A 58,206-nucleotide genomic window follows, 5' to 3' on the forward strand; every position below is an offset into this window, starting at 1 on the left:
CGTAAACACATTATAAGCTGAAGCTATAAATCAGGAGAGAGCTCATAGCCACCCAATGTATTCATCCTCTCTTTCCTGATGTATATAATCCTTTCCTTAAGTTTGTTTTCACACCACCTCCTTGACCTGCTACTTTGTAGAAAGTCCCTTGACAAGGTTTGGGGGGCTACCTAACATGCCACAGCAATGTACTGACCTGGCCATGCCTGGTCATAAGAGAAACAGGTAATTCAATCTTTGGCTTTGGAGAAATCCCACAAACCACCTGACCTTTGTTCTCACAGTTTATGGTGTCATCTGAACCTCTTAATTTAACTGTAGCCTCAGCATTTAATGCCTAACCATCCATTATAGTATATGTCACTTTTGTTATGGCGCCATTAGCAGGCGGCTCTGTCTATATATCTCTCATATTTCATGGTCACTAAAATTCACCCTTGGAGGTTGGAAAGGCTGGTGTTCTGGTCTTCATAATATTAACAATACTCAATTTTTTCATAGTTTTCTATACTTTCCTTACACCTTCCTTTCAATAATAATTAATCATTTATTCAGTAGTATAAATAACATTAATTATATTATTGTCATTATAATGAAATAAAATGAGGAAGTTAAAATATAGAATACAGAAATATAGACGTATTTAGGGAAAATTTTAATATATATAAACATGGGGTAGTGGTAAATATTTAATATTATAAGCATAACAAAGCCATTGCCTGTAACTCCACAGTTGTCCGTACAATATGAAATGCCTTTTTCTCCTTTATGTAGCATGTTTCGCTCTCCTACCTTAGCATTATCTCAACAAGATTCATTCATTCAAGGTCATTCCAATCTGGTTGTGCACAAATCTGTCTTTATGCTCCTGTTTATTATGTTCCCATGTAATCCATGCCTTGTGCACTACAGCAGCCCAGCCATATGTCAACATCTTACTGGTGCTTCCCAGTGTTCCAAACAAGAACCAGGGTGCAGTGAACCTCCCATGTAAACTTTATACAACAGATTCAGCAGAACTGTAATTATTTACAAAACCATGGCATGGGAAATTTCTGGATTTACTTCTAACATTAATGTAACAGAAATCACTATCACACAGTTGTAAAGGTCTTTGTGTGCATTCGTGAAGGGATTATTCAATTAAACATTGCCCTTTTTTGCACATAATCACTCAACTGTGCATCAACAAGGTGGGTTTTAAACCTTAAGCAGGGCTAATATATGTATAAAAAGTATAAAAAGCCTTTAAACTCTGACAATCCCAAACAGTAAGAATACCATTGTGCTGCAATATATACTCCAGTAAAACACAATCAAAATGTGGTAACACATAACCACGTAACTGAAAGAAAGCTGATGTATTGTAAATTCACTGTACAGTGTACCTTTATTATATTCAGTGTTATTTACTTTTAAAGCCTTAAATAAGTATTGCTTACATTAACGTTTTACTGCCCAGCGCATATGAATGCAGATCTCTAATTAGGGGATTACACAACTGCAGTGACCCTTGACCTCTCAGGTTGTGAATTTACACCCCTGCACTGGCAGTCTGTTCCTGTTTACCCCAGGCCTCTATAAGCAATGAATGATAAATTAGATAACTTGCCTTTAGGCTAAAATGTGTTTGGTTGTATAGGTTACCTCAGGGATATATTTCACAGAACCCAAACATGCTACAAATGGCCCCCAGTTCTATAACATTCCTATCAGTCAAGTGTCCAAGAGGGGAACAGGGTCTGTTTATGCATGACCATTTAAAACGACACTCTTCATAACATTCGTGACTAAGCAATCAGTTTGCCTTCCCCATACCATAAATGTTTGTTATCTGTACATTTTTGTTTTGTCTTGTTTTGTTGCTGCCCCATGTTCTTTATGTGCTGTTTGCCTGCTTTATAGTAATTAAGGAGCCCCCACTATAAACTAGGTCCTGAATTTCACTATCATACTGAAAGGTTTTACACTGTACTGTATGTATAAACTGTTATACAGTGCATGAGAGTAACATGGTAATACCTGCTAATACACATAAATGTTGAAAAATCAGATGTTTATTTATACTGTGTAGTCCTATACAGTCAGTAAGAAAGGTAAATACACGGGAAGACGCTAGGTAATTGTCTGGCTTACACAGTTTTTCTTTGTAACATATTTTCTCCCAAAACTAAAAAATCAATAGACCAACCAAGTTACATGGCAAATGCGCCGGTTTATCACTTCATCCACACTAAATCACAAGACTAAAGCCCCCCAGGACTGTGATTGGACTTCTCTGTTGTAACTCTTTGGGCTTCAATTAATTAGAGGAAAACTGCATCAGACAAAGTTACCAAATCATAAATAAATGACTCTGACTTAATTTAGTTACTTAAGTTATCCATTTTATAGTTGATGTTGTCTTTGCAGTTGGTGTTTTTTTCCAATCAGAAAACAAATGCATTAATGTCAATGTCAATGGAGGCTGTGTGGTCCAGTGGTTAAAGAAAAGGGCTTGTAACTAGGAGGTTCCCCGGTTCAAATCCCACCTCAGTCACTGACTCACTGTGTGACCCTGAGCAAGTCTCTTACCCTCCTTGTGCTCCGTCTTTCGGGTGAGTTGCAGTTGTTAGTGACTCTGCAGCTGATGCATAGTTCACCCACCCTAGTCTCTGTAAGTCGCCTTGGATAAAGGTGTCTGCTAAATAAACAAATAATAATAATAATAATTTGGTGTAAATAGCTCTGAGAATCTAGCCTTGCTGTGTGTAAACTCATACACAAGCTGCAGAGCTGTAAGGTACACTGCAAATACCAACTACAACTGCATAATGATCTGACACCGACATCTATAACAAACATTTCAATAAACTTAATTAATTAATTAAATAAATACAACATTTTAACATGCTAATTTTGCCACAGGGATAAACAGTAAGAATTGTTGAAATAAACTAGATTTTAAGTCATACATTAAAGTCTGCAGCCATTGTCACTGTCCTAATGGTTTCTCCTTTGCTAGGCATTGCACATTCTCTGTCCACCCCTCCCAAGAAGGCAGACAAGCCAGCACACCCTTTTCACAAGTGAAACGGGCCAGGCTGTGTGCCAGTCAGCCAGCAACCTGGAGACTGGCCAGGGTGACACAAGCCATCCAGGGGCAACGCCAAATAAGTAGCAACTGTACAGTGCAACTGTAAGCCACCATGGTTGCAGATCACATATCTGAATCAAAACTTTTGGCAATTATATAATTGCAGACCCACTCAGCAGAAAACGTTCTGTACTGTAAATCAAACACATCTACGAAATACTACACCCTTAACCCCCATCTACCAGACATACTGGTCTGGAAGAAGCCTATTTGAAGAAAAAAATATGAAATTAGAAATGTTGTCAAATCTCCTAACAATTATTTTTGTGATCCATTAAACTTGATAATACATATCACTATTGGTACTGTATGTCCAAATAATACACCATAACTTGGCTGGATGGGTATCAGCTAACATACAAATAGTATATTGCTGTTTCTAAGCTTCCTATATTAGTTTTTCTTACTGCTGCAAATATCCCTTGCATTCAGTTTCTGCATTTAAAAAAACTGGCTTCAGGTTTTCTTAGGCAGGTAGAATTTTGTGCACACAAAAAAATAACCCACTCCATGGTGAGGGTTTTCTTTTTCAATACTCATTAAAGTAACGGGTTGCAGGCCAGAGATGAGCGAGAGAAACATCAGCAACTTATTCTGGAAACTGGAAAATCAAGTCAGTTTGGTTGTTTTCTTAAGAGGAGTTTTCTTCTCTGCTCCATTGTAACGCCCCCCCCTTCGAGGAACACCTACAAAGTTTTAGATTTTTCACAGTATTAACAATTTCCACGGATTTTAACACAAAGGCAAACCGAATGAGTGCTTTTTATGGTAGCTTTGAACAGTAATAAATTCTGATGAAAAACCTCCCACCCCTGCCGACCACCTTAATCTTTTTCAGGCACAGATTAGATGAATTATAGGAAGAGCTGCAGACCTATTCAGTACAGCAGGCACATTGAGAGAGAGAGAGAGAGAGAGAGAGAGAGAGAGAGAGAGAGAGAGAGAGAGAGATCTGTTCTTATACAGTCTGTCAATCTGATTGTTCTACATACAATCAGAAGAAAGTCTTTATATATATATATATATATATATATATATATATATATATATATATATATAGAACATTTGTAATTACACCTGAAAGTTTAATCTAAGCATCTGCTGCATATATCTGGAAACAAATTGTATGAAAAAAAAACAGGAAATCTGCTTAAGAAAAAAATGTTTTATAGCACTGGCTTCGGTTTAGGTTTTGAAGTGCTTGATGTGTTAATTACAGTTAAGTCAGACATACAGGCTGGTCTTTTTAAGAGATGCAGGATGCCGGACTGAACAAACACAAGTCTCCAACTGACTCGTCTCCCTTTTTCAGCAGGACTGACATAATAAAACTAGCTTACCATATGAAGCAGCAGTGCTGCACAAATAAATACAAAGGAATAGATGAGAGAAAGTCTGTGTTTCAGAACCGTGAGCCAGAGCTCTCATAAATAGACAAAAGCATCACGTAACCTGTAGAACATCAGTTGTTTGGAACTTATTCCCAAACCATGCAGTTCTATTAAAATGATCTACTGTTTATAATGCTAAAGCTACTTTTTTCAAACCCCCACCACACACATGCACACAAACAGCCTTCGTTTTAGAACAGCATCAGGTAAAACATAATCTTCTCTTCACAAATTTCTGCCTAACTCATTCCACACTATCTTTTATTTTTCTTTTTTATTAGCATATCAAAACTCTTTGTGAAAGTGAGCGTCTTGGTTCTAACCACAAACATATAATATCTTAGTTCCTTTAACATCTTAAGCAAAACCATACTGTATTGGGAGGCCACTAGGTTTCCAAACTTTAATCGTTAAAGATATTAGCAATTTTTGAAAAAAATACTTTGAAAGATCAATGACACCTAATTTAAAACACATGCATCCTTTTTTTTTTTTTTTTTTTGTTCCCAGCTGTGTAAAACTACAGACATAAAAAGACCACCTTCTTTCTCCAGTCCTGAAATTTGATAAGGTAGCTGTGGATGCACATTGATAGTGGCAACTCAAACTGTCAGCCACTATGAAGGATTGCATGCAGTAGGAAGCTCTTTATCAGATGTATTATACATCTAAAGTAATTATAGCAGTCCTTCCCTGCTGAAGGACCTTGGTGGTCTTCTTGTACTATCAGCATCTGGAACACAGAAGAGCAGAATACTAAAATAACTAGTAAACACCATGTATCATTGCAATTAGCGTAAAGTAAACTCAGGCTGGATATGTTCTGATTTATATTTGTTCCCCAAAATATTTACAAAATAAACTTGTTTAATGTTAGATCCCATTGTAAAGCAAAAAATGCAGCCACTGTTTATGTTAATTGGCGCTTCCAATAATGTTGCGTGGTTAAAATAAGTTCCAAACTATGCAATTGTTTAAAGCACGGCTTGAGAGACAACTTGACATTGTAAAGAAGAAGACCATCCTAGTTCATGTAGCCAGAGATCACTCCTGCAGGTGACGTCCTTGATCATAACACAGTTATGAAGAAATACTTTTAAAGAAAAGTTTAATTGGGGCTTAAGATGAATTACAAATGCACAAAATATGTATTTGCAATCTAAAAAAAAAATCTGAAATGCGTGCTTGCCTTTACTTGTTCTAGCTATCCACATGCTATGACTGCTATGCTACAGGACCCCAGCAGCTGGGATCTCACTTTGTAAGCAAAATGACATTGCAGTGCATAGAAACCTGGAAGACTCCATTCCAAAGTCAGCAGCAATCATTTTCTTTCCTACCTAAAACCTGTGTGGACGCCTGGATTTTAATCAAAACTCCTCTTTTCATCTAACCGAGGCCCCTTCTTATGAAATCAGCTGGTGTTATTACCCGAAAGATTTTAAAAATGTTTTTGCTGCCAGATCCAATGCTTTCTAAAGGGCCAGTTTAACCATGGATTTGATCTTACCTGATCTCATTTCTTACCTGAATTCTGCCCCCTAATTGACCATGCATTTTTTTTGTATCGACACAGCTCTTATGTTTCAGGTTTGTGTGACATATGTACAACCCCTAATGAGTCCCTGCTCTTGCTGCAATGTGCGCGTCTCCTTTCCAGAATCCAACTGGAAATTGACGTTGCAGACTTCACCTCTAAATATGTGCATAATACAATCAATATCTCAAAACATGACCGATCACTGGCCGAATTCAAGCGAGGAATATGAAACTAGACAAAACAAGCCCCATAGGCTAAACTTGTGACAATTTCCCCAACACTAACTCAAAATAGAACCATAGCACACAGATCCTGCCTCGTTAGATGAATTCAAGATGTACATGGGGTGTACTTCAAGATGAATATTTGTATCTGTCAACAAAACGTGCATACGACTTGTCACGCAGAACACTGCACTACATACAGTAAGATTACAAGGCATGAAGGCATTTTGAGTTTTAGTCCCTGTTTCGTATCAGACCCAAACCCAGCTAAAACAAAAACCACTCAAATGAAAAAGAAGATTTTGTCACTCACACAGTATCAAAGGTGGTGTAGATATTGTGTATTGGTTTATGCACCAACTTCCATGATGACATTAGTTGCAACGCAAATTGGAGTCATTGGGGAACAAGTAGATGGGCAAATAAAAAGGTTTGCTTGCTCTAGACTTTATTAGAGGAATCAGGAACTAACCAGGGAAGGTATGCGTGGTATGCAATTTAATTTGGATGCAAACATCAGATGCGTGACGTTGACATGGAGTTTTCAAAAGCAGGCGGTTTGATCATCCGATATCAAACAATAATAATTATAAGAAGATATTGTAGAAATATGGCAGGCAGTGATTGTAATGTGTTCTGTAGGAAACTCCACTGACCTTACCTTTACCTCTAAGAGTGCTATGGACTTTTGTAAGAAACAGCATGAGGAGGCAGGATATAGATAAAGGTTTGGATAACCACTGATAGGGCGCTTACACTTAAAACTCTTATCTGAGCTGGCTTAGAGTTGATTGGATTAAAAGATTCTTATCATTTGTGTCTCAAAGCTGTCTTAAAAGTGGCTAGTGTAAACAAGGTATAAATGATTCACAAAATATATTTGTAAAATAAAATACAATTGAATAGTAATGGGCTTGTTACTCCTTGGTTCAGTAACTGCAAATAAAACTGATACCATATACTGATGTTGATATTAATATTAACAGAAAGTCACTGCTCATAGAAAAAAGCACAAATCAATGGTATTTTTCTTTTCAAGATAAACTATATAGAGTTGCTTTCTTAATTTCAAAATTACCCAAACCACATCCTTCTTTTGGAATGTATCAGTCAAATCTGAATGGATTTGGATTCATAAAATATTTGGCAAGTAAAACTGAAAATATGTGTACAGTACTATGTCTGATTTGAAAAAGGTAACAGTACTGTAACTTTCATTGAATCAATTTAGGTAGATAAGCCCAAAAATAAAAGAAAAACTACTGTATCAAAAACATCCTGACTTGGAAAGATGATAAAGTAAAGAAAAAAAAAAAAAAATAGTCAGAAGGGTCCACGAAAGTGGAAATGTTTACTTGAAGCTTTACCATGACCCTCAGTGCGTTAAATTCTGCCTTCATCTAAAGCCTGCCTCCCACATTCAGGGCGCTCATCCCACATTCCATAGCTGCCTCCCACATATGAAATCTTACTTTATTACCTGCTTTGTGCTAGAAATCTACCCGCACTAAATATGATGCAGCCAACCTATATTACTGATAAAAAAGATCTGCCATGATGAGGTTAACATACAAACAGTATAAAACCTAGCTGATTTTGTCAAATTAACCTCTAAGTAACCTTGAGAGTTGAAGAAATGCCTAGTTCTTGGATGCATGATTAAGGATCAAGCATAGGTATAAGAACCTCAGGTGCTTATATAAGTCTTAATGTGCTGGTATAAGTCTCCACCATCAGAATGTTAAGTTGTTTTGATATGTTTATGGTCGGAGTATGACTAAGGGTTATTGTTAAAGTTAAGTTTACTCATACTGACACCTTTTTAAACATATAAAAGCACCAGAGTTTGCGGTTTGTCTAAACTTGAAGGAAATGGATGTTAAACGCAGTGCTGTGTAATGTTAATAACCTTGAGGAACAAAGAGTTTTCCCACTTGAGCCAAATCAGACTACACCACCGGTCAAAGGTTATACAGTACATTTTATGTGTAAGGGAGAATCAAAGCATCCTGTTTACAAGGTTGCCTTTGCCCAGCGACATCTGACAGAGAAACGCAATCCAACACCATTTAGGTTTCAATCCCCTGATGTGTTGCCCATCATCTAAAGTTCTAAGGAAAAGGGAAAAAACAGTAAGTGTCCCGTAGAAAAACACTGATACACATTATATTGTCAGCTTACACAAATTGGTGCCTTGTGCTACAGACAAACAGATACAGTATGTTAAGACATGGGTGGCTTTAGATATTCAGTGTGTGTAAGTGCAGACCAGGGCCTGAGGACATTCTGGGGAGGTAAAGAAATTAAGGAAAGGCAGTGTGGTCTAATGGTTAGAGCTAATGATTCTGAGCCAGAAGATCCTGGGCATGAATCCCATTTCAGCCACTGACTCACTGTGTGATTCTGGGTAAGTCACTTCCTTGCGCTTCCGTACTGCCAAATTGGGAAGAAGCAGGACTTTACTGGAAGTTACTAATTGAATGTGTACTACAGATGATGAGAACACTATGTAACATAATTTTTTTTCCTGGGTATTAAGTGTTATTTCCTAATTGCTTATGCCTCAAAAGTATAGAAAATGGCTATTATTCCTCACAAACTTTGCATTTGTGACCAGGACAGTGATATTTTGAAATGTACCTATTTCCAATGAGAAAACGGGCAAATTTGTGTCTTTTCGTTCACATAAAGTCAGAAAAAAACAACATATGAATCCAAATTAACATGTATTTATACTAAAGTAATTCAAAAATGACTACAAAAGATTTAGAAGTGAGTAGTCTTTTTGGTTGGGGTAGTATGGGTTTCTCTCCTCAGCTCCACCTCTGAAATTGTCATCTTGATCTACAACGTCTTCCTCGCTCTCTGACTTGCTGCTCTCTTCTAAAGACGGCTGCTCTCTCTCCGGAGGAGTGGGTACGGGGAGCTCATGGCAGTGTGGCACCGGGGCGATGGATGAAGGAAGGTCCGGATACGTGATAGCAGGTGCATTCTTGCCAGTCCGACGTTTGGAAGGGTCCACCATGCAGAAGTAGCAGTTGCTTGAGTGGTCAGTGGGTTCCCGCCAAATTCTTGGGATAGCGAACTTCATGGCTCTCTTTTCCCCTCTGTACCATCCTACAAAAATACATTTATTTCACCCATGACTAATGTGTAAGAGATTCTTGCAACATTTTTCATATATGATATATTTTTTCAATAACATAGAAAATTGTAAAACATTTTAAAATTAAAAACTTTTACAATTTTAAAAATTTTAACAAATTTTATAACATAAAATTCCGAGCAACAATTGTCCATCTTACCTTCCAGAGTTTTTCTGCAGTGCTCGCAGGTGAAATGAGGTGCCCAGGGTTTGTCTTGATTCCCGACAGGCATGCCGAAATATGCATTGTAGGCCTCACACATCTTAGCAGATGCTTCCACGGAGTACTTTTTCGCTCTTGTCTTGATAAATTGGCTGCAGACATAGCAAAATGTGTCTGCCGGATGCTTGCAGCCTCTTGATGCCATCTCAGAAAAATGCAGATATGTATCCACTTAGGCAGCTGGAACTAAACTGAACTGGTGGGCTTAAGGCCCCTGTATTTATACTACTATTTATATTACTGGAAAGTTCTAGAAAGTTCTAGAAGATACTCCAAGTTTACTCAGCACTGAATCTATCTGGAATGTTCTGGAAAATAGGTAAATTTCAAAATATCACTGTCCTGGTCACAAAAGCAAAGTTTGTGGGGAATAATAGCCATTTTCTATACTTTTGAGGCATAAGCAATTAGGAAATAACACTTACTACCCAGGAACAAAAAAATAAATAAAAAATGTGTTACACAGTGGAATTAATCAATCATGCAATTATACCAGAGAATTCAAAACATCACTGTAACAACATTTTTTTATTTTTTATTTTTTATTTTTTTTCAATCAAAAGCATAGCAGAGTAAGATCAAAATCTCAAGTACTTGGAAGAAGGACAATTACATTCAATGCAACCTGACAATTTACCTACTGCTCAGATAAGATGCTTTAATATATTTCTGATCTGTTATCTGGGGTAGTGTTTTAATAAATAGTGGAGATAAATAGTTAAAGGCAATTACAACAACATATTCACTTTACCAGCCATACATTTTTCCCTGACATGGTTCTAAACATTTTGTTCTGGCAGTACCGGAGGTGTGTGGAAGCAACGGAGGCAGTAAGAGCACACTTTTAAAGCCAGCCTCCTTGTGCAGAAATTGGGAGATTTACCACTTACTGTAGGAGTCCTCTTAAGTCCTCCTGACAGGTTGATGGGTAAGTTGGTTACAGTATAGGTGCCATTCAAATGAGGAAGACAATTAAGGTGAAAAAAATCATATTAAAGAGTAAGTAGCTTTAAATTAGATTTAAATGTATAGCTAAATTACTGTTTTTTTGTCTTGATAAGTCTGTATTCTCCCTTTTTTAACTCACTGTTTTCTTTTGGCATCCCAGAAACAGAAAATGAATACAGAGCAGACATAAGTAAACAATAATAAAGATGGCTTGAGAGGAGTAATTAAAACAAACACCCCAAAACATTAATAAACCCTTCAGAAATAAATTATTATTTTAGGTGAAGTGATGTGTCACACTTAGGGTTGTAGCCAACTACACCACTTGGTGGAATGTGGGCACCAGGTCCCAAATTGTCTCTAAAATAACTGTGACTCAGGTTTGAATTCAATATGTGACCAGTAGGGAGCAGACTGGTGAAACAACCTACCCAGGAAAAGGACACACATGCAAGGAAAATTGTGTATAACAAATTTTTTTTTTTTTTTTTAAAAACAGGTTCAATGCAATTGAGACAATATATAGTAGGTTTTCTAAAAAAAAGTAAATAAATAAAATAAATAAAAACCACTGATTGGCTACAGTGTAAAGTAGCAAACCAAATACAAAAGTAAAAATAAATGCCGGGCAGACACCAGTTGCTCCCTATCAGTATCTTGTCTGCTCTGTGGACTGCCAGTTGTTCGTCTTGCACTCAAGACAGCCCAGGAATTCCCGCTTAGCAGTCACCATCTACCCCCACTAGATGGAGACAAAAAAAAACAGAGCACAAGACAGCAGTAAAATAATCTACGTCCCTTTCTGTTATTCCCCCAATTATTGCCTGCCCTCTAATTACTTCCCAGCCTAGCCAATTGCACAAATTAGTTTAATATGTATTTAAAAAAAACAAGAGATCTCTCTATCATGCACACCAATGTACGAACAGACAGAAGTAAAAAATAAAAAAAACACTACTGTATCCCCCTTGTCCGTGCCCCATCAGCTCCGGTACTCAGTCTCTATTTCACCATGTTCCCGTCTCTCCTGCTCAGTCCTTCTATTCCATTCCACTTACTTCACTTCACTTCACTTCACTTCACTTCACTTCGTTCGTTCATCCTATTCGTCCAGCTTGCTCCGTTCACGCTTTTCTGGCAGTAATCCACTGCCTTTTATAGGACATGACTCCACCTACTAGCCCTCTTCACTTCTCTGTGGGTTCAAAATAAAACAGGGGTACGCTGACTGACCAATGCCCAGTTTCTTCTTTCTCTCTTCTTGTAGCTAGTACTGTCGCACGCTGATGACCTCAACGTCAATCACTTCCCCACTGCAAACACTGAAAAATAAACAATAAAATAACATAAATCAAATCATGTTTACACACACACACACACACACACACATATATATATATATATATATATATATATATATATATATATATATATATATATATATATATAAAATGTGCAATAAACTTAATATTTAAAGTAAACAATTTTTAGTGCAAAAAAAAAAAAATCCACACGTGTGTACAAAATAATAACAGTGTGTTGCATGGGTTCACAATTTGTCATCGTGTGACAGATGAGCTTCTAATAAGCTTATTTTATTCTTGTTTAAACATTGGACATTTTTGCACCAAGACTTATTAAATATATTTATTTTAAAGTAAAGTACAACCAGTTTAAATAATTAATACTGATGTCAAATAGGGATTTAACATCATAAGTTTAGTGTTTCGTGTGAGGGACAGTAATAAAGTATTATTTTGAGGTTTAAAAGCAACTACTGTTGTCTTTAGATTGCTTTAATGAACACTTATTATTTTTGCACTGAGGGAAATCCTGCTCTCCTGATTGTGTTTAATAAGGAAAATATAAGATTTATAGTGATAACAGTCCAAAGAAGTGTTTGGAGGAATTACCAGCCAGCTTTCCACTGAAATGGATTCTACTAAACTCATTTTCTAGATACTTGGAAGACTGCATCAGAGAACTGCATTTATCCGATTATTTATAAAATATATATATATATATATAACAGGTGAACAGCATATATATATATATATATATATATATATATATATATATATATATATATATATATATATATTAAAAAATGTGTTGTTTTCTTTAAAGACGCATTGTGTAATAAAGATCAGTCTGGCTTTCGACTATAAAATGAAACTACAAATATGAGTTTTTATGAACACAAATAAAGCATCACCTGTAGCATAATCTAAGGGTTATGTCATATCAGAACGAGTGGTTTGAAAACATGTAGTAAAATAGAAAGGTGAAAAAGATTGTATTATTAATATACAGAGGTTAAAAACTATGAGACACTGAAACGGTTCATGTTTACTGGACACCACCTGTAATGGAACTTTACTGAGAGACCAAATCATTTGGTCTGACCAATGTGGCCACCTCCAAATATTAAGACAATAACTCAAAGTGTACTGAACGTCTCTATGCCGCCGTAACTTCAAAAGTCACATGATGTAAATATGGCAGCCATATTAGGTCAGAGGTCAATTTCATGGTCAGCAACTGATTTAGCATGAAGTGTTTATAAAACCCAGCAAATATGAAGTCACTACCTACAATTCCAAAGCTTTGAAGGAAAGGGTTAATTATTCTTGTACGACACCCACGATTGAACTTGACACAGAGGATTACAGACTACACCAGTATCAAGTATGAAGGCAATATCTCAAAATTTTTACCTGTAAAGTTTATGCAACAACATAACTTGATATAGTTAAAATATGAATTTGCCAACTGAAATGATTTATGAGATACTAGTAGTAGTGCTGTAGGTGTGGAGGGCTGACAAACTCATACAACCTTCTCTTACAGGGATGCTTAAATAACCCTCTTTGATTAATTGGAATGCTTTAATTTTGTTTAATGTGTGTTCTTCTCTGTGTATTTGCTTGAAAAGTGGCAATGTGTCCAATAATGAACTAACCCTATTGGAGCTTTGAGAAGCAGCTTACCTATTCTGTTATCTATTTATTTATTTATTTAGAAGTTCAAAATTGTGCATTGCTGTGAAATTTGGAAATTACCAAGTGGATTTGTTGTAACTCCAGTTTCTTAGAAGGGAAAAAAACTTAACAGTCCTCCCTGGGTCAGAGTATAAGAAACACTAGACCCTTCACATAACATTCTGAAGTAACTGCTTCCCTTTCCTGCTATTAGTACACATAATGTAGAGCACTTGGTAGATTGAGCTATAAAAAAAGCTGCTGCATACCATGGTACAAACATACTGTAGCAATGTGTAGTGAGACATAGTAAAAAGTATGGTAAAGCACAGCCAAGCTGCATACATCACAGAGGAGTGTAGTTAAAGCATGGTAAATGCAGAATGTAAGCATGGAAAAAGCATAGTAAAAAGCAATTTAGGATGCAGCTGAATTGTTATCTGTAGTACAATTATATATTTTTTCCTATTCTTTTAAAAATGGAAATATACATTTGCATTAAAATTTGTAATTCTTTACATGTGCACAATTTTAAAAAAACGGAATAGTTTCCATCTATGTCAACATGGCCAAAAGTCAGTACGGTACAACAACTGTTGTCAATAAGTTACATTACAATTAAATTATTCATCTGCTGTCAATGTGCCCATTTTGGTGAACAGCAGGCAAAATAAAATGTAATATTTGAAAATAACAAAGTTTCATTTTATTTCGGGCAGATTTTTTTGCAGGGCAGGTAATGTAGCAGTGTGTGCTATCCAGCTGCAGGTCAGTAAAAATAATGGAAAGAGCTTTGGGCTGTCATTAATGTCTGTTATTCCTCAAAACAAATATTGTCAATTCATGTTGCTAGTTAGCCAGATTGTCCAGCAGGAAAGCAGGGTGATTATTTGAATTGTTTAGCACACACAGGATGTTATTGATCGTTGTGTGGTCAAACAAACTTCCTGTCATCAGGAAAAAACAGTTGATTTTATTTCCTAAACTATGTACTCCTTCTTCCCACTTTAGCATAACACCAACAAATTAAACCAAATTAGCTAATGACCTTGCTAACGAGGTAATTCCATGTGATAATTTGTAACTCCTGATTCATGACATTTCCTATACATATGGGCTTGCCTTAAAAAAAATATATTTCTCAGGAAACGTGGGAGGGGCCTGAAAGGTCACTAACCAATATATAAGCTGTCCATCAGTTAAAATACAAAGTGGTATAGAGGTTACTTGCCTAAGGGGAAATATAAAAGCACCAAGCAATGAATAACAATATAGCTGTCAACGCTCATAATAGACAGGTGGCTTGGGTCAGTTTCAATTACTGATGCAGCTATTGTACTTTTTATTATTTTATTTTCATTCACCCCACATCTTACATTGTGTCAGCATATCTAATCCAAAAGCTTGGTATTTCTTCCAATCTGCATTTCCAACCAAAGGTATAGCTAAAACTGTGAAATTAAGATATTCAGTTACATAAGCTTTGTTGTGTCTTAACTACCGTATTTCAGGAACTTGCTTCCTCAATTGCCTACAGTCATACCACCTCGGGTTCTTATCTCATAAGATCTCAGATAAGCAAGGAGAGGCCTGGTCAGTTCTTGGATAGAAGACCTCCAGGGAAGAACAGGTGCTGTCGGAAGTGGCGTTGATGGCTCAGTACAGGACAAGACTGAACTATTTTTGGAGGCAATTCCATTAGTAGCCAACAGCAATACCACCTTGGATTTTAATCTCATCAGATAGCTGAAGATAGGCAGGGTTGACCCGGTCAGTACTTGGCTGGGAGACTTCTAAGGAAAACCAGGTGCTTTGAGAAGCAGTGCTAGTGGCTTGGTTAGAGGCATTCTTCTCACTAGACAATTACTACAGCATAGTCTTAGCAGGCAACACTACTTGAGGAGAAATGTTAGACTAAACTCCAGCTATTCAAGATCTCAAGGTACAGTCATTGAAGTTAGTATTAAGCCATCCAAAAATATCCAGAATTTGACACATTTCCTGCAGATCTTGAGTTACAAATGTCATAAGTCATGTGGTACAGTGCTGTAGTAATTAATTTATTCAAACTGTATTTAGCCTTGGCATGGATTAAGAAGCCATCACATTAATTGGAGACACTATTTACACGTGGTCTGAGCTCACATGTGTCTGTTTTTTGGGTTTTTTTGCAGATGATATGACTTGCTCCCCTCCACCAATGCCATCTCCAGAGATGGTGAAGATTGCTACAGCCTTGGAGGTCTTGTTGTGCTGGACCTCACCTCTTATGGGCGCTCCCTTTGGGACAGAAAGGGAATCCCTGGGCCAAAAACAACTACATTTCAGACCCCCTACTCAGTCATTGCTATATCCTAGTGAATTACTCAATAATACAGTTGACCTAATACTTTGTATGACCACACTAGTTTTAAATTACAGATTTGACTCAGACTTTACATGAACACCGAGCAGGAGTAAACCATGCTTTTGTATAATAGGTCTATCCAAGATGTTTTCGACTGTATTGAGATTTGGGAGCTGAGCAGGTCAGTCCAGTGTATTTATTAATCATTTATTCTGCAAGAGTACAGGAGATTCCAGATAAAAATCCCACGAGTGCAAACTCAAACATGATGTCTAGTAAGAAACTATTCAGAACAGTAATTTTACAATAATTTGATGTATTATACCTTGACTAAAGACAATAAAAATACAGTGAGATTCCAAAAACAGCAGGTTTATCCTGTAAATTTGAGGGTGCTGATATTATGTTTGCTTAGATCATTAAAATAGAAACTTAAGAATTTATCATAAGGCAGGATTTGAATCAGTTTTATTTTCTAAAATTAATAGCAAACTTTTATTTTTTTCAAATACACTATTTACTAAATATCATATATTTTCACTAGCCTCTGTTGGTCCACAGGTCAAGGCTGGTCTGCACTCTTGAAATAGCACTCAGAAACTGCGGTTCAGCACTTGTTTGCACACTTTTATTATTCGCAAACAAACAAACAAACAAAACAACAGGTTTAAACAAAACAGTTCTAAACACTACAAAATTACAATGCCCAAGCTTTGGCTAAATTCCCTGTTTCTCATTTTTCACTGTTCAGGCATGGCATGTGCCTTCACTGAACCATCTCCCTCTCTGCCATATGCTGCCAGCAAATAAACATTTAATTGTCTATTAGATTGTATGTGGCCAGGGGTTAATTGATGATCAACAATTCAATTCCCACCTGGCCACATTCCACTTTTCTTATTAACTAATTAAATATTTCAATAATCCAATTTACACTACGTGGCTGTGCAAAGGTGCAAAGGTGGCTGTTCTTCTGCACCTGAGCCAAGATGGCTGCCAACCACAAAACACATTCTTCTAGTGTGCGTGGCCTCTGCCCTGTCACACCCTGCCCTGCTTGATAATTAAAAACTGATGAGAGAATGCTGTTTTTATGCCAGTAAGATGAAAACATATTCTTCGGATCAGCATACTTCAGCATCCAAAGAATCAGTATGAGGAGAGGCACCCAAAAAGCTCAGTTGATGCTTTTAATCAACAGTGAACACCACATTTCTTTTGAAGTCAACGTGAAGATATTGTTTGTAGTGAGCAAGCCGACTTACAACATTTTCCCATTGGACTTAAAAAATCTGTTTCCACATACAGAGTGCTGATACTCATTAGGTTTTACTGTACAATACAAACACACGTGTTAATAACTCAAGCTATTAACTGTAGAATGATCCATCACTGAGTCTATCTATCTAAAAATCTTAAGCATGCTTTATATCATGTCCAAACTTAAACCAGCTTATGTCTTGTTTAAATAATGCCTGTATAGGTGATGGTCTTTTTTGGCTAGGATACTTTGTGGGACTATCTTGTTTTGTTTACATTCTTCACAGAACTGTAATGGAACATTTGGAACATGTATTTAGTTTAGTTAATTGTTCATGGTCTTTGGTTAATGAATATACAGTGCATGCACACAGGTTTAATTCAGAATCCAACAATATAGGCTACATGTACCATCCACTGTTCTTGGATAACAGATAACTTTAGACCATAAGAAAACTTTAGCCAATTTACAAACGATTCAAGAACAATTGCTGTCCTATAGCTTGTGTTGGGTTAAGAAACACGTTTCTGTAGATTATTTTTTTTATATACAGGTAACATAGTATATGCATGTAGGTACATGTGTATAGGTACACTGTTGAGAAAACATACAGTACCGTAGCAATGAAAATTCCTTTTAAAAATGTGTTTGAAGATAGAACAGGAATTTAAATGTTTTAATGGCAGGGGAATGCCTCTTAAGAATTGTGTGTATCTGTGCCTATGTTGCACCCTAATATTACATTATATTACAAGTAGAAAGTGTGTGTTTGTGAGGGGGGGGGGGGGGTAAATATTCTTAACTCTTTTTAACTGTTTATCTTTTATTATAGAACCCTGGTAGATGTACATGGTATTTTTTGTTATCATTTGCTTTATTATGATTGGTTTACTTTGGTAGTTTGGAGATGCAAATAGGCAAGTATTTTTGGTAAACCTGGTGTGCACATCACTGGAGGACAAGCTGAATACAACAAGCAACAAACACTTTCTTAATTCTAAATGCAACCCTTATGCCACCTTCATCCCACAAGTGCCTTACTGTAGCTGTCATTACTACTCACCCACCTCTTTGAAGTACTGTACACTCCTGACAATAATTCATCACTCAGTATATATATATATATATATATATATATATATATATATATATATATATATATATATATATATATACACACACACACACATACATACTGTACAAAATGTTTTTTTGTTTGTTTTAAAAGGAAAGCTTTAACGCGTTTTTTTTTGTTTGTTTGTTTGTTTGTTTTTTGTTCTTTTTTAACCAGTACTACAATTGTAATGTAGGCTCCTGGTGTTTTTATAGGTTAGAGAACTACACCATTTTTCGTCATGGTTTCAAGATCATAAGTACGCCATATACGGGCAGTTCTAAAATGTACATGTTTTCATAGCTAATTGCCAGTACAAGAAAACTAAGTATGACCCTGAACTCTGTAACTACGTTTTCTTAAAATACATAGAAATTATGTATATTATTTTGTGGGGAAGTGGTTGGAATTTTTTTTTTTTTTTGTGCAGGGTAAAAAAACAAAACAAAAAAGACCTAATTGAAAAAGACAGACTACAGCAAATACTGCAAAACATTTTAAATACGGTACTTTATTATTTAAAACAATGTTTGTATCCATAAACACATCAATTTATAACAAAGTCACATAATTAAGTGTCGTCATGAAAAATACATAACACAATACACACAAGTGTATTATAACGGGTTAAATTGCAAGTAAAATACATTTTCCCTCTTACTAGCCACTAACGTCATGATCATTTTTTACAATAACGATAGCTAATTTCAATTTAATTCTGGTAATCATACTAACAAAGTATGGAAATTCGTTAGTCCACCTGTTTCCTTTTTAACACATGAAAAAGAAGCAAAAGAAAACACATGGTCTAAAAAATAATAAACCCAATAGGAGATGGTCGCGCGAATTTATGTCGGGTTCAGCCTAATTTCAACACTTTTTTTTTGTTTGTTTGAGGACAGGTTTCCATCCCCTTGTGTTTGCGCGCCCTCCCAATGGGAAGCAGAGGGCGCGCTCCCGTTGTCGGTGTCTACGTCACCGGGCTCGCTGCTCTCCTCGCGCGCTAGTTAAAAGAAGCAGAAAAGAGCAAAAATTAACATGTGAACATTTCTGTAGATCCAGAGAGAGAACGAGAGAGAGTGAAAGAGAGAGAGAGAGTCACAGTGCTACTTTCTTAACGCACCCACCACTGTAGAGTCCCAGCATTTAACTTAACAGCAGGAAAGTTACAGCTGACATCAAAAGTTGTTTTTTTTTTTTTTTTTTTATACAGAAACAGAATTTTTTTCCATCATAACCAGCACTTGCGTTAATTTATTTAAAATTATTATTTGCGTTTTTACTTCTATTTGTAATACACTCTTTATATATATGTGTGTGTGTTATTTCTGATCAAATAAGGCTAAACAAAATTGCACTTATAAAAAAAAAATAATAATAATAAAAGAAAAGAAGATGGTGCATTTGCAATTCCTTCTGGTATTGGCAGTTGCGGTTAATTTCTGGGAGAGTGGTGATGCAAAATTTGGTGAAAAAGGTGAAATTGGTCCAAGGAGGAGGAGATGTCTGGACGGAAGCACACCAAGGCGTCTGAAGAAGAGAGAGAGACCCTTGTCAGTGGACGGCAGCCGCGGCGGGGAGATTTGTCACACGTTCTACCCACGGCAGTCCTGCTGTTACACCAGAAGTGCTGCCCATCAGAACCTGCACCTTCGGGATGCGAGGGTATGTATGACACTAAAACACGCCCGCCTGACTTTAGCAAGAATAAATCCAAGTAACGGTATTTTGGGTAAATGAGAGATGTTGACCTCCGGTTACCTGTGTAATGAAAGAAGGTGTTATGATGGGCGACAGAAAATAATTTTCCCTTGATGTTTTCCGCTCGATATTGTAATTCAGTGTATGAACTGCATTATCAGTCAGATCAGTGTCGTCATTACAAGCAATGCACGACATACTCCGCATGTAAAAAGTGCTGATAAGGTTAGTAGATGCTGGGTAGTTTTTACAGAGGGAGACTTTCCTAGGTTAGACGAGCGTGTCCAAAGCGTTGAAGTGTTTCCATGGTTATCTCCCCTAGTCCTGCGTTATATCCAAATCATGCAGACTTTAGTGAAGCAGTGTGCAAAGTTGACAAGTTAGTTTTTGTTCTGTCAGAGGAAGTTTGAAAAAATAAAAGCAGTCATCACAGAAAAGCGATTACGTTGGACTTTTGAAACACAGCACATGGTATTTCTACTGTGTATGTTGTTAGAGACCAATAGAACGAAAATAGCCTTTGGTTGATTCGTTTTCAAATACACTTAAACACTTTAGCGTAGGTTATGCATGACCAATGTTAACAGTGTAAAAAAATAGTGTGGCATTATGGAAATGAGTTTAATTTACAAGAATATTGACAACTGTATTATTTGTTAATTTTACTCATGAGGTGTAATACATATTATGTAATTTTACACAATCGAATATGTGTATAAATGATATTCAAATGTTATTAAATTAAAAACACCAGTAGTACAATTGCTGTGGTGTTTACAGAAAGATGCAAACTTATTTAGTTTGGACATAATTTCAGTAATCAAAAAACCTATTTACTCCAGGGCTGTGTACATATGAACATCCATACATAAACAGAAGAGGGGTCATTTATTATTATTATTATTATTATTATTATTATTATTATTATTATTATTATTATTAGTTTATTTAGCAGGTGCCTTCTTCCAAGGCGACTTACAGAGACTATGTAAGGTCTGAAGGCTGCAAGAAGTTGCCCTGTGAAAACAAAGCACTGTTCATATAAAGTATAGCACAGATAGGACATTTAACATGGTAAAGCTTTACATGTACTGACCAATCAGAATATGGTATGATTGTTTACTATTTACACCACTGATGTTACAGACCCCTAATGTTATTTAATTACTTTAGTGGTAGCTCCAAACCTAACCTCAGCCTTTCTTTATTAAGATTTATTACTGGGAAACTGAGAAACCTTAACCCTAACTTTAACCTCACTGTAAGCAACAGTGGTTATCGACAGAATGTAAAGAATTATGGAGTGATTGATACTGGTATAGAGGAACTGCTTTAATTTGCTCAGCACCGGTGTAAATAGGTTGTCATTTCCACCCTGCTTATGTTTTTATTTTTTATGTTAAGAAAAAGACCACAGCTACAACAGTTTAATTGACAGGTTCTGTGAAGAAAACCAAATAAAACTATAGAAAAAAAGGTTTTAGCATTGCTGGCCCAGAGGTTATAGAAAAGAAAATATGCAGGCTGAGTTGGATTTTTATGCTCAGTTCACAGTAGATTTCCCTCTATTCTCATGTAAACAGCTTCTACGAATCAACATATGTGTCTGGGTGGTATCTCTCACTTTGTTTTGTGACAAAAAGCCATATTGCATCATTTAATTTGCTCAAGTCATGCAAATAGGGAAAAATCAATAGGACAAAAAGGGGTCAACTTATCCTCCTCCCCACTAAACTGCTGCCCACACACGGAGCCCTGTTGCTCATGGCAAAAGAATAACAACAACACCATTGTGTTTGTTAGTTGGTTCACTAATGGGTGAAACTGGAGAACATCATTCTCCCTCAGTCTTTAGCTCTGTCCAACTGTTCATGCCTTTGAGAGAGCATTTGTCCTACTCCCATTCTATTCCCAGATGGGCGAACGATTTCTTACTTTAGGCTTTTCATCTCCAGCTTTTCTCTTTCACTTGCAGTGATATTCGGAGGGTAAAGACAGCAATAATAACACAAATAAAAAATACTGATAGGAATGACCTTAGTTAGACATATGTAGTAAACAAACAAATCATATGTATTTATTCTTCCCAAGATGACTGTCTTTAACACATGGCTTTTAAAACAAGAGGTTCCTCCCAGCTTTTTTAATGGTCAGGATGCTCAGCAATTCCACTGCCTGAGATTGTTTCACAGCTATGGCTGCTGTCAAAGAATGGGTGACAAGTAATTGTTTTCAAGTGTGTCCTTGTACATTGATATGTTTGCTCTGGCAGTTTCGCAGACAAAAGCTATTGTTGTGCAGATTCAACTAAACAAATAACTCATCCTGGGGTCTCTAACAGCTGCCTCTGTACAATGATCACTTTACATATTGGTCTTTTGATAGAGGCATTGTAATGACATAATCCAGTAATGCAGCACACCAAAAAATCAGTGTCCTGCTCTTCACATTTTAACAGCTAAGTGACTATGTTAAAATATGCAGTTGCACAAGGCCAGTAGATTGTGTTTTTTTGGGCGTTTCTTTTGCATTGTACCTACTGTTTAATTTGAATTACAGTAAATGATATTTAATGGAAAACAGTGTTTTTTTTTAAATTATTTTTATAAAAAGTATTATTCATATCTACTGCCTGCAATAACAGCTATGTGATTGGTTTCTCCCCAGAATGTTTCTGCTTAATAAGTATCAGTTAGCAGGGGGGAGGTCAAAGGGATACAATCATAGAACTTTTAACATGATCTCAAGAAAAAACACCCATTTATTTGTTGATAATCCAAACATGCTTCTCACTTTGTGTAACAGCATTAATCTTGATCCTATTACAAGTCTCACAATGTTACGTCAGTGTAGAATGACAGAAGATGACACATTTGCTGCAGATGTTTTAGCAGCCATATTTTAATATGTTACTGTGACTATAATGTTATGATATTTTGTTTTCCCTGTTAAATCACAGCACTCCAAACATAATGTAAAATGTATAAAAGCTAGTTTATATTTTTTTCTATATTGTGTAAAAAGCCCTTCCCCTTTTTGATATTAAAAGTTTCACAGATGAGGTTTTTGTTTGGTGTCAAATGAAGAAGAAGCTCCTCTTGTGTGTCTGGCCAATGCAAAAAGGCCAATGTTGCAGGTTTGGCCAGAAGCAGGTTTAATTGACTTTGTCAGACTGTTGGTTTGTTGATACCAAAGCTAGAATGATGGCTCTATCTATCTCCAGATGGGTATTTACACTGTGGACCTCACACAGTGCAAAGTGTTACCAGCCTGCTGTGCTGGAACAGAGGATAATATTGTATTTCATTTCAGATAATTTATTGAATCGCACTGCTTAATCTTTTGTTTAGTGACCAAAAACACATTCCAAAAATGGTGAGAATAATTCCCTTCTATAGGATCTTGTCTTTGTGCAAACCAAGGGGGTCTATGTAATAAAAGGAGGGTGAGGACCCTCCCAGGTGATAGCTGGTAAAGGAGGAACGAGAACCTTTGGATTTCGTTTTAGTCCATATAAGTCAAACCACCTAAGATATACAGTGACTGTATAAGGGCACACAGTCTACCATGTGCCGCAATGACGCACAGTTGCTGTGACTAATACAATCTCAATATATTATCATAGTAATCAAACAAAAAATATAACCATACCAGTGGAAAGTATGGCAATATGCCAATATTATATAATTAATGAAAAACATCTCAAGATATGATACGTGCACACATTCCAGCTAGCTTATAACATTTTATAACAAGATTTGTAGTAGGATGTAATTTTGAGAAACACCTTAATGTATAAGGAAAACCTGAGCGAGGGTCTGGAATAGCATCATAAAATAACTATAATATTTATTTTAATATTGCTGTAGATAGTTAATGTACCTGCTTCTACGTCACTATTTACAGTAGCTGGGTGAGACACAGCATCTCATTTCCAATGGGGTCTTGCTTTCTTTATTTATTTGGGAACCACTGAAACTAATTAAACCTAGACTAGCGCCTACTGTAGCTATCAAACAGGATTTATTCAAGCCACAATTAGGGGGTTATACAATGTAAAAAAAAAAAAGCTACTGTACTTTGCCTTGATTTGTTTTTAAAATATTTAATCTGTGGCTACTGTATCTCTACCCCCCTCCCGCTCTCTCTCCCTCCTTTTCTCTCTCTCTTTTACAACAGATCCGTTTTTATTTATAAGTACACACAGTCATTTGTTTACTTGTTTCTGGTTTGTTGCTTTCAGATATTTTCTGTTACCAACAACACAGAATGTGCAAAGCTGCTGGAAGAAATCAAGTGTGCACGCTGCTCACCACAGGCTCAGAATTTGTTTCATTCACCTGACATAGAGGATGCCGCTGATAGAGAGCCAGTTCTGCCCTTGCTGTGCAGCGACTATTGCAGAGAGTTCTACTATGCCTGCAGAGGCCACATACCAGGTAATACGGCATTAAAGTGGAACTAATAATAGCATAGAAATGTTTGCCCGGTTATTGATACCAGGTGATGATGATGATGATGATGATGATGATGGTGATGCAGTGTGGGCGTTATCCAATTCAGAACCACAGCTCTCTAAAACTTTTTAGTAAGTCATGTTGTTAAACGAAGCCTGCATCTGGAAAGCACCTTTATTATATTTCATAGCAGAATAAGCACTGTTGGTTAAGAAAAACAAACAAACATGATCCTGTCACTGGTGACTTCATATTTGTTTTTCTATAGTGAAAATTGAATGGTTTAATAATTTAGAAACTTTGGAAATTGGAAGTGGATGATAAAGTTAATTAGTTCTGCTTAAGTAGCTCTAATAAAAAGCAACTGCCTCGCTTGCAGTTTTCAGGTTAGCCTCCCAGCAGAAAAGACTTTCTGAATGTTTTCTTTTTTAATGTTGTTTTTCATGGCCTGTTATTCATTACCTGCACAAAAAATCCTTGAATATCACCTCTCTTCCGTTGGTTTACTTTATAGTTTGTCCATATTCTAGTCATTGGTTTATTATTGTATTTGTAAACCACTGCGCATTTCTTTGTAACTAAAGATTTCGTAATACAGCTGGTTCTTGCTCTTTATCACATTCCCCACAGTGTAAGTGGTAATGGGTCACATTTGCCAAGTCTGCATGCTAAGCAGTCATAACAGATCAGATCTATGGAGATATTCAGCGCTAACAGAAAGGAGAGTTTCCACAGTACACCACAGTGCCTCAGCGCTCAGTATTAGCTAACTCTGCGCTACTACCACTGGCGACCTGATCATGTATGTTTCCTTATAAATTGTTGCTTAAAAAATAACAAAAAGCAGGAAATAATCTGCAGCTGAAATGAGAAGAGAAACATAGAGCACTGAGAAGCACAGGAGCCGGAGCCACAGGACCCTCACTCCCCAGATCAACATATGTGGTGACGAATGACAAATTTATTTTTCTACAAAGTTTGTGTATATGTAAAACTGCTGAAGTGCATCAAGATGTCAAGTGCTTTGGGTGGCCACCCAAGTTGTCTTGGAAGATAACCAGATGGAAGGATAACTTTAGCGCTGGGATGTGGACAGAGCTTTTGGGCAGTGAAAAAAAGGAGAAAAAAATTAACTTGCAGACTGGGTGTGCAAAGCCCTGATATACTGTATTTTTTTTTTATTTGTCATATGTTAGTAATCTCAACGATTCAACTATAAGTGCTTTTGGAAGTAGAGAGGTCTTATAAGAAAAGCTATTGTTTTTTTAAGCCCAAGGCACAACTATTTTTTTGTTGACAGAAGTAGATGCTGACAGCCACCTTAATTGTGCCAGTAAAAAACCACAGTGTTGGGTGAAAGGTCATTTCTCTGCCTCCACAAATGCAAATCTGCATTTGTAGTGAAGTGTAGACTGGCATTTAAAATAGTATTACTATATTAAAGCTGGCAAATATTTGATGGTAACAGTGATATTTAGGGAAACAAAATGTATTACACTGCATCCAAATTACCATATCGAGTGGTCTCATCATTTCTGGTTAACCTTAAAATACTTTTAGGTGTTCATTTTTAATGTATCTCAATGGACATGTGTGATACTGATGTTGCAAATTACAAATCACTGTCCATCAGTGTAAATGTAGCCCCATTCATATCTCTGCATTATGTAACCTATTGATGAGATGTCTGCGTCTAGCATTTGTTTCAAAACAATCTGATTTTCTTAAATTGAAATTCAAAAGTTTATGATATAAAAGATAACATACATGATATCGGGAAAGTGAGTTGCCCTAATTTATTATTTTTATAAATTTTTGGCAATTTCATCTCTACTCTTCAAGAAGATTAGAAGGATAACAAAATAATTCCTCTTTTATTTATCATATGATTTACCTACAATAGATGCAACATGTTACTGTTTAATCCTGTCTCTGGTCAGCTGTACAGCTGGGTGGAACTGCCGATAATGTCCATGTGATGTTAGGCTTGGGTCTGTCTCATTGTGTGCAAGAAACTGAACATGGACTGGAATGATAGACTCTAACAACTGATCGATGCATCAGTTAGGTTAGGGCTTTATTACAAGAAGGTCTGTTTGATTCACGCTTCATTAATTTTGGACTAGGTTTAACTTTTCCTTACACAAAGTTAGATCTTTAGCATATAATTGCAATGCAGTAGCAGAGTAAAGTAAGGTACGTTACTGGGGTGTGACGGTACCCGAATGTCGTGATATTACATAGTAAGATCAGAAAAGATCTTCACTCAAGAGCGATGTTGTGTTTTTGGTCTTGTATCATAATACAAACGATACATACCTCTTTTATGATACGATATATAATGTAAAGAATCATAATTCATAGATACACAGTGGATTGTCACACCCCAAGTACATAACAAAGCAGGTAGCCATAGACTGCCATACCAGTTGAGGTTTCTGCCTCAGATGCAAACTAGTGTTTTTAGCTTGGTTTGGAAACCTGGGTGTCCTAATCCGAGATTGATTGCTTGCTTGACTGACCAATGGGTGGATGGCTGTGAGTTTCCACAGATAATAAAATAAAGCTTTCAGATCATTGTTTTCTATTTAGATCGTTGTGCTTTACTGTCTGACTTTTATTAAGTCTGCCTTCTTTTCAGTTTGTGATCAAAGGAAAACCTTAGGCTGTGTTAATGATTTTATCACTGGTATATTTGTACTCCTCCTCTGAGATTTTAGACAGGGGAACTGATATTTCTGAGGCTGCCTTTAGTTCACTTGTGCCTGCTAAATCCTACATTTGGATTGTGCTGTACTGTCATTAGCATTGTCCTAAAATGAGAATAACATGATTGATATTCAAAAGCGTATTATATGTATTTAAATTGTTTCTAAATGTAGTTGTTTCTATACGTAGTTTAATTATGTTTCAGATAAGAGCTCCTGTTAACTGGTAACAGAAACATTACGAGAGTAGCTTTGTGAAGCCTTTTTCTTTGTTTTATTTTTTTTTTTAATTATGAATTATTGTTTTACCAGTTTGCTATTTTAAGTAATCATTTTTCTGGTCAAATCACTTGCCAGTCTAACTAATGTCTGGAAAAAAACAAATTAAGAGCACACCCATAACCAATGTTTTTTTTTTTTAAATTTTTTTAATAACTTGAATTAGGTCTAGAGTGCCCTATTAGTGTAGGCCCATATTTTTAAAGAGCACCATTGAGACAGGTGTAGGTATGTACATGCCCCCAGGGTCACTCACTAAGTCACTAACTGAGCTGAGATTGAAGACAGGAGCTCCTGGCTTCCATGCCTCAGCTTGGGTAAGATGTTGATGTTTTCACTAGAAAATCCTTTGAATGGAGTATTTACAGTGTACTGTGTGAAAAGATTAATATTCAAGTGCTTTCATTTCTTTCAACAACAACAACAACAACAACAACAACAGTATTTCTACTATTTTGCTCCTATAAATTACAAGGTAGGATATGTTCCCTCTGTGAGAGTTTCAACTGCAAACACCAAGTATAACCATTTTTCTGTTTGTTTATCCTTTTTCATAGAATTATTCCAAGCTGATGTGGATGAGTTCTGTCTGTATTTTGGAAGAAGAGATAGCGGTTTGTGCTTTCCAGATTTTCCCAGAAAACAAGTGCGGGGGCCAGCCTCTAACTATTTAGACCAGATGGAAGATTATGAAAAAGTAGAAGAGATGAACAGGTTCATAAAGATACATACTGTTTGATTTAGAATAACAAAATTGGCTGTGGTTATGACAGCCAATCATATACATCTGTGCTAACAGCTGTGTAATCTGTGCAATCCAGATGCTTTGTTCTGTCAAGTCCTTCTGTTACAAAAATAACTTAAAAACACCACTGTTGCTGAATTAATTACACTTGCTAAAATGTGAAATATCTAACACTTTATAAAAAGTGTTAATTATTGTATAATTATATATTAAGAAATGTATGTTTTTACATTGATGCTTTCCATTTTAAACCCTAACAATAACCATCATGATCAAGCACATATTTTAAAGTGTGACCTTAAAATGAACAGTCCTTATTAATAAAGTATTTGTTGATTCAATGTGACTTACAGCAAGTTTAATTGACCATGAAAGTCCTTACACAGTGGCTATAAACACCAGACTAGTAGTGCACTAATGCACTGACCTCCTGTATGAGTAATTTTGAGAGAAGAAATAAATTCACACTCTGCAAATCAGATGGTGAATCTGAACTGGAGATGTGACAAGTTTTCTATCTTAGTGTCACACAGTGGGAGGCTGTGTAAGATCAGTGTAATTGGTAATTACACTGATCTTACACAGCAGTCGTATGGCTGGGTGCTGATGCAAAGCTGCTATCGGCAGGCACGGATCTGGTGGGAATCCTTGGCGGTTCTCTTCAAGCCCTGCCTCTCCTAAATAATGAAGACCTCAGATGTCTGATGTGTACGAGAAAGCTGCGCATCTCACATGCAGATGTACAATTGTTCCTAATCAGACCTCCCACTTTAAAATTGTAATCCTTTTCGTTAAAAGATGTAGAGCATCTGCTTTCAGATTTACTTTGAATACGTTGACATTGTATATACAATTGTGTGTATCCCAGTGGGTGCTGACATTTCTATTCTAGGTAATCATTAGCTGCAGAAACGTTGCCAAAGACGGAATTACACCTATTATCTTTTAAGCTTTTTCTGTAACCCTAAACTTCATTATACCTGCATAAAACTATTTAATTATGTTCAAATTCAATGAAATTAGGCTTTCTCTACAGATTTCACAAAAGGGAATATTACACTTTAAGTAATGTTTCATTGAATGAAGACAACTACTGGTAAGATGTTTTTCTTTTTTTTTCTTTTATGTAACAGTATATTCATATTTTCTGTTTAGAAAACACAAGCACAATTGTTACTGTGTTCATGAGATGCTGCGAGGCCTGAGGCAACCTGTCGGAATTGTGAACTGCGGGGATGGATCTCAGCGGCTCTTCATCCTGGAAAAGGAGGGTTTTGTGAGGATTCTGACACCAGACATGGAACTGATCAAAGAGCCCTTTCTGGATATTCACAAGCTAGTCCAAAATGGAATAAAGGTAGGCACTCCTTCAAAAAATGATCTCAACTAAAACCTCTTCTCATGCATTCCACAGTGAATAATACAATAGGAATGCAGCATAACAATGCAAACAGTTTCAATAAAGAATGATGCTTGGTTACAAACAATTTGACAGGTAATCGTATTAGCATAGGTTGTACACAAGGAAATATAGTACATATGGCTCTATCCAAAGTCCATATTCTAAGAGCCAATTTCACAATAAAACTTGACAAATACTATGTAATATAATTTGTAGTAGTTGCACCTTGTTCAATGTTAATTCACAAACGTTACTGGTCACCAGTAATTCAGCAGTTGCTGGAATTTAAATTAAGTTTGACTGTAGTTATACGGTCAAACCTGCTGATAACTAGTGATAACACTCAAGTGACCATCTGAAAGGGGTCTATATCCAGGTGATTCAATGTCTGATACCCACAGAGGTTCGTTCTCTACCGGTCATATTTATTATAGGTTTTATACTACAGTTAAATAGTTTTGCATCACCTATAATTTTAGGATTGAGACATAATCTATGTTTTAAAACTATATGAACATAATTTAGATATTTTATTTAACATCATGTCATCAAAGAAACTACAAGATTATGTCACATTTTTAAATTTTTGTCAGTTTTTTGTAAAGTACAGTAGATGCCGCTTATTAACAACCTCTCGGTTCCCAGCAAAAAGTTGTCATTAACCGAAAGTTGCCAATAAGCAAAAAGCCCCTGTTTTCAAGTGTATTTATATGGAACAACGATATATAGGCCTACTGTAGTTGTACAAATATGGCACTGAAATACATGTGTTTTAAATGTTACAGTGTTAAAAAATGTACATGAGAAGCACATAATACCCAAACATAGAACTGTTTACTTCACGTGTGTGTAAAACAAAAAAAAGGGAGTTGGCTTAAACAGTACTACACAACGATGTACTACAATTGTCCTTACAATGAGTAAAGCAAACATAAAAAATATGTATTGTACTTACGATGAATTCTAAAGAACACAATTTTTTAATAAAAACTTGTCCAGCGTTGTCTGCTTTTTACAATGTACCACCTCCCGCTGTAAATCCATCTCAGTTTTGCATGCAGCTTCGTAGCCAGTTGCAGCGCCACGATTCTGCCTCAGTCCACCAGAAGTACGCAGTTGTGAAGTCAGTGTGTTATAAAAGCTGCATGAAGTATACGCATAAATCATGCAAGTGTACTCTGTAGCACTGGCAACTAGTAATGAAGTTGTCAGTAAGCGGCGTGCAGTTGCTAATATCAGAATTCCATTAACATTAAAGTCTATGGGACGGGATTGGTTACTGGGAAAATGTTGTTAATAACCGAAAGTTGTCTTTATCAGGGTTGCGAATAACCAGCATCTACTGTATATGGAAAACTACAAAGCAGTATGTAATTCAATATGTTAACTTAACATTATTCAGCAGGTTTCATTCCTGAAGCAAAATGTGTTAATTCTATAAGATGATGCAAAACTATGATTATGCTATAGCTGTATAAAGAAAAAGGGAGATGAAGGATATTATTGCAGTACAACAAGGGAACCAAAGTTGTCTGTTACCTATAGAATGACTTTCACATGACTTTATTTAAAGGCAAACCTAAATATTTATACTTAATCCAATGCTTTCTTAAAAACATAATTTTAATTGATGTTAGTGTAATTTAATTAAATTTGTTTAAAGCTAATGTTTGTATTAAAGGTGATTACTATGCACAGAATATGTTAAGGAGGTTATAAGGTTATAAAAACACTTGTACGTTGTTGACACGTGCCAAAGACACACACAGTGATTTGATTAATTAAAGCTATCTAGTGGTATTCATAAACATGAGGTTCCCTGGTGGGTATAATCTCAAACTTCAAACATCCAAATCATCTTTTTTTTTTAATGACAGTCAGTTTCCCTATTAAGAGCAAAAAACAATAGACTGATTGTTTTGTTGAAATAAAGACATATATGGTGATTTACAAAAAAAACAAATGCTTTGTCACTCTCCATAATAGTCGCCTGCAGTTTCGTTGGTTTTGGCTCTTGAGAACAAGGAATGAAAAATGAATAAAAAAAAAAAAAAAGTTGCTGTAAATATTTGAATATTTTCACAGTATTGGTGGATACTACAACAGTCAGTTTGAAAATGCATAGTTTATAAAGGATGCATTGTTTAGATTGTGTCCAGGAATGGAACGGTATTTTGGCAGGAAGTTTATGTAGTACACATGCCTCTCGCTGCCTTCTTAAGGAAACATTATTACGAGGCTAACAGACCTGTGGAAAGGACATACAACAGCTCCAGTGGGAGTGCTCTGCGTCTTCTCATCATTAAACTTAATTGTTTGCAGATAAAATAATCATTATGACAATTATAAGTGGCTTAAGCCCCAGTGCCCCAAGAGTCTTATTTTGAGATGGTAGCTGTACTGTAGCTTGTAATTGGGCAGCATCCTTGTGGGTTGAGTGGACAAGGAGCTGTCTGTTTATTCTAAGTTAAGATGGATCAACAGGACATTATCCTTTATGCTGATTTAGGGCTGATAATCCTAGGATTTAAGATCTTGAGTGGGGCGACGAGATAATGTTTTATCATTGTACATGCACATGCTTAGATTGTAATGTACTGTGTTTCCTTCAGCAGGATCCCTTGGTGCCAATTAACCAAACTTATTCCAAAACAATGCTCCGTTTGGAAAGCATAATTTTCAGTGTGGGTGTTCCTTGAAATTGTATACTTCATACCCTGTTATTACTAAGTTGTGTGTTACGCATTTCAGAATGCCAGCTTCTTTTTCCAGTAGGCTGCCAGTTAATTCCGACATTGCAGCTCTATCCCACACACAGAGCCTGCTAACCCCTGTTTTATTTTTCTTTGCAATTCAACAATGTTTTTTTCCTGGGTGTCGTAATCATCTAACCAAACACTAAGCAAAGCATTTATTTTTGCCAATTATTTCCATTAGACTTTCATGTGCGTAGCAAACTACATACAGGTGAACCTGTTTGTTGTAAAATAATACATTTACAGTAATTACTAAAGTTAGATTTTTAAGTGTGAATTGTCAATAAAAGGTTAGCTGGAACTTTCAGAAGGTTTTCACATGATGAATACAGCTTCTGGGATTCTGTAGAAAGCAATAGAAACCATTTTTTTCTGTTGAAGCAAACATTGTTATGATACCTTGAGGTATTTTGCTATATGTTTTGTGGGTTGGAACTTAGTTGTTCTTCTTAGTGTGGCTTTTTGAATAGACTAGCAGGATAAATTGAAACACGAAGCTTATTTATAGAAGTAGATTGGAAACACTGATAATATACTAAAAACTGTCTGGCACATCCTTTGCAAAATATCTAACGAGTTAAATTGAATCTTTACTGTGCGTATGCTAGATGTATGTTTGAGTTCTAGTCTTAATTCTTAAAAAAGTCTAAAGTTTGTTTTGTTAAATTAAATACGGTTTCATATTTAAAAAAAGCCTAACTTAATCACCCTGTTGCCACCTTTATTCTTATTAAACCTCTCATTGTGAACAGGCACTTATTTTAAAGTGTGCTTAGGTAGAAGCTGAACAAAAATATATGATTTCATTCTTTCTAAAACAAGCAAATACTTCCCAGAATGTTATTCTTGCTATCACATAAATAAAACAGCTGTTACATTTTTTTTCTGCAAAGAAGATTATTAATGTTTTTTTTGTTTTTTTTTACTGTCCATTACAGACACTGCAGTTATTAAAAAGTTCACAAAGGCTTTATAGTAATACGTGAACATTAACATTAATTCACCAACAGGTACTTATCTTAAAGTGTGACTTGAAATGCTTGCTTACTTATCACGTAACAGATTTATGCATAGCATAATAGCGTAAAATATATAAATCTGACGTGTTTATGCTTGATTACCTGCAAGTGGCGGTAACTGCAGTCTTCATTATACAAACTGCAAATCAGAGTATTTTGAATAAGTTGAAGGTCTTTTATAGCTCTCTTAGGGTTTGTTTTCTTTCTTTTAACCTCACATTTAATCAAGACCCATTAACATGTCAACAGGTGGAGAAATTATTTCACTCTGTGGTTTCTTCAGCTTGCTGTGCATGGAATGCCTTGGCTTTTTGTGAAAAGTGTTCTGCATTTATTTTCTTCCAACTATCAGTATCATGTTTTTTTTTCTACTCCAGTGGTTTGATTTATAGTGTAAAGATTTGCAGTGTGTACATCTATTCTGTGAACTGCATTAGTATTGCTTTGCATAGCTGCATACCAGGAAAGGTATAATGATTAATGCACTGAACTACAGGTCAGTTAACTGTAATTTCACGGGGGGGGGGGGGGGGGGGGGTCGGTCTTTTCAACACTATTTCTACTAGTGAGGCCACAATGCTGCTGCTCTTCAACTGATTGTAAATTTGAGCTGGGGAATACTTTCCTGAAGGGATACTCCGCGACTCTAATGAACAAGGAGGGTTCACATTCTAAAATCTTTTCCAGAACTGAAAAACAAATGCTACAGGGAATATTACTTTTATTAACCCTTCCACCTTAGAGGCTGATGGAAATGGAAAGAGACCTTCAGAAATGACCCGTTTTTACATGCACTGCCAATACCAACAGTTTAACTACCAACAGTGTGACATATTTGTATATTATTATAGCGTCTTTGTACAAAATACCCCTAACTATCATAACTGTGGGTACTTATTTAATGCTGGCTCTGAATAAAATACTAAAAACCATCAGTTATCTTTCTTTTTATTTGTTTTGTTATTATATACTTAAAGCACCATAATTCAGACTTAGTCCTTGTGTTAACTGTCAAAAAACTGCAGTTTTATTCTACTGGAAAACTGCAGTGTGGTTCAACTTCAGTGAAACACATTGATTTATCTTTATTTCTGTTGTATATCAGCAGGTTAAATGGTTCATTTCTTAAAGAGCACAAACCATTTAAATTAAAGTTGGCTCAATGTAGATTTTTCTGTGCCTTTGGGAAAATTAGTATTACTTTCTCAGGACAATTTATTAGTTATGGCCTGCCTGCTTCATTACATTGTGAGAAGGATTGTCAGTGAAAACTAGTATTTCACTGCATTTACAGCAGTTTCTTGGTGGTCGTGAAGTTAAAAGTAAAATGTTCCATGGACAGGGGTTCATAGCATATTGGGTTTGCTTTGTATAGTTGTATTAATGCTGGGGAATCTTACATTTCAAGTGAAAAGCAAAAAGTGGTTATTAAAATGAAATCAACTGTGCAATAGTTTCAGTCATAGTATTATTATTATTATGAGCAAATTAGTATGGCTTTCTTGTTAGCCAGTCATGGAAAAAAAAAAAAACAGAACTTAATACACATAACTTTCTATGGCACGGTCAAAGGTGTCAGGTGCCTCATTTTTCTGAACAGTGTTTTGGCATAAGGAAACTTTTTGAGGTTAAGCATAGCTGATTACATAGGTATTACTTGTGTTAGAGTTAGCCCCTGCTTGTCAAGCTGAATGCATTAAGCAAAGCGTACATGTATAAAATGCATTTTTCCTAGCGTCTTTTCTTTCCTAGAAGTTCCTTCAGTGTTAATACATTCCTTTGCAGATTCTTTTGGAGCATATGGCAAATAGATGAACAATCAAAAAAAGCTTTTTATTTAGCATGGCATGACAGCAGTACAGACTAATTCATTCAGGGTGTTATCGCTGCAAGAGCCAGTTAGCTCAGTTTCATCACACAGGTCTTGTTTTTTCACCTCGTATCATGCCCTGTAATAGAAAGGGGGAGGGGGGTGCCTTGAAGGTAATAAACAACCACTGAAACAAATATTTGCAGTGTGGATTGTAAACATTCTTCTAAACATAAAGACTAATGTTCTACTCATTCCATCTACGCTTTATCTATGAAAAAAAAGAAGATTGCCATTGCTCAGACTGAAATGATATAGCTGCTTATTACAGTTAACTATGATGAACAGACCACCAGAGTTGTGACAACTGATGTAGTTGCCTCCAGGGTAAAACAAAGGTTGACGTATTACACAAGCAATTTTAACTGTTTTCTAAACAGGCTGCCAAGACAGTGGGAGTTGGCAGCTAACCCCATGTTTTAGGTTTTTGGTTTCTGCACGGATTAAAAGTGACTGAAGATTCTAGACCTTTGTGTCTTCTATGAACTACAAGCAACCTAATAAATTCTTTTAGCCACTTAAACCTGTATTCATGGATACCTCCAAAGATTACATACACAAATCACTTCACAATGGGGCAGTAAGAGGTCCTGCTCACAGATAAGCGCCCAAGACAATAGTGTGTGCCCCCGCTAGGAGAGCGCGCTGCCTCAAGTGAAATGTTTTATAATCATTTGTGATGCAGTCGTCAAGGAGAGAAAAGAAAAGGAAAGTTTCAGGCACAGATTATCCTAAGAGAAAGAACAGAGAGAGGGGAGGGGGGGGGAGGGGGGAGCTCTTTTGGGTTCCAGCCTGCAACACAGTAAAGAACATGATTAACTTCACGATTCTTTGTGTTTTTCATTTGACTGCAGGGAGGAGATGAAAGAGGACTTTTAAGCCTTGCATTCCATCCCAATTACAAGAAAAATGGAAAGCTGTATGTCTCCTATACCACCAACCAAGAACGGTGGGCCATTGGACCACACGACCATATTCTTAGAGTGGTGGAATACACAGTATCCAGGTACTGCAGAACAAATGCAAGTCTGTGCTCTCCAGATAGTATCATTATTATATTCTTGAGGGTAACCACTAAAAAAATCAGGTATGGATGTAGCTGAAACAGTCTGCAATGTGGTTGTGTTTGCTAGATCAGAAACAATAAGTACATAACTATTGTGCAATACAGAGGAATGTAGACGTTTTGTGCTTTTTTTGTGATGTGCAAAACATCAGACACCGACAATTAGGAGGTGCCAACATCAAAATAAATATGTTTACTAATATGTTCTCTGACAAAGAACAGCATATAGCTTCAGTGTATTGTACAGTACATCCCCCTAAGCTGCGTTTAAAGTAAAAACTGTGGACACTGTAGTATTTGTAAAATAAAATAAAATTGGAGGGCAGATAAAACCAAAAAAATCTAAGATTAAATATACCAACAAAATAAAATGGAAATGTAATAGATTTTTTTTAAGTATATTTTATTTTTAAGAAAATTTAAGAGGTTTTGCTTGCAACTTTTCTTGTTTCTATTTTTCTGACTGGCTTCCCCTCTAATAGGAAAAACCCCAGCCAGGTGGATCCGAGAACAAAGCGAGTGTTCATAGAGGTAGCAGAGCTACACAGAAAACACCTGGGAGGTCAGCTGCTCTTTGGGCCTGATGGCTTCTTGCATATTTTCTTTGGGGATGGGATGATCACACTAGATGACATGGAGGAGATGGATGGATTAAGGTAAATAGATTATTTGACAGACAGCAAGTACGAAGTATGCACAGCGAGTCATTTGATCTACTTTTACATACTTAAAAGTCTTACTGAACAGGACCATTTTTAATTCATTAGTTAGAAAAAAAAGGTGTAATATATCAGAGTTTATTTAATGTTATGGAAAATGTTTTAAAAACTCTGCAGCTTTATATATTGTGTCATGCTTATTTTTCTATTTTGTTGTTGATGATTTGATAAAAGAACAGCGCCCCTAAGGTATATGATGTTTCTAGTGATTTTACAGGCTCTGTACTGAGAGTGGATGTAGATACAGACTGTTGCAGTGCACCATATGCTATACCAAGGAATAACCCCTACTTTAACAGCACCAATCAGCCACCTGAAATATTTGCACATGGACTTCATAATCCAGGCAGGTAAGTGGGTATGTGCTATATGATGTCTTTAAGAAAGGGGGGATGGGGAGGGTGCTATTGATTACTTGCCACTGCACAGAAAAAACCTTGTTAGTTTCTTCATGGCTAACAAGGACGTGTTCCGTTCCCTCATAATCTAGTGTGATTCATGGTGGCTGTGCTGTTAAGGGATCTTGTGAAATTCACAGAGATGTAGTGTTAATGATTCCACTGACTGTAAACGTCAGCTGTTTGTTTGTTTTTATAGGAACCAGTGAACTTCTTCACAGTTACAACTAGTCACCAGTTAACCAGCAATTGCTATAACTTACCTACTAAGGTATTCTCTCTGGAAATGAACAGCAATGCACATTGTCTTCAGGTGTTTTTTTTCTGATTTTGTTTGCTTTTTCTCATTAGGTGTGCTGTGGATCAGGGTCGGATAGACACAAACGGCAGCCTTTTAATACTTTGCTCGGACTCAAGTAGCAAGAACGCAACCGCAAGAAGAATACTGCAGATATCCATGGGTAAAGACTATGGTAGGTTCTGTAGGGTGACTAGACCTTCTAGTGTGCGTGTAATTGATAGAGCTTCAGTAACACATTTCACTTCATGTAATCTGAGCCAGGAAATGTTTAGTTTACTAAAAGAAAAATAATTAGCTTTCTATGTAAATCCTGTGAGAATAAATATGCAGTATACGGATGTTTTGGTTTTTACGGTTTTTTGACGGTATCCAAACAGTTTAGCTTTTTTTTGTTTTTTAAATCAACGTGTTTACTAAAGGAAATTTTAGCATATTGGTCTCATTCTGTTTGAGCACACTAGCTAATCAAACTGCCAAGACTTACTGGTCAGATGTTTACTGTGTTGACTACGTATAAAGTTTGTCCCAGTATAATCCTGGTGAGCTTTAGTGCAGTATTGTCAGCAGTCTTTTCTCTTATTTCCCATCTTTTTAAAGGCTTCATCCCCATTTGTACCTTCCCCAAAACTGACAATTAGCATACATTATTATTGTCTGGCCTCCCCCCTCTGAAAGATTTGCTATAATTGGCCACTTCAGTGTGAAAAACACAGTGGCGTCACCTGAATCTGCAAAGGTTTATCGTTCTCCGGTATTGCATTTCTCCCTTCGGTGTTACAATAAATACATTTATTTTAAATAACAATTCTTTCAACTGGTCCTTTTAATCCAAAGGAGTAAGCCAGCTTCATTTGTAATTGGAAATCTATCCCGTTAAACTTGAAAAAGTCTTATTGTCACCCAGTCTTAACATTAGCAGTGAAAACATATGATAATATAGTGAAGAATATCATACATCATTTTGCTTGGAGCAGCTATATTGTATCAGCAGGGATGTGCTTTTAACTCAGTCTGCCATAAAATTGCTTTGGCTGTTGCTGCTTTACATACAGATGTGCAGTCATAAAGTTCTGGACCTGATTTTCATATACAACCAAGGCTAATGCAGAAGCCCACAACAGACTTTTCCAATAAGTATGATGTCTGTAAAAGACAGCTTTATGTCCTTTGTGCTTGGCATCAGCTCTGACGATATCATGTGGCAGTGTGGATTGACAAGGACAAGGGATTCAGTTGCTTCAGTGTATGATTATGTGCATTTGAGATATAACTAATGGCTAGAAATATGTATCCATAGCAAATAGCTTTAGTTACAGTATGTGTTTTTTTGTCCCAGGTAAAAACATTTTAAAAGTATGTTCTATTGTATTATTATATTATCTAGTACTACTTTTTGTCAGCACACTAGATGTTTTTTTTTTCTTTTTTCTAATTTCTTCCACACGTTACCAAAGCTTTTGTTTTTGATGACCAGATTTGAACAAAAAGTACCGTAACGCTTTATTTTGAAAAAGATAACACTGTTATTTGACTTTTTGAATGGCTTTGTTCCAGTTTGCAATTCAATTTTATTGGAAAGGAAAAATTCACCCAAAACTAGAATTAACAGACAAAATATATATTTTTAAGTATTCTTAAGTAGTTTATTATTAACCATGGGATGTTACATTGAGTAAAGTGCTTTAAAATTAGGCCTCTTAATGAGCTCCCAACCCAGTTCCGTGGAGAGGTGCCCACTTTTATTGCCACAGTTAGCTCTAAATTACAGGATCTGTGCTCCATTTGAAACAGATCTAGCAGTTGAGATTGTAAAACGTGTACAGCTGAGAGACTACTGTAAGATGGTGAAATGTATTTTTTAAGATACTAAGAAGAAACTGTTGGCAAGTATGTTCCATTTCTAGACGTGGCTAGTCTACAGTTTTAAATAACAGAACATTTTCTTTTTTATTATTTCATGATTAAGGACTACGCACAACAACATATATTAATGTAAGAAGTTAATTCTCTCTATTTCTTTGTCTTTCAGAAAATGAACCTTCACTCTTTGAACTGAAATCCAGCAGTAGTGCTCCTCTAGTTGGAGGGTTTATATACAGGGGCTGCCAGTCAAGGAGACTGTATGGAAGCTATGTCTTCGGGGATAGGAATGGGTATGTTAAAAAAAAAAAGGTAGTACAAAAAAGGATTCTGCTTGGAAGTATCTATGGTTAAATATCCTATCATGTGTGTCTGTATGATTCTCTATTGCTGTTTCCATTTAGATCCTTATTTGTCATTCTTACTAACTGTTCCAGCAAAAGTTGCTTAAACAATTATTCCTCTAGGGCTCTAGGTTGATGGTGGGGAATAGTAAATTGTGCAGAATAGTAAGTAAATGTGGCAAATAAATAGCAAAGCAGAAACAACAAATTGAAATACATATAAAACATCCATTATAGGTTATTATTATTAATTCACAGGGCGGGAACCAGGGCTGCGAGAGAAAGGGAGTGTTTTGCAACTTAGGATTTGAGGCTTGGCCTCTAGAGCAGGGGAGAGAGAGAGAAAAGGATGGGCCGGACTCCAATCGAGAGAGCCTTCCCTATGGAGTCGAGGCTGGCCCTATCGGCCTCCGGGCCCCTGAAAACACAGAGTCCTCTGACTACTCGGAGAGTCGTATAGGTGTTGCCTCGCGACTGGGTCCCAGTTAGCGCACCGGGTTCAACCCTCAGAGGACGGAACGGCTCATATGAAGCCTTGACGTAAGGAAGAAAAGAGAATCTGAAAGAACACAAATAATTGTTAGTTGTGGGACTCAAGCACTAAGAGAATGAGGGCCACGTCCCAGGAGGATAAAAGAGGAAATAAGACAGAGCCTTCTCTCTTGAGGCAAGACATAGCACATGAGCTGTGAAAGAAAAGTGTGGCCGGTGGTCACCTCTGACCGCACGAAGAACCTGTGGAGTTATGGGAACTCTAGGTTGGGGAAGTGAGACTCGCTATCCCCCCAGAAGAGACCGACACAGAGGCACGTGTCATATGAAAAAAGTGAGGAGGAGGAGGAGGAGGAAAAAAGCTAACACAAGAGAAAGAGCTGAGCTGTGACTGGGTTTAAATAGGGAGTCAATGATGATAGACAGGTGAAATTAGGAAATAGCGAAGCTCTGGTTCATGCCCCCTGAATTTCACAAAAGTTAACATGAAAATGTAAATGGTCTAAAATATCACTTTAACCACTGTTTCTTTCAAGGAGTATCCTTTTTAGCGAAAGCAGTAGCTGCCATTATAAAAGCCTGCTATGGTAAACAATAACTGAAGTTTACCATGATTGCACAATGCTATATCATTATGTTTTACTATGCTTTACCATATATCACTGTGGTTTACCATGGTGGGCTGTGTTTAATTATGCTTTCACTTTGGCGTTTCTGTGCTTTACTATACATTGGTACACCACAGTAAAGTTTTATTAGGGAGGTTCTAGGGGGAAGAAGGTTCAAATGAGTGTTCTACAAAATATACCGTTAATCTTTCTAATTTGGGGAATTATAGTAATTTTGCTAAATCATATATAGTTTTGTTTTGTTTTTTTCCAAATGGGATAAGAGTAATGAAAAGAAGATTTTTTATTTTTTCAAATGCAATTAAAAATAATATCCCCATTACTGTCCATTTGACACCTGTTATTCAGTGCATTTAAACAACGCTGGTTTGTCAAGGTCCTTTGGTAAACTGTGGCTGATTGGTCTATTGTAGTGACAAGCAATGAGTCAGTTTAACAATCAGGATGCAGTACTTTCATTGATGAAACCAATGTTTTTTATTTTTATTTACACAGACATTTTGGAACCCTCCAAAAAACAGCAACGGGCAAACATTGGCAGGAGAAGGCTCTGTGTTTTGGCAGCCGCAGTTCATGTCAGAGTTCTCTTACTGGTCACATCTTGGGATTTGGAGAAGATGAACTTGGTAAACATCTTTGCTTAACAGTTAGCTGGGTAAACAATATTGCAATTGTGCAAACTGCATACTTAACTTAAATGTTTAATCGTAGTATTATATTGTATTTTTATATCTGTGTTAAAAAAAAATTCATCCTGGGAAATAATTTTAGGATTTTATTGTGGTGAAATACACTGAATAAGGTTTTTCCTACTACAGAATAAGTATGTTATATTCCATGAAACACCTTTCCACAATGTAGCATGTTCAACCGTAACTAACCAGCTAAGTAGGCAGTACCTGCAGTTATTTGTAGAGCTGGGATAGATTATTTATTATTTATTGAACTGCTGCCTTGTGAAAAATAAAAAGAAGCTGCAGAAAAACACAATGCTACAGAAACACAGGTAAAAGAAGAAAGCAATTGAACTCAGCTCCTTACAGTACATTGCATTTGTTTTTAGCCAGTGGCTACTAGATGGTACTGTTAAGATGGTGAAGAAGTTAAAATTATGGAAAATTGCCCAAAAGTTGATAATTTCTAAATTATTTGAACACAACACCTGCGGCTATATCAGGTTCAAGTGAACCATATTCATTTTTTTCTAGTATAATGCACAAGTTATTTAAGATATTTAATAAAGGGAAGGGCCCAATTAAAATACATAATAGCATTAAACTGCATACATTTTTTGGTAATGTCTTCAATTCCATTTGTACTGTATAATTAGGGATTCTGATTTTCAGTTTTAACCGATAAAACCCGATAAAACACCCCCAATACAAAAAAAAATGAAATCGGTGGATAGCCAATAAACACTGGAAAACACCGGAAAAACTGTGGAAATGGTTCATCAATTCACGTTGACTTTACCCTTTTCCAATTAAAAAATAAAACCTACTAAAAAAATAACAATAAATACATTTCCCTGTGTTGCTGGGCAATGTCCCACCTTCCTGACTTGCATCTATCATTGATTTGTTCTCAATACTTTAAACCCGCCCCAACTACTGAATGATTTCAAGCTGTATTACAGTTAAGATACGGAGGATTTAAAACATAATTGTGGCAAAATGTACAAAAATGCCTCCACACAAAAACCCCAGAATGTGCCCATGACCATAGGGATTTCGTTGTGGAAGACAGCAAAGGAAAGAAGGTACAACTTAAGTGTGCAAGTACTGTCGAGCTAAAAATAAGCACCGAAAAATACAATTAATAAAACCCGAAAAACAGAAGCTCTATGTATAATTACATATTTACGTGCCATATGCAATTATGGAATAATGCAGCACAATGTTAAGAATATGCTGGAGTGTAAGGTGACAATGTGAAACTGGCTTCTCAAATCGAAGGTGTTGCCCTTTAAAGGTTGTATTGAATGCCATCCACCTCTACTCAACCATCTCACAATACTGAAGCTTCTTCTCACCATTAGTGCTTTTCTTATTGCAGAAAGCATGCGCATTTCAGCTTTTATCAAGAGTTTAAAGTCCCTCTTTGAGCAACTTATAATTAGGCAATATTGCAATACCTGCGGCAACAGGCAATGCCTGGCTAACAGTTGACCATGGCAATGGATAAGCTGAGACGATCCACAAGGTTTTAAACGAATATATAATTGAGCCACGGCTTGTGTAAGGTTTTACAGGACTAAAGCTTCAATGTTGAATAGTTTGAGCATGTTACTGCATTCATAACAAGTCTTTATTGAAGTAAGGCATCAGGAATTGAAAATGAGTCAATACATATGAGAAACAGGTCTGCACGCCTTTTGATCTCATCTTTTTTGAAAGAGTACAAAGAGTTAGTGTTCTTGGCAGAGTCTGTAAACTTGATCAAGTGGTGAATCTGAGCATCTGTATCTACTGAAGGTAATTCACCCCTGGGCAGGGAAATGACACCAGAGCGTCACTGAACCAGCTGCATAACAAGTTATTCTTTCAAACTGTGATTTCATTGACTAATTATGACCATGTAACACTTACTTTAAATATCAAGAACAAATGTATCAAGACCTAACAGAATGTAGAATGTACAGTGAATCCAAAAGCTTCAAAGCCCAGCCAGAGCTTTGTTTCAGTAATCGACCGAACATTTGGTCATAATTTGCCTGTGGAATGTAATTTGTTTTACCCTGCGAGAGAGATAAGTGATATGTGTTTACAATTCTATATAATGTGCAAGTGCTCTACCATCACTACAACTATATAGTTTCAATGTCATTTTTTTGTTTAATGGTTTCAGTAACAATTCTTGAAACACACACACGCATACACATGCAATTGTTTACAAATAAATACATCAATTCATGCTAAAGCATGCTGGTCTTTTTCTGCCTTTACAGGTGAGATGTACATTTTGACAAGCAGCAAAAGCATGACACAGTCTCACAGCGGGAAGCTCTACAAACTGATCGACCCAAAAAGGTACAGTTTTCTGAATACAACAAGTGGAATTTAAAGTGCATTATTTTTTTGCCTCAGATCTGTGTAATTAAGGATGAAACCCAACCAGTTTAAAAAAATAATTAACAGAGCAACAAATATATACTTCCCTGTCTTAAGGAAACTACACAACTTAGCAATAATTATTCTAAATTATTGTTTTGGTGCAGCAGTGTGGAGTAGTGGTTAGGGCTCTAGACTCTTGACCGGAGGGTTGTGGGTTTAATCCCAGGTAGGGGACACTGCTGCTGTACCCTTGAGCAAGGTACTTTACCTAGATTGCTCCAGTCAAAACCCAACTGTATAAATGGGTAATTGTATGTAAAAATAATGTGATATCTTGTAACAATTGTAAGTCGCCCTGGATAAGGGCGTCTGCTAAGAAATAAATAATAATAGAACAAAATGGGGGGGAAGGGACATGACTTGAAACTCATTTCTGGCCCAATGTCTTGCTTTGAATCAACTAATATTCTTTTGATGTCTGCAGCAAGTGCATTGAACAGAACATATAAAACAGTGCTATCTGGAAAAAAAGGTCAGCTGTTAAAATCTGCTACACGGACCGGCCCTTTTAGGGTTAACCTGTTTTGGTAGATTTTTTGTCTAAATAAGAATAAAAATGATCCCTTGCTAATTATTACTAGGTGATGACAGTGCCACCCAAGTCTAATGCAATTAATGAGGGTGCAGATGTTTCTACAGTTCTCAAGTCAAGGCCATTACATTTTATTTATGTTTTCTGGCATTGTAGGATTTTCCGAAGAACAATTCTTTCCACAATCTGTTGGGTTGTTTAGTCTGTTGTGTGTGAGCCTGAGCTAATTTTACATATCAAACCCATTATTAGTATCTAATTACATGGGGCTGGCATGTTTGACCTTGGCTTTGTGTTCTTGTTGCCTGATCAAGTAGGGTGGTCTTGCAGTGATATACCTGAAGAGCTGGACCCCCCATTGTAGCGCTGGTGTGTTTTGTGTGTGTCAGGGGCACTTAGGGAGAGTACAGGGTTACATGCACACATAATGATTTGATCATGACGACCTTCGCTAATTGGGTACAAGCAAAAAAAAAAAAAAACTAAAAATGACCTAAACAATCCGAGAAGTAGATCTGCAGCAGCAGGCATTTCAATAAACATCAGCGTGTATAAGATTTTTTTGTTTGTCGATTTTATAAAGCAGTATAGAAATAGTCCACCCCATATAAAAATTAACTCAAACGCATTGTTCAGCTTCTCAGATGTATACCGTGTAGTTAAATTATGTTTGATGCCCATCCCATGCCAGAATGGTTTGAAATGCCTGAAGCGGTACTTGCTTCAGAACTATAACCCACGTCATGCAGGGCCGACGAAAGAGAAACATAGTATTTTGTTCTTTCATGCATTTACCAGTGACGGCACTGCTATAATTAGAACAATGTTATGTTTGATTAAGCCACTGAATGCTCCATTGCAGGAGATTTCTTATCTTAATTGCCTAGCCACACGCAGCTACCATTCCCATGAGTTATAATAATTACCAATTTTTTGTAAACATTTTTTTTAGTCCAAGCACAGTAGCTGAGTCAAACACAAAATGAAAAGCTCCAGGATAGGTAAAGTCTCCTTGTTAAATAAAGTGTGCATAATATTATTGATACTGGATACTGGTAAATATTTTTGTAATAGGTGTCTCTTTCTTGTGCCGAGCAACTGTAACAATAGTCATTAAACAGAAATTAATTGCACATGCCATTCCAGTGTGTCCCTGATTGGTTATAACCCTAACTACAGTAAATACTATAGGAAATGTTGCGTTTTTCATAGTATAGTATTTTTTATATGGAAATGTGTACTGGGAGAGTTCCTCACTAAACCATATGGAATCATTTGCCTAATTCATCACAATAAACCACTTATGTTTTTAAGTGTCGCCAAAATCTTTATAAAGAAGATGAGAGCTCCTGGTTGACCCCAGCTGAGTGCTTTAACAAGGGCCCCAGACTAACAATACGTAGTAAATAATTTTTATCAACTTTAAACAAAGGATTAAACAATAAAAGGCGTTTTAAGCACATACTTTTATTAAAGGGCTTGTTTACTAAACTTTTTTTTAATTCCAGTGCAAAGTATTATATATATATATATATATATATATATATATATATATATTGTAAACGATTGGACCCACTCGGGTTCGTTGCCCCTTTAAGAATCGACCCAGCACACACAGGAATGGATTTTTCAAGCGCTGACGCGCTAATTTTTTAATAACCACAAAAATAACACAAACAAAATACAAAAGCAAAACAAACACCTAGCTCCTCTTGGAGCACTAACTCAACTTTCTGTAACACCCTGACTAACGCGGGACAGCTATGCTGTTTACCCGCCCTTCTCAAAACACACCGGTTTGAAACCGCACTTACTTTTTCGCTCTCTTTCTTTGGCTACCTGGAGACAGCGCACCTCTCTGCCTCCTTCCACTCTGCAGCCCCGAACAGACTGCCTGCTCTTCTTTTAAACCCCGCACCTGGGCCTAATTTCCAATAACGCCCAGGTGCGGATGATAATTAAATAATAAAACAATTAACAAATCAATGAAACACAAATTAAACAAAAAGGTGCATTTCTCGCAGGGAGGTTTTAACCCCCTCCCTGCTGTCTCTCACAACCCGCTATCTTACATTTCCCCCCCCTTGTCTTTACAAGACACAGGCCACGAGACGGCCACCTCCTCCCCTAAAACACAACCACCCACCCTCAAGTCCATAAATGTCCCTTCTTGCCCTCTTCCACGGGCAGGCTTGAGGGTGGATCGGTCCACGTCCCGGCTCAGCCAGGTAGGGACCTCGCACCGGCGACAAGGGGACCCAACGGCTCAACAGGGGCGACCGGAGCGTAGACCGCGGCACTGGAGGATGCAGCAGTGGGCAGAGATCTTCCCCTGGGAACCGGCGCAGTGACGTCCGATCACCCAGGGGAAGCGAAGCAGCGAACAGGGGGAGCAAAAGCGACGTCTGGCAGCAGCCCAGCGACGTCTGGGTGCTCGGGAAGAGCGGAGCAGGGGACCAGGGGAAAAGCTGTGGCCAGTGTTGCACACTCCTGGGCTCAAGGTCCAGCGCAGGAAGGTCCGGGAAGACCGGCCGGGTGTCCTGGAGCAAAGGGTGAGGGACTGGACGCAGCGGTGCCGGACTGGACCGTAGGGGCGGTGGTCGGGGCTGTGGTGGAGGTAAACTTTTCACCTCCCCCCTGGGCTCCGGAAGCGGCGGCTCCTCCCCTCTGGGCTCCGGAAGCGGCGGCTCCTCCCCTCTGGGCTCCGGAAGCGGCGGCTCCTCCCCTCTGGGCTCTGGCAGCGGCGGCTCCTCCCCTCTGGGCTCTGGCAGCGGCGGCTCCTCCCCCTCTGGCTCGGGAGACTGCGGCTCCTCCCCTCTGGGCTCTGGCAGCGGCGGCTCCTCCCCCTCTGGCTCGGGAGGCTGCGGAGCTCCGCTAGCCTGCTCCCATTCTTGGAGCAGCAGCTCCAATTCTGTTGGCTCCCTTTTCTTCAATGGAGCCAACCCCATCTCTTTCTCCCATCTCTCCAGCTGCTCTATTTGCGCAGCAGTATTGCGGTTGATTCGCTCAATTAATTGTTCAATGGTCTCCATTTCCCGGGTCGTAGGGGCGCCCACACTCTCTGCCACCATATGTAAACGATTTACACCCACTTGGGTTCGTTGCCCCTTTAAGAATCGACCCAGCACACACAGGAATGGATTTTTCAAGCGCTGACGCGCTAATTTTTTAATAACCACAAAAATAACACAAACAAAATACAAAAGCAAAACAAACACCTAGCTCCTCTTGGAGCACTAACTCAACTTTCTGTAACACCCTGACTAACGCGGGACAGCTATGCTGTTTACCCGCCCTTCTCAAAACACACCGGTTTGAAACCGCACTTACTTTTTCGCTCTCTTTCTTTGGCTACCTGGAGACAGCGCACCTCTCTGCCTCCTTCCACTCTGCAGCCCCGAACAGACTGCCTGCTCTTCTTTTAAACCCCGCACCTGGGCCTAATTTCCAATAACGCCCAGGTGCGGATGATAATTAAATAATAAAACAATTAACAAATCAATGAAACACAAATTAAACAAAAAGGTGCATTTCTCGCAGGGAGGTTTTAACCCCCTCCCTGCTGTCTCTCACAACCCGCTATCTTACAATATATATATATATATATATATATATACATAGAGCATAAGTATTCACCCCCCTTGGACTTTTCCACATTTTGTAGTGTTACAACCTGGAATTAAAATGGATTTAATTAAGATTTTTTGTCACTGATTTACACAAAATAGTCCATAATGTCGAAGTGGGGAAAAAAATCTACATATTTTTCAAAATTATTTACAAATAAAAAACTGAAAAGTCTTGATTGCATAAGTATTCACCCCCTTTGCTGTGAGACCCCTAAATAAGCTCTGGTGCAACCAATTGCCTTCAGAAGTCACATAATTAGTTGAATGGAGTCCACCTTTGTGGAATCCATTCAATGATCTCAGATTAAATACACCTGTTTCTGGAAGGCCCCAGAGTTTGTTAGAGAGCATATCTAAACAAACAGCATCATGAAGACCAAGGAGCTATCAAAACAAGTCCAGGATAAAGTTCTGGAGAAGCACCAATCAGGGTTGGGTTATAAAAAAATATCCCAAACTTTCAACATCCCCCGGAGAACCATTAAATCCATTATTAAAAAATGGAAAGAATATGGCACAACCGCGACTCTGCCTAGAGAAGGCCGTCCACCAAAACTCAGTGACCAGGTAAGGAGGGCATTAGTCAGAGAAGCAACCAATAGGACAATGGTAACTCTGAAGGAGCTGGAGAGATCCACAGCTGAGATGGGAGAAACCATCCATGGGACAACTATAACCCGGACGCTCCACAAAGCTGGGCTTTATGGAAGAGTGGCGAGAAGAAAGCCATTGCTGAAAAAAACCCATATCAAATTCCGTTTGGATTTTGCCAAAAGGCATGTGGGAGACACAGCAAACATGTGGAAAAAGGTTCTCTGGTCTGATGAGACCAAAATTGAACTTTTTGGCCTTAGCACAAAACGCTATGTGTGGCACAAAGCCAACACTGCTCATCACCCTGAGAACACCATCCCCACAGTGAAACATGGTGGTGGCAGCATCATGTTATGGGGATGCTTTTCATCGGCAGGGACTGGGAAACTGATCAGGATTGAAGGCAAGATGGATGGAGCCAAATACAGGGAAATTCTAGAAGAAAACCTGTTTCAGTCTGCAAGAGACCTTGGACTGGGGCGGAGGTTCACCTTCCAGCAGGACAATGACCCTAAACACACAGCCAAAGCTACACTGGAGTGGTTTAAAAACAAGAACCTGAATGTCTTAGAATGGCCCAGCCAATTGAGAATCTATGGCAAGACTTGAAAATTTGTATTCACCAACGGTCCCCACCCAACTTGACAGAGCTTGAACAATTTTGCCAAAAAGAATGGGCAAAAATTGCAGGATCCAGATGTGCAAAGCTGGTAGAGACTTACCGAAAAAGAATCACAGCTGTAATTGCTGCCAAAGGTGCTTCTACCAAGTATTGACTCAGGGGGGTGAATAATTATGCAACCAACAAATGTCTTTTTTTTGTTTAATTAACTTTTGTGTCACAATAAAAAATATTTTGCACCTTCAAAGTGTTAAGTATGTTGTGTAAATCAAATGGTAAAAATCCCAATTAAATCCATTTTAATTCCAGGTTGTAACACTACAAAATGTGGAAAAGTCCAAGGGGGGTGAATAGTTATGCAAGGCACTGTATGTATATATATCCATGGATCCATATCCATGTTTCAAAATACTCAAATCTAATTTAAAAAGCATAGACTGCTTATCAAAAATATAAAACTATTTTCCCTTTTCAGTTATACCAAAATAAGTTACATGACAAACATTTCAAAGTCTTCAAATAAAGAAAGTGAGAAAGACTTCCAGTTGAAACATTATTCATAGAATTGTATCTACATTTAGTATTACAACAAATACCACCATTAAGTGCTTTATAGTTATGGATGAAATACTTTCTTTTTTTTCCCTTAACCTCAGCCTAGTCTATGTTCTTTGCAGAGTGTCTCCCAGCTGGAACAATAGTCGATTATACCATCCAACATGTAGGCAGCCGATTTCTTTTCCTCCCATTCATTTTTAGAAAAGGCATGCATAGGACAGTCTTATCCTAATAGCCAGCCCTCTTTTAATTTATCAGTCTGTGTTTTATGCAAGTGGCCTCCCGAAGTTGATAAATTCCCACAGTGCCTGTTGACCCAGCTGCTTTGTCAAGTGCTCGTACAGCAGGTGTTGTTTTCATGACCACCCTGACAGTAATGCAAACTGTTTAGTATTTGTGTTGACCTCTGTGCTGTTAACAGCGATACAGAACACTCCAGGGACCAATCTTTAAACACGGTGCAGCCCATCAAGTCAGGACCCAGCAACACACAAAATATACTAAGCATTGATCTGAAAAAAAAAAAAAAAAAAATCAGTTATGTGTGTGAAGCCAGAGAAGAGCATGGGAACGAGATCCCCGTGCAGGCAATCACGCTGGCTGCAATGAGCCAGGTCGAAGCCAGATTCAGGGGGTTCACACTTGTGTGAAGACGGAGTGTCACTGGCACAGTGTATTCTCATATTTTCCAAATGTGTAATTTGTCTGAAATGATCCAGGTTTTTGCAATAGTGAGAAACAGTTAAATAAGAAAACCCTTGTCTGCTTTCTGTAATAGATCATGGGAATGAGTGTCTTTAACTCCAACAGGTATCCCAACTCAGCAGGTCTACTTTTATTGACACCTATAAATATTTTCTTTATACAATATTTATTGTATATGGGTGGTTATAAGATCATTTGTTCTGGTTAATTTCATCAGTCTTGTAAGCTTGGTGGTGCAGGAGCTTCATTCAGTCATATTGTGATTTCGATTAAACATCATTCAAGCTGTTTCCCTGCGGTGAAAAATTCCTGTGAACTGTCGAATAGTGTAAGTTTGGAGGGGGGGGGGGGGGGGGGGCACTTCAAAATACCTTTTCATTGACAACAAAAGACATTTGCACATGCCACCACCCCAAATAACAGGAATTTCCCTCGGAATGGAAACGGGGAGTGATGCAATTCATGTTTTATTGATAAGTAACACTTGCTTTTCAATACAAGACCAATTTCTTGTGTGGAAAATGTACAGTGAAATAGAATATTATTTGGACAATGTTGTTTACAAATATTTTTTTAGTGTAATCACTTTTTTTTTTCGTGCACTCTGCTGTTAACATCCAAGCCACAGTACATGCATTTATCACCTTAATATGTACAGGTTGTAAACTTGTTAAGAGCACTTCACTTTCTATTTCCCATATTGCTGCTATTATCTAATTAGTGTGCTTGTTAAATATAAATGAACTATTGAAAGGTCTAAGCCCGCCAGCATATGTGGTTCATATTCTGAATTTCACAAAAACCTTTGGAAATGCTAATGAGCTCCAAACTGAGACAGTTTATTAAGCTAATAAAAATAAGAGTGGTGTTTTGTTATTACAAACACATGGAAGCATTGGTATAGTATAAAAAGTATATGCTCACATGTGTATTAAATAAGTAATGTTTTTTAAAGTACATATTTATATAATTTGGTAACTTTGTATTTAATGTTGCACTTGGTTTTCAGGCTTATTGCTGAACATATTTTATGCTACAGCTGACTGGTAATCGTTGGAACTGGTTTCTTGCTTATCTAAATATCAATTTCAAGTGCAAAGAAAATTTTACTATTTTTCTTATTATGAATTTCTTTATTGAATGAATTGGAAAATAAATATTTAATTTTAACAGAAAAGTTAAGCACGATATTTTTTGTGTTTTTACTTGGCTATAGTTTTTAACAAGATAGGCTATTGAAACCATTGGTATTTTCATTTATCACCCTTTTACAATAAAGTTTTTTGTTGGTATCTGTTCTCAAATTTTTGCCCAGAGGAGACCAATAAATCAGGTCAACAAAATAAATATGCTAACTGTTTGCAGTGATTGGTCTGAGCATGCTTAATCCCTTCAGCTAGGCGCCAGGATCTGCAGACTTTACAACATTGCTATGTGCATTACCTAATTTTTTGGCATTGCTTATTCTCTCTTTATAGACATCAGGTCCCTGAAGAATGCAAGAGACAGGTTCAGTCTCCACAGCCCTTACTCACTGAGTGCTCCCGCCTTTGTAAGAATGGACACTGTACACCAACAGGACAATGCTGCTGCAGTCCAGGCTGGGAGGGTGATTTCTGCAGAGTGGGTTAGTATTCCCTTTCCAAATTTCATCAGGAAACTTTTCAAGTACCTCTGTGGTATTTAGCATTGTATTAATTGTCTAATTGCTTGGATGGATTAATTGTCTAATTGGATGGATGAAGATTACACCTTCTATTCATTACCATCGACAGCGCAACCTCAAATTCTAACGTGGTTTGCCATATGAAGTAATTAGATCTTAACAGTAGCCTACGATTTCATCCCCAAATCCCATGATACAAACTGGCTTTATACATACCGCCCATGGTTTTCATTACCTTGGTACTGGGTCCAATTTAGTGATCTAAACAGTATTTAGATGTGGCTGCATTTAGATAAATTGAATAGATCCCACTGTGAACTACAAACTTTCAGCCATAATGTTATGGTTACTTGCACATGCTTATTTAGAATCCCTATGCATGTGGATTAAACAGTATTAATCTAGTGGTGACAATGTAGTTAATGGAATCTGGGTCTTTTAGCTTCTTTTTTCTTTTATCTTGAATTGAACTTGAATTTTTATACTGGTGGCTTTGCTACAAGTATTTTTTTTTTTAGTTTCAAACATTGAGACCTCTTCATACACAAGGGCCCTCTGAGCTATCTGACCACCCAGGCTGTCTTCAGAGATGCACTAATCAGCAGGGGGACTCCTGTAGTTTACCAGGGTTGTTTGGGCACGCTGTCTCACAGAAATAGTGCAACCTAGTGATAGAGTGGGGTACTGCCTTCCTGTCACATCACCTACATGTGCTACAGTCATGCCCAAATATTTCATTCAGTGGCGAGAAAAAAAATATTACTGTAGTGTCAGATTTTTTTTTATCCTATAAAGACTTAGAATGAAAGATAACACAATTTACTTCATGTGTAAGCACTTTCTTTCCTTTAAAAAAGAAAAAAAAGAAAAGCAAAACAAACCTTCCATGTTGCATTTGCACTGTGCTGCCGCAACCTTCCCCCACATTAGGCAAAATGGTGGTCTCCTCTGCTGCATGCTAAGCACATGACTAAGGCCCTGTGAAAATCGCGGAAATTTTCTTTAAAATTCACGGCAGTGTCACGGGTAAAGTATCGTATTTCGGGGAATTTATAAATGACGTGTACAGATTATTATTATTATTTTTAAACATCAAAATATAGAAATATATGCACTGACATCATCAAAATCAACGTCAAAGTTATTCAAGCGCTTTACAGTAGCTTGTGAAACGGTGTTGTAATTAACAGCCTGTAGGTAAATTGTATCTGCAAGGACAGCTTTCAGTTCTAGTACGTCAGGTGCATGTTCACCATTTAGGTCTTGCAAAACAAATACAATGTGTAACCCATACTGATCTTGGGCATCAGTAGACTCGTCAGTGACCACTGACAAGCAACCAGACTGTTTTACCATTTCCATAATCTCCTGCTTGTGATACTCAGCAACTTTAGGTAAGTATTCATGTTTCAGCTGAGCTGATGAAGGAATCACTCCACCATTTGCTACACTCAGTCTGAAGAATTTACGTAACTTTTGGTTGTCCAATTTCAAGAGGGGTATTTGCGCAATATATATTGTAAACCGGAGCTTCCTCTCCACGGTTCGTTGCCCCTTTAAATTTAGACCTAGGACACAGATACGTGTTTTAAAGCACTTACGCACAATTTTTTTAATAATAACAAAAACTAAATAAACACCTAGCTCTAGTGAGCACTAACTAAACACAACACAGGAACCTAACTATAAAATAGGACAGCTAAGCTGTTTACCTGTAACACAAAACAAAACAAAATAAACATAGGTTTAACACTACCTTTATTTATTTATTTATTTATTTATTTTTCCCCTTTACGGTTGAACACGCTCCCAACCAGGCTCTTCCCTCTTCAGCATCCCAGAACAGACTGGCTGCTTTTAAATCCTGCACCTGGCTCAAATTTGCAATCATAGTCAGGTGCAGGTGATAATTTCCCAATTGGAGGCTTGTCAGCCCCATGGCCTTCTGGGAACTGTAGTCCTGTGCTCCCCAGGACTACACATCCTCTGCTCCCTGTTTCACAGTATGTACTTGTTGATTATGCTTCGGATACCACACCTTCAAAATCAAGTGATGCGAGCTATTTCACTCAATGTCTTTATGCAACAAGGTTGTTCTAATAGTAGAAAACACTAGTGGAGGCTTTGAGTAAATTGTTGATGCTCATAATGCATCAGAGTAGAAAAATGCAACATGTCTAAGACTTTTGCACAGCAGTGTATATATATATATATATAATCGATTTTCATTTTTTTCTCATTCTTTGCAGCTAAATGTGAACCAGCATGCCGCCACGGTGGGGTTTGCTTCAAACCCAACAAGTGCTTGTGTAAAAAAGGCTATTCGGGGACCCAGTGTGAACAAGTGGACCGGAGCATCCGAAAGGAGAACGAAGAAGGCATCCTTGATCAGCTCGTAGACATGACGACATACCTGCTGGACCTGACAAGCTACATTGTATAAAAACAATCCTGTTCTTCACATGCAAACTGCAAAAGGGACATTTATAGGTTTGTTCTCGTTCATTTCACAAAAACATCACCCTGATAATCGGGCGCCTTTTCAGTTGCACCAGAACTGGTACCGAAGGTCAAAACAGATCTTTTGAAGATACAAGAAGAGAACATTGCTTTAGTGTGCATTCAAAACCATTTTAGTTCAGGGTTTTTACATTTTCATGTTTTTTTAAGTATCTTAGCCAGGATGACTCTTCAGGTACTTGATGTTGGAATGTTTTTGGAATGTGGGTAAAGTTTAATTACATGTTAAACTGTATCTTTAGTATCAAGCTTCTAAAAAGCTCTTTCTGAATGGTCTGGCATAAAAAGATTCTTTCTGGAATGCAGATAACACTCCATGCTGCTGTGATGCCCCACTGTGGTCAATTAACTCTCATGGAGGAAAGAAACCGTTCTTTTAAAGTTTGACGCTATGGAGGACATATTATTAGCTCTGTACACCTACTGAGATTATAAATGAAAAAAAAATAATAATAATATGGAAATCACAAAACTCATTATATAGGACCTCCAGTCCTCCATTTAATTCAGCACCATTACCAAAATAACAGTGCAGGAAGAATGCTCCCAGGGGGTCCCCATGCATTCCCAAATGCTTTGAGCTCTTGCCAGAAAGAGTATGAGCAGGTAGTGCGTAAGCCTCACCTCCAGAATCAAGGAATCTATCGAAGCAGGAGAGGTTACTTTATGTGCAGCTTCAAAAGGTACAAAAATATGGCATCTCTTTAAACAGCTATTCATATCTAAATTGCATTATGTTACAAAGAGAGAAAGGCTTGGAAGTTCTTGAAAGTGCTAGACTGCTGTCTCTAAGAAAGCAGAGACACGTATTTAATCAGTAATCATCATGGTTTCATTCTTCTTTATGTAAATGCCCCCCCCCCCCCAGCATAGGCCTTTTATTTCATTATTGCAGTAACCTTGTTTTGGCAAAGTGCATTGTGATGTATATTTCATACAGGGCAGATATAAAAAGAAAACGTAACATTATTCCGAAGCAAATTTATATTTGTTTTTACAGTTCGTTTTTTTTTTCTTTGGGGAAAAAAAAAAGATTAGCAAGCTGTCTTACCATAAAGATGTAAATTCCGTCGTTGATGTATTCTGTTATTTAGTGTATTTTTAGTTTAAAAAAAAACAACTATGTGTATAATTAATGTGTTAAGTTAATATATTTTGTGTAAACGCATGCTTAAAGACATCGAGCAGTGTTACACTGTGGCCTTTGAGCTGCTGGAATGTATGAAACATTACCTGTTCCGTTTTTGCTGTGTACATCTGCACCAGATATGTATTATTTTGTATTCCTTTTTAACCATCAGCCTGTTGCCTAGTGGGGTTGCCTTTTTGTCAAAGTACATTCAAAGATGAAAAATAGTTAATGAGAATCTCAGCTGTTTTGTTGTAGAAAGACATGCTGGATTTAGAAACATGTTTTATTATGGTTGTATTGTTTTGTTTTGTATTATTGTTTGTAATCTTTTAGCTGATCCCAATTTTATAAAAAAAAAAAAGGTATGCATCACTTCAATTGTTCATAAGTTGCATTGTTTAATTATGTCCCAAAACTGCCACTTCCTTGATAAATCACATTAAACACCACTAGAATTTATAGCAACGTGAGAAAAAAAAAATTGTTTAATGTAGTCATTTACAGGACAGAGATTTCTCAAATAGAGCATTACAAACGTATATATAAAGGCACTGAGGCTTAACACAACTTATTTTAGCTTTACAGTAAAGTATAATGACTCTCCCTTTATAATGTCATATCACTTTCCATGACATAGGGAATATGGCTGTGTTGATTTATTAATCCTTTATCAATGGATCTGGCAAGATATGCATCCAATAGATCTTGAACTTCAATATATACTGTATACTGTTTTAATACAGTGCACAATACATACAGCTGGTTTTCGTAGACCCAATAAGCACTAATGTTGGACTACCTTCCCGGGGTCTGTACTTTGGGGTGTTATTTGTCTATAATCTGACAAAATCATTTTTTCATGTAATGTAAAACATATAGCCTACTTCCCTACTTGTATTGTGATTATAGAATAGATTGACATTTAGAAATCATGGAATAAAATATTAAAAATGCAATTTATCGGTATTTAATTCTAGTGGTGTCCAGAAACATTTGATTGACGGTGTATGTGTAACAGCTGTCTGAAGTCATTAACAGACCTGTAGCGGTCATAGATTATGTTAAAAGTAACAAATTGCCTATTGTGAATTACAATTTCAACCCCTGTTTGTGTAATTTCAGCACTTAATGTGAATCTTTATAGGGGAGAATTGAAAATTAATTGTGTGAATAGAGTACACTTTATTATTATTATTATTATTATTATTATTATTATTATTATTATTATTATTATTATTATTATTATTATTTAAGTAGTTAAAAAAGTTATTTAAAATCTTGTTTAAAAAAAACATGTTTCATTCTTTTTATGTAAAGAATTTGATAAAGGTGTATTGTAAATAATGCTAGGATAATAAAGCATCTGGGTTGGATCTCACAAATATAATTATGTTTATTAAAGTTTATAGCATGTATTAAGACTTAGTCTTTTCTTGTTTATTAAAATAAAATATACTCTAAATCAAAGGTCTTTTATCTAGGGAGATAGTGTTAAATTTAGGTTTTCAAACTGAATTGGATATAAACTATTGTAACACATTGTTCTTTTGGTGGGTTGACTTGTCATTTACAATTATAATTATTGTAAAGCATTATATCAGACTTGAAAATGGATTCTGAACGTGGCTTTGTTTTTTAGAAAATCTTATGTTAGTACTGTATTGCCCAAAAAATTAAGAAATGGGCAAGAATTCACCTGAATTCGGTTGGAGATAATACACATTCCAGAATACAGCAGTAGTGCCAAATTTTACATAAGAATATGCAGTACCACAGCTGATGCAGCAGTCAAAGTGAAGACACATTCAAGGCAGGAAAAAAATGCTCTCATTCGCACCCTGCCACCCTGCAGTTCTCAATGTAGATCTAAATTGCCTCCAGTCACCTGAAAACATTCCCTGGGTTGAAGGCCAAAGTTTACATGTTACATTCTTAAATATGTAAATATTTTTTCTATCATTATTTTGCGAGGGGCACGGCACATTTTAACATCAGTTACTGTATAATTTATTTTCATGGTGCAGGCCATTTTACATCAGTACCATATAATTATTTTTTCATGTCAGTGTAGCCACAGAC

General features: G+C 37.0%; 1 protein-coding gene across 1 annotated transcript; it reads left to right on the forward strand.

Moving 5' to 3' along the window:
• Window positions 1–19,343: 19,343 nt before the first annotated feature.
• Window positions 19,344–57,546, forward strand: LOC117408571 (hedgehog-interacting protein-like). The gene is made up of 13 exons (XM_034013686.3): window positions 19,344–19,975; window positions 24,255–24,450; window positions 28,013–28,169; window positions 29,356–29,557; window positions 36,102–36,253; window positions 36,796–36,969; window positions 37,239–37,382; window positions 37,782–37,903; window positions 39,761–39,884; window positions 41,552–41,682; window positions 44,004–44,085; window positions 52,288–52,436; window positions 54,725–57,546. Exons 1-13 carry the CDS (start codon window positions 19,706–19,708, stop codon window positions 54,916–54,918), a joined length of 2,097 nt encoding a protein of 698 aa, XP_033869577.1. The 5' UTR covers window positions 19,344–19,705; the 3' UTR covers window positions 54,919–57,546.
• The last annotated feature ends 660 nt before the right edge of the window (window positions 57,547–58,206 follow it).

The sequence above is a fragment of the Acipenser ruthenus genome, chromosome 2 (assembly GCF_902713425.1).
Source record: "Acipenser ruthenus chromosome 2, fAciRut3.2 maternal haplotype, whole genome shotgun sequence".
In the NCBI taxonomy this organism is placed as follows: domain Eukaryota; kingdom Metazoa; phylum Chordata; class Actinopteri; order Acipenseriformes; family Acipenseridae; genus Acipenser; species Acipenser ruthenus.

Bases quoted from the DNA above. Each gene is read 5' to 3' on its own strand.
- LOC117408571 (XM_034013686.3), top strand. From the start codon at position 19,706: ATGGTGCATTTGCAATTCCTTCTGGTATTGGCAGTTGCGGTTAATTTC. The intron at 37,383-37,781 runs GTAAGTGGGTAT...TTTTCTCATTAG, and splicing joins GGACTTCATAATCCAGGCAG to GTGTGCTGTGGATCAGGGTC. The intron at 37,904-39,760 runs GTAGGTTCTGTA...TTTGTCTTTCAG, and splicing joins ATCCATGGGTAAAGACTATG to AAAATGAACCTTCACTCTTT.